Raw genomic sequence first — 72,089 nt, 5'->3', positions numbered from 1 at the left:
ACCATGGAAAAAAGAGAGATTGAGATTCAATTTTAAGCTAGATCTTGAGGCTCTACATGTGAAAACCTAACCAAGAATTTAAGGAAAACATTGACAAAAGAAAGAGTGGTAGAACATACACAAGGAACATACAGCATTTTGTTCCATCCTTACTAAAACCTTTGAAAACTAATGTCGTTAAATACTTTAACCTAGAGGAAGAACATTCACCATTTTGGTCCATCCTTACTAAAACCTTTGTGCAAACTAATGTTATACAAATATTTTACAAGTAACAATGTTAATATTTGTACAGCCATGCTCCTCAAAGGCTACCCAAAAGCTATATATAATGGTTTAAGGGTTTATAGGTGCACTATTCGAAACTCACAACTTAATTCTATACCATCTCACATAACAAAAAAGGAAAAGGCCTCACAAAAACTACACCTACCACAAGCACTTCGAGGTTTGGTTAGTTTGTTTGAATTTCCCAAGGTCGCTACACCATGAGTCAATGAACCTATGGTTGCAATACTAAACTCTTGTTAACAATGTTCAACAAACCGGTGCAATCAACGTAGAATAAAACCGTACCTATTACGATTAGAATGAAAAGGAAATATGCTCACTCAAAAGTTTATAATAAGTGCATTTTTTGTGCATTTTATGCCTTTCCTTATAATTGTTGGCTTGGCTGAGGCCAAACTAGAAGGGCGTCTTATCTCAAAAAATAGCTTCTTGTAATACCAAAAATAAAAAGACTAACAATAGATGATTAAATTATTTTGAATTATGATTGAATCACCATAATCAAGTATAACTTGTGACCATCAAGTATGTAGCGTATGCCTAAACCATGACATTTGTCCATTAGCAATTCACCATGTAATTCAATGACCTAAAAATCATAGTTCAATCACATGCCTTGATATCAATATCACCATTAAAAAATAACACTTACCTGTAAACCATTGTTCAATCACATGCCTTGATATCAATAACACCATTAAAAAATAACACTTACATGTAAACCAATGTTCAATCACATGACCTTTAAATCATCTCCCATAAGCTATACCCTTAGCTACCAAAAAAGAGTTCTAAAAAAAAACATTTTTCTCAACCAATCAAAATGAACTCACATTCAAAGGAATGCCAAGATTATATTCAAGATTATAAATTTTATCCCTTGGAAATAAAGGCTCTCTAGAATTCTATAAAAAACTTTAAAATTTCAACAAGTAAAAATGCAATACAAACCAAGCTTTTCAAGAATAGAAACCTATACACTCCACAAAGGGGTGCAGTAAATAAAGGGGGTGTGTAGTTCAACAAACCAATTCCCAAATTTCAAGTATGGGGCCTCTTCTTCACAATACTTAGGTTAATCTTATTTTATTTTATTTTTTCTTTTTAATCTTGGCTTGAAAGTAAAAAGTACACATGTTTTAACCAACGCACACACAAGTGCCATCCCTCGCACAAGGGAGATTCAAGCCCACAACTTGGGGACTTTCGAACTCCATTGTAACCACCGCACTAATTTATTTTTTCTTTTTAATCTTGGCTTGAAAGTAAAAAGTACACATGTTATCACCAACGCACACACAAGTGCCATTCCTCGCACAAGGAAGATTCAAACCCACAACCTGGGGACTCTCGAACTCCATTGTAACCGCCGCACTAACACGCGCTCGGCAACTTGGGCTAATCTTATAATTACAATGTAGCCTTGGACACACATCATCTGTTAAGTAAAATCTAGTACATATTCAGGCCAAACATAAGTAAAGAGACCATCATGGCGCCATAAAAGCATACAAAACAGTGCCTGCTGACAGTTACTCTACCACTTAATTGCGTCTCTAATCTCCTACTTAAGTCGCTAATTGACTCCCAGACAGCATTATATCTACACTCTACAGAAGATTAAACACCATCTAGGTGACCCTAATTGGAGTAGAATAGCTTTATACATACACATTGTAGATTGATCTGCAGATCAATGTACATTGCCGTGGACTGACTGGTTCTCACCATAGCCTCGACGCAGGCTGTGCAGGCATGTAAGCCCCATTGCGCTAATCACAGCAGATCAGTAGCACAGTCGAGCTAATACCTTCCCAAAATGGCGAAGCCAAAGAGGCTTAATACACAAATCAACTGATGATTACTGATCACTTCTTCATCTTGTTGAACGTCTTCTTGAGCCATTTCACAACGCGGGCGCCGGATTTGCGTTGATTTGGGCTCACAGTGGCCGGCGCCGCTGCAGCACCGACGCTCTTGCTGCGCCCAAGCACTGGAGGGGTGTGATCTGAGCAGCTTGAAGAACGCGGCTCGCTGGCATCGTCATCTTGGGAGTCGTGAATGCGAGAGAGGGAGGAGCCGCCGAAGCGCTGGCCATGGACATCATCCTTCATGGTTCTCACGAGCACGCCGTCCTCGTTGAAGCTCCAAGTGTCCGCCCAGCTCATGCCGGAGGAGCCTTGTCGGCGGAAGGAGATACCTCTGGTGAGGGACGCCATTTGCGCGGGGAAAGCAGGCCTAGAAGAGCTGCGGAGAAGCCTGTCGGAAGAAGCGTTAAGCGGGCACGACTGTATATGCAGTGAACTATAGGAAGAGCTGCAGGGAAGCCTGTCGACAGTGAACTACAAGAAGCGCTGCAGGAGAGCCTGTCGGAAGAAACTACCTAGGAAGAGCTGCGGAGAAGCCTGTCGGAAGAAGCGTTAAGCGAGCACGAATGTATATGCAGTAAAGTACAGGAAGAGCTGCAGGGAAGCCTATCGAAAGTGAACGAGAAGAAACGCTGCAGGAGAGCTTGTCGACGGTGAACTACAGGAAGCGCTGCAGGAGAGCTTGTGGACGGTGAACTAAAGGAAGCGCTGCTGCGCGCTAGTGAGCAGGGATCATGCAGGCAGAGGCGATGGCGGAGCTGCGAGTAGATTGAAGTGAAGCCGTGTGGGTTCTCGACGAGGGAGAAGGCGGCGTTTTGCAGGAGGCGGCAAGCAGGAGCTGCCAGAGCTATAGACAGAGAGCCAGAGAGCGAGAGAGAGAGAGAGAGAGAGAGGAAAGACGCTGAGTCTGAGACACGAGCTGGGTACGTAGAGTTTTCTCTCCCAACGCCCCAGTCAAAGCTGGGTGAGCTGGGATGCCGTGACAGTGTATTTTTAATGCACCACAAGACAAGGCAATTGTGTCGTGTGTGGGGCAAAGTAAGCCTACCCTACCACCCTTCCTCAACCCCCATGTGAGTCGGTGATCCCCACACACTCTCATTACACATGGCATCCACGTAGCCCTCCCAACGTGGCATGTGTCATTGTATGATTTGTTGCATGATGCCAATGACCTTCATCCCAACTTCTTCTTCTTTTTCTTGCGATCTTTGTGCTCGTGTGCGTGTGTGCTTTTTCATGCCACCGTCAACAGAGCCAGCACAAGGTGCGGGGTTCAAAACCTGTTCACCTTCGTCCCAGCTTCTAATAGCCTTTCCACATCTTGGGTGTACCTACACTCCAAATCCGAGATTTGTAATCTCGACGTGCCTCGAATTTTATTGCCACATCTTGCCTGCCCAGATTGGCGGACAAGAAGTCTCCCCGTCCATCTACCCGCCCGTAGTATTTCTGCCTTTAACATCGCTTCTAGCCTCCGTTGATGTGTAAAGGCCCTAAGTTCAGATGATGGATCTATCATCTTTACTACACTAAGTGGTTTTTTGAACACATATGGAGCGAGGAAAGCGAGCTCTTCGACATAAAACTAGGGTGGGATACGCACTGGCAATGGACAATGGAAACTCCCTGTCCATGAGCATGGGATGGGGAGTTCTCTCGATTCTTTAGGGGATCTAGGAGGAATCTTTGGAAATTCTGCCTCCATCTCAACAAAAAACATGGGTGGACAGGAGATGTATAAAGCTCCTAAATAAACATACACTTGGGGCAGCCTCATACGAAGCGCCCATCCTCTATGCTGAGAAATGCCATGATGGTAAACTTGCCTCAAGTGTTGGATAGCCCCTTTCAGCTCACCCAATTCATTTGTGGGCTTGGACAAATTACCCCTTTGTGAAACCATCGTTTGGTGTGTACACACCACAATGGCACACATCAGTGCAACCCACATTTTCTCAGGAGTACAAAAAAATAAACATAATCTAGTCACATAGAGGAGCTTATAGCATGTATTACCACATCCCCCACAAATGTCCCCAATGAACAATTTAAGGCCAAAGACCATATATCTCCAATGTTGACCTAGCAAAGCATCCCTCCAAAAATTACAACCAAATCAAAGTGTCTCTACAAAACACTATATGAGATATTGAGAGAAGGATCTATAATAGTTTGACTGGTAACTTGAAATCAAAGGTGTTGTGTTTACACATTCCATCCACATGTGACAAACTCCATACTAGACAAAATTGGGGCTGAAGGCCTTACATATAGTTTTTAAGTATGTCCCATCTTTGAGAAATGTTCATCGCTCTTATCATTGGAGACTTTCATCCTACTAGAGCAATCAACAATTTCCACTATCCATTTGAGTTTTAAACTTGAACAAAACTATGTCCATGAGCTAGAAAGTAGTTGTATCATTGCACTTTGCAATGAAAATATGATCTAGAAGGTAGTTGTATTGGATATGCATAGATAGTTTTTATTTACCATATTAAAACACGAGACACTGATAATTCCATCTCGCAAGAGTTCCGTCCTTCTTGCTTCAAACATAATAGTTCTCTTATGCACACAATCTCCAAAATAGTCTTGATCCGAGCCTAAATTTCTTCTCTCTAGGTCATCTATACCTATCAATCTTTGATTTACCTCTTTGTTTTAACTTTGGACTCTCAAGATTTGCAACCAAGGCCATGGTTCCAAAATCCTCCTAAGAGAAAATTTTCTTTAATGAAATCATGGCTTTGTCTCATTAATCAAATGGAGCCAAGTTTTGCTAAGTTTAATAAGTAATAATAGCGTTGGCTCATTAATCAAATGAAGAATGATTTAAGCCAAGCTTTGCCAAGTTTAATAAGAAACAATAGATTTAGAGTGCTATAGGGGCTACCTAAGAATATTAATTACTTACCTTGGAAGTTAATATTTATGTACTAGTTACTAGCACAAAGTATATTAATTACTTAGCTTGGAAGTCAACACATATGTACAAGCACAAAGTATATATATGTACTACTAGCACAAAGTATATATATGTGCAAAATATAACACAAATGGAGCACAAATGTATAACACTAGGACTGAGATAAGAGATTTTCATGCTTTATCAAGACATCATAAAGTTTATAAAAGAGAGTAGCTAGACTCAGCAACTCTTATGTGCATAATATTGAATCAATATCAAACTTCTAAAAGAGGAGGTAGAGATTTGGATGTCATGAGCCATGTATAGTACGAAACATTAAGAGCATCCTTTGTCCTTATGGGATAGTAGTAAATAACTTGACTATGAGAATTAATATCTAAGTAAATATTCCCTGTATCTTAGTAAATAACTTGACTATGAGCATTAATATCTAAGTAAATATTCCCTTTATCTTAGTATGTGAGGTACATGCCCAAACTTTAGATGGGCTTCATGTAACTCTACGCATAAGTGTTCAAACTAAAAAGTGAACAATGCCATGTTTCACAGGTTGAGTGAATATTGACATAAAAAATCACTTATTGAAAGGCATTGAAATTGCATGAATTTAGAGAAAAGGTCCTTTAAACTTTGTAAAATCAATGATTTAGACTTTTATAGATAATGGAGATAATCTTGCATAGAAAGGAACATCTCTTACTTAGCCCATGGATTAGTGACCTAATTATCCTTACAAAAACCAATGTTATGGAGAGATGACAATTGTGAGCCTCAACATAAGATGAAGTGATTCAGAAAAAGGAACATCTCTTACTTTGCCCATTGATTAGTGACCTAAGTATTCTTACAAAAACCAATGTAAATTTTGGCTATAGAGAGATGACAATTGTGAGCCTCAAGATAAGATGAAGTGATTCAAAAAAGGATGATCTCAACAGTCAAAAAAGGATGATCTCAACAGTCATAGGATGTATGCAAACCATCAAATTAATTTGCCCATTTGTTAGTGAGATGATTATCCTTACAACTTTTGGTCCTTTAGATGGAAAGGCAACAATCGTAAACATTGAAACTTTTTTTTTTAAGAAATAATTTTAGTTATATTATACATAGTCCATTGATTATGAGTTACATCATCTACCTCCCATTTCATGCATATGAGCTACATAACATAAACTATAAAGAGATATAACAACATCTTCATATACATCTAAACTAACAATCTGCTACCATAGAGATGCCCCAAAAATCCCACCAGAGCACAACAAACATTGAAAATTAATATAAGATGAACACATTTTCCATTTGTATTATCTTCGTTTAGCAAGGTGGTTGAAAATAAATCACATCCTTAACACGTAATGTACATGTTTGAGACTTTAAGGGTAAGTCCCACCTAATTGTATAAAAAACACATCGGTGTGACCTCCATAATAACCTCCACTCTAGTAACACACTAGAGGACCTTAATGTAGTGGGGTATTCCCCTAATTGCTACGCCATCCGAGCTTTGCTCTGCCATTGGCGTTCTTGGCTCTATCCAGTTAATTAATAGTGAAAAAGGGTCTTTTTGAAATAAGAATCGATGTGCGGATATGATGGAATTGGTAGACATGCCAAGTTTAGGTTTTGGTGACCTTACTCAGTCGTGGGGGTTCAAATCCCTCTATCCGTAGAGCAATTGGAACCTTGAAGTTATGCAATCACTAGGCCTCTAGTGAGAAATCTATACCATGAAGGAGTAATGATTGAAAATGGATAATGGGCCGAGAAGAGAAGCATGTGCTTAAGAAAGGAGAAGGTGTGAAGGAGGAATAATTGAGAATAGATGATGAGACATATTGGTATCGTGTAGAGAAACATGTGCTTTGGAAAAGGGGGAGGAACACTATTTGTGATTACAATCATGCATACTCTAACTTAACACATACATTCTTGCAAGTCCACATTTGAGTTATTTAAATTCTAGTTTATATTCATAACAATTAACCTTCATATATCAACAAAGAATGGATGATTTTACCTAATTTATTCATAACTTACTAGTGGAGAAAAACACTTATCACTAGTCTCGACTTCAAACCCGAATGTAAGGGGGACCAATATAATGACAGATTTACTTTAATTATTAGGATTCTTTGGATGGTTCTCAAAACCAATTACAGGAACATGCCCATAATTTCAAGCAAAAAATAATATAGACTTGAATGCAAGTCAATAGCTACCTAGGTTGATCGTCCTTGCATTAGGGTCAAGGGAAGTTGAGGAACTATTTAAGTGTATTTTTAGCAAATCAATTTTGGAAAGTTTGACAAAACTCCTTAAAGATTGATGCTTTGCAACATTAATAGGGGTAAAAATGTGTTTTGTTGTGCCTCGTTTTTTCCCCCTTATCTTTAAAAAAAAAAGTGATAGTATGTGATTGATCGAGGCAAAGCATGCACATTTGTGCAAACGGGTGATCGTAAAAGGGTGGAAGAAGAGTGTAGAAGATTCAAAAGGGTGGAAGAAGAGTGTAGAAGATTCAAAAGTTGTGAATGGAGTTTGTCTAGTTGTGGACATGTTTTGGGCCACTTGTTTGGCAGGTGATGTGGCAACTTTGTGTGGAGATGATGAGCTCACTTGAGTAAGCGAAATCTGAATGTACTTGGCATGTGGATCAATGCAGTAAGAGGTTGATTAGCAATAAGATTATGGGTATGAGTCGAGATTATTTGTTTATTAAGCTTAACAATGTGCTTAAAGTTAACTATGGGTTTAATTAATCCTCTCTAGCTCTTAATTTTCAATTAACTCCCTCCTCCAACTTTTCCATATGTGCTTAAAGTTAACTATGGCTTTAATTGATCCTCCCTATCCCTTAATTTTCAATTAACTCCCTCCTCCAATTTTTCCATATTGGAAGGTGAAGATTAAGCTTGTTGAGGTGCTAATGTGTCAGGACATGATTTGTCAAATAGGTTGTAGTGATCACCAAATAGTCTTTACTTTATAGCTACCATGTCATAAATTGATAGTAGAAAGTACACAATTTGTAAAATTTCCAACATGTGAACTTTTTGCTATGATGTTTCAAAGCCTCCAAAATTATGCCAACCCACTTTTTGCAGGTTTTTTTAAAAATAAGGTATATGGCATCACTAAATATACCCCCTCTACCCTGGAGGGTAAGTTGAAAGGATAAATAAAAGAGTAGCTTTTTTTTTTGGGGGGGGGGGGATGACAGAGGAATTGAACACCACAGCAAACACACACTACCTACTACTATGTGTCTCATGGCATCGTCCGAGAAGATTCGAATCCCATGACCTCAAGCAGGCACTTGAACACGTTCACCATCTGGACAACCGATTTTTAGCAAAGAGTAACATTTATGGAACTAGTTGCCAATTTGAGGGGGCAAGGGGGCCATATGAATACATATTTTATGAGCGCGCGCGCACACACACACACATGCAACTAGTTTAGGGCTCGATAAAAACAGCATTTCAATATATTTTTACTGTTTGAAATTTGGAAAAAATCGGCTAGAAATATATCAAGCCCTTACAGAAAAACGATTCAAATTTACTAGTTTTTAGTTGAAATATTGGCAAAACATGCAAATTTAGTTAGAAAAACCGGTTAGTTTATAAGCATGTCCTTATTTTGACCGGTTTAAAAAAATGTTTTTATAGAGCCTTGAGTTACTAGTTGGGGCGTGGGAATGGGCCATATGAATACATACTATATATTATATATATATATATATATATAACAATCCAAAATGGGAGTCGTGACCATTAACTCCGATTTAACTGCCGCACGTGCCAAATAATAATTTAGATACGACTTTATTGAGGCTCGATTTTTTGTGGATGCATGAACGCAACTTTGTGACGCATATGCGCCGTCGATGTCGCCACTTGCGAACCATCGTACGGTGTACCCGTCAGTTACATCGATGATGATTTGGCCCGCCGCCGACCTCTGTTTTTTTTTTGCCCCCCTTTATTTTATTTTATTTTAAGGGTTCGCTTTATTAATAAATACAAAATGTACCATCTAGCACATATGACATGATATATCACCTTCAAGCTCAACCGTTTTTTATTGCAAAAATGCATCAATTAATCGGTTTTTTTTTGGATCAATAATAATTATACGTATTACCTAAACTGTCCAAAAAAAAAAAGCTTGAGGAACCAGACCTACTCTCGAGATTTGGTCCAAGAGAGCGACGGCCCACGGGAATGCCGGAAAAACAATCCCCTCGTGGTTGCACTACTAAAGCAATGATGGAGAGGCTTGCATCATGTTGGGCTATCAGATCTCCTGGGAGCAACTGTGTTTCTGTGTAGAATCCTAAATGAGGATAAAAATGATTTGTAAAGTTCAGTACTTCAATTAATCGGTTTTAAACTAAAAATGATTTGTAAAGTTCAGTAGTTCAATTAATCGGTTTTATAACTAAAATGTTAAAAATTTTGAATCTCTAAATTTAAGGCTAGGCAAAATCGCGACTAGTTTTTCTTCGTTTGAGTTGTGAAAATTACACTAAACGACGGTTTTTTTCTGACACTGGTTTGAACACTCTGGAGATGATTCACACGTGCATCCTATGGACCCTCGAGTCTTGACCCTCGAGTCTGGACCATGTTAGAGCAATTTTGAAGGAGGGAGCAGTCCTTTTTTGCAACAGGATTAGTTTATTTAACAAATCCATTATGGGCTATGTGTCTGCACCTGCGTGTGTGTGTAAAAAGATTCAAAATTGCACCCCCAACATCGAATGCCTTGAAATCTACTGCTAGGCTATCTTCCTCACCAAAATAGGGGGTACTTTTTTGCACCAACATGCCTCTTCTTTGTAGTTTTGACTTTTGAAAAAGGCAGATGATTTTTGAGCTCTAAGGTCCCCTTTGAACACATGGCCTAAAGATGCACCTATGATACTGATCACAAATGTTGGAAAATATAAGTTTGCTTTAACCTGCTCATTTTTTCAAGAAAATATTTCTCAAATAATAAGAGAAGGAAAGATACCCCCTCCAAAACTTAAAAAAATTAGTTATGATTTCATAAAACTATAACACATCTCCTCTTCAACTCATGGCAAGAAAGATTGACATAAGATTTAGTAAAAAATGGTTTCTCAAACACTATTGGCCATGAGACGACCCTATATAGAGGAGGCAACTAGTAACAATGGGGCAAGGACAAGGACTATCCCTTCCACAATGGCCACTAATGTAAGATCCAACTCCACCACGATCATCAGAAGATGTCATCAAATTAATTTGCAATGTTTCTACCTTAAAATTTATTGCACTAGAGAAGTGGAGTGAAATCGACATTCTATTATGGGCTTTCCCCAAGCCAAGGTGACTTCCTCATAAAAGCCTATCATTGGGACCAATTCATGCTACAAGCGAGGGGAGAATACATGCTTGTAAAGACTTGTAGATTTTGTAAATTTTGACTAATGATGGCATATATGTGGTATGGCAATTATATATGATAAAAAAAGGGCAGGGGGTGTGCCAACACATGCATGTCGGCACCCGCTTGGTTGTTGCCACACCTACTCCAATAATTGTTAAGATGAAGTGGTGGCACTTGCTTTGTTGTTGCCACACCTACCCCAATAATTGTTAAGATGAAATGGTGGCAGATGTACTTTAAGGTGATGTTCATGATGTAGCATACTTCGTTTCTTATTATGCTGAAAAAATGCTTTGATAAATTGAAAAGCTTAACCATTTTGATTATACTTTATTAAAAAATGCACAAATAAAAAAAACATAATCAATTTTGAAAGTGTAGTATCAGAACCATCAATACCATTTTTGGGAGACATGAGACAAAGTTTCATTTTTTGTGATCTCTTATCGCCCCCATGCCCCTTGCATATGATAATCCATCACATTGAACTTACAAATTGCCATGTGACACCATCTATGCCACCCACTTATCTAGGACTCATCTCTTCCATGCTTAAGATTATATTGCACATAATGTCTACCATACTATATGGACCACGAATTGATAATTTTGTTGACTATGTCAACAAATCTAAAGCTCGTCATTCTAGAAAAAAACAGAACATTGAAGGGAACATTGACCATTGTCCTTCCACTATATTTAGTAACAAGACCACCCTTTTATGTATCTTTTCTCACCTAAGAACTATCTCATGCAATTTTATTATAATCAACACTACTATTGATGAAGTAAAGCATGAACTTTTGGCAAGATAATGAGGATTCTCTTTCTTTCTTTTATCTTTGTTTGCATAATTGTCTATGTGGAGCTCTCTCACTGTGTGTGTGTGTGTGTGTGTGTGTGTGATGCACATGTGCATGTGCATGGTATTAGAGTAATTTTCCACACAAAACCCAAGGGACTATGCTTATACCATTACTACTCACAATTGTTTATGTCAGCATTCGTCATCTTGGAGAGAAATAAATCTCTTGCTCAAATTTTTATGTAGCTGGATGTATCATGAAGCAAGTGACACATCTCTAGATATGACATTACACATCATGCCATGTGGGACTCCTTATTGATTTGAAAATTAGGTTGGCCTTGTGTAACTGCTTTCAATCGTGGGATTTTTGACATAGTGATGTTAAATTAAGATAAGTCTAGCTATAGTGTTGTTTCCCCACCCATGTTATAGAATTCCCACCTCTCTTTCCTTGTGTAGTTGGTTACGATTTTTTATAGTTTTTAACCAACCTAACTCTCAGTCTAGAAATTATTTTTTGATTTCTTCAATTGATTAAACAACTCTCCTAAATTAGCAAGTGGAATGAGCCTAATGGGTTTTTCTAAACTATATTTTCAAAGAAATTTTCGTATACAAATCATCACATAAAGTTTGTTGATTTTGGGATAATTTGTAATTTAATATACAAATCATTACATAAAGTGTATTCTTATGTGATTTTGGGATAAATTTTAAGTTTATAAAGGAAAAGGGGAGATTTGAAGATTCGTAGATAAATGAGCAATTCTATAAATACCCCTTGAACACACATCACCCCTCCATTTCCTCACCTACAAGGAATAATACTACAATTATTGATCTTCACACAAATTTTTAGGTCCAACTTTTTATGTGGCGCGTAAAAGGAAGCCGTGAAAGGATTTGGTCAACTTCTTGTGATTTTCAAATGAAATTTAAAGAAACATTTTTCAAATGAAAGGATTTGATCAACTTCTTGCTACTTTGAAATCAAATTTATAGAAACATTTTTCTACAAACTTATACAAGATGTCCACTTTACAAATCTATTTTTCGATTACTTATGATCTTTATTTAAAGAAACACTTCACAAATCTATTTTCTACTATTACATTCTTCTACAAACTCATACACAAGATGTCTAGTCCACAAATATGATTTTTTGCTATTTATGATCTTTTTTAAAGCTTTGGAGTAGAAGGAATTAACTATGAAATAAGGTGTAATTTTTTGTAAATTTTACTTAGGAGTATTTTAGAAGTTATTGGTGAGAGTATTCAATAGGAAAATATTTTGGTTAGCGTAGTTGTTGGGAAAATATTTTGGTTATCCATTGGGAAAATATTTTTGGTTAGAATAGTCATTGGGAAAATATTTTCATTAGAGTAGTCATTGGGAAAATATAGTGAGAGTAGTCATTGGGAAAATAATAGTTAGTCATTGGGAAAATATAGTTAGAGTAGTCATTGGGAAAATATTGGTAAGGATAGTTATCGGTGAGAGTAGTTATTGGGAAAATATTAGTGAGAGTAGTTATTGGGAAAATATTTTGTTGAGAGTAATCACATAAAGAAAATATTTTATGCTGAAAGTAGTCATTGGGAAAATATTTGATGAGAGTAGGTATGTTAGTTATTGGTGAGAGTAGGCATTGGGGAAATATTTTGGTTGATATCCAAAATCTTCATGGAAGCTTGTTGTTTCAGGATTTAGGAAATATAACATTTTTTATGATATTAGGATTAATGTTGGACCTTTATATGCAGACAAAATGATATCGCTCCACTTGAGCTTGGATTATGATGTTTTTTTTTGAGGTGGTACTCTTACTTTGAGGATGTGATAATATCATTTACTTATAAGGACCATGTTATGTAGTAAGCATTATTAAGATTAGGTAATGTACAGTGGTTTAAGATTAAGGTAATGTATAGTGGTTTAAGATAAGTAACTTTAAGAGTCCAAACAAATGTATTATTAAGTACAAATAAAGCTTTTTTGTTTTTCCATTCACAACATTTATTAATGCATCTTTGAGGATTTCTAGAAAAAGGAGAAAGTATAAAATATCTAGTATAACCATTGTTGCAAAGCACAACTTTAATAGAGAAAACATTTTTGTAAAGCATGGCTTTAATAAAGAAAGGAGAGCTAGTATTACTTAATATAGAAAACAATTTACAAGGGCTTCACACGAACTATCACGTGCAAACACATGCAAGGATTCACATTGTTTTATATGTACTAGAGATATTTTTATGGATTAATATTTTACTCACATAAAGGGGGCATGGCTTAGCAATTGTTTAGTTAAATACTTCCATTAGAGTAGATCTTTGCATTATCATTTCATGATGGCCTTCATATGGTTGTGTGTGACTTTGTATTCAAGATATTATAACTTCAAGCCACTTCAAGTTTTTATTCCTTTTCATGATATTTTGAAGTAATTTCTCTTAGAAAACCTTCTCTTATATGGTTCATTATCAACTCTTTATGTTATCGAAGGAATATCATTTTTTCATATACTCACATCCAAAAATCTCCTCTAATAGTATGATTTAAGAAGATGAGGTTCTTATTATATCACTATTTAATTGTAAATTTCTATTATAAATGGACTCATCACACGATCTCATCAAAGAGGCAAAACCATTATTTGGAACCTCATATGCTATCAATATATTATAACTATTGTTTGTTTGTTATTTTGTTAATTTAAATTCTTTCTTTATTAGTTTGTGTAAAATCACATATGAGGATTAACTTATAGCTTCATTTAGATGTATAAAATGTGTAATATATTAATTAAGCATGTATAAATGGGGTTTTCTTTTGATCTTGTTAAACACAAAGATTCTTTAAGAGAAGTCCCCATGCGAAAAATGAACCACCAAGTGTACCACTAAGTGTAAGATGTTTTATAAGTTCATGATAAAAGAGTTTCAGGTATAGAGTGCATCTTGGCTGGTGTTTATAGAGAAAGTTATACTGTGTAAAAGTATTAGTTTTCTGTCAATGTGAATGCTTCATATATTGGTTAATATTTAAAGGTAAAATATTAATCATTAATTTTAGTATAATAGATAGTAACTCATATCTAGTTATATGTAAGGCTCCCTTAATGGGAAACTCCTAACCCTTGCTAAACAACCTACATGCAAAAAATGTGACGAAAGAGATGAAGATGAAGTTCCAAGATAGAAGCAAATCCCTAGTGTATGGCATAAAATTGGCTGATCACCTAGCCATTATATATACTAGTGACCCCAAGCTTCCACAAATTCTTCACTCACACACACATAGGAGTGCACACAAGAGAGATATGGTGGATGTCTAAATTTCTTTTACATTTCTTTATATAACCATAAGAACTTCTCTATAACCATAATATAAGGATAAAAGTACATGCTATAAGGGAAAATACTATCCTACTAAAACATATAAAGTTGGTCCATGTAGTGTGAACTCGACTATATGAGATAGTGCTATAACTATACCATAACTCTACAAACCAAAGTGGCTATCACCACACAGCATGTAAACCACTTGAGGAATATCAATGGTAATCTTACCAACCATGCAAGTGATGTAAGTGTGGAGCTATCATCCAATCATGTCATTCATATCCGCACTAGTTGAGCTCGATATCTCAACACTTTCCCTTAAGCTCAACTCCATACCCTGCACTCCACGTAAGATCCTAAACTTTACGGAGCTTCTGTGTACCTAATGCCTTTATGAATATGTAAGCTACATCATCCTTTGTACTGATATAAACCAAATCCACATCATCTGCTTCGAGAACCTTCTCCCTTATAAAATAGTAATACTCCTCAATGTGCTTCATCCTTGCATGATACAGTGGGTTACTAGCCATTGTGTATGCTGCCCATGTTATCACAATAAATTATAACAGCCTTATCACCCATATCTACAAGTAGTTTTTGTAACTAAGATATCTCGCATGTTCCCATGGCATCACCCTTGTACTCACAGCCTCTCTCCTCGACAAAAAGAAACTATAGACTGATTCTTTTTGCTCTAGCTAACATCAGTACTCCCAAAAGAAAACATAAAGTTCTTAATACATCTCATGTCTGAGACACTACTAAACCATTCTACCTATGTGTACCCATGTACCTATACTTATATCCCAGCCTCATAGAAAATTTCATAATATATTGTGGACTTTATGTACCTAAATCCTCCTAGCCACATTTAAATGTGGCTTCCTTGCAGCCCGCATAAACTAACTCACCAATCTAATCCAACGGCGTAGCTCAAATCTCACTTAGTGTTAACTCCTTATACTATGCTTATACATAGTAGGGTCTTCCAAAAGGTCACCAACATCTGTAGACAACTTCATATTCTACTCCAGCAGCACTGACATTAGTTTACAACATGTCACGTCCCATACTAAGACATCATGTCCAAACCATATTGCCTCTCTAAAAGCCCATTTATTTATCTAATCACTTCTATGTCTAAGAAGTATCGTAACTCACCTTGTTAGTCTTTCTCATGTAGAGTGTGGACAAGCTACTCTCCTATCTTTTCTGACCATGCTCTAGTTTCTTACTTCAAGAAACAATTCAAGGCTTTATGTAACCTACAAAATAAAATCACAGTTACATGATCCTCATATCCTACTGGCTATACCATGTGAACATTCTCCCATAAATCACCATGTAGAAATGCATTCTTTACATCGAATAAAGCCCATCCCTTAGTTGTAACCATAGCAATGACTACAACTAGGATTGAATGTCTCCTCATAGTCAATGCCATATGTTTGTGCATATCCCTTGGCAAAAAATCTTTCCTTGTACTTCCCAACAGACCCACCACCAAGTTTGTTTTCTTTGTCAACCATTAAAATCATTGCTTTATTTGTTGGTGAACGCCTTACACCATAGGGCACATCACTAGATCACCATATGATTGCTCATTCTTTTGGAATTTAATTTCACTATCATTGTGTGTAAAAGGTATCCATGCACGCTGACCACCTCTCCAGAAATCAAAATGGAGAAACCGCTTTAGGAGTGGAATATGCTTTTCCTAATGCTTCAATGTTCCACATCGACCACATATCAAAATAGAGTGAAGACATTGCCCACTTGTTAGCCAATGGATTTCCAATTGGTTATCCCATCAAGAAAGATAAAGGCAGATGTGTCATTAGGAAGGTGGCCTCCTATCAATTGATAATGGGAATGTTGCACAAGAAGGGTCAAGGCACTCTCATGAGGAAATGCATTTATGAAGATGACTTTGTCATCGTTCTTGTGTGACTAAGCCCAGTTCAGCATAGGTGGAGGATGTTTTTCGGGGACACGACTACCCCACCAGACCCCCGAAAAAGCATAGGTGGAGGATGCTTTTTTGAGGGCGCGACTACCATACCAGATTCTCAATACTAGACTGTCGTTGAATACACTCTTTGGATATGTAATCAAGTTTTCAAACACTATGATGAATACCAAAGTTTTGCCATAGTCCAAAAGAAGGATCAAATCTCATTTCCCTTGTAATTTCGTTAATAATGGATGTGTTTATTTGTGTGTTTGATTTTGATTTTAAGTTTATTTTACATTAGGGCATTCTATTTCCATCTATTAGTAAGGCAAAACCCTAGTTTTTTGGTGATTTGCATGAAATTGGAGCCCAAGAAGCTTAGATTTCGTTGCTTTGACCCAAGAATTAGCTTGAAAATTGTGATTAGGAGTCCACTCAAAAAACATGAGGATTGAGCTCCATTTTCAGGGTTGAATTCATGTTTTGGAAACCATGGACACTTTTTCACATAAGCTTAAGACAAGGTTTGTGATTGGACGATGCTCAAATCACATCCCTATTCGTGCTTGACGCATTCAAAATGGAACCAGTGGTGGAACCCACTTGCGTTGAGCTCAAGTTACCTCCAAAAGACCACCTAGCTACATGGTCCACCTTGGTTGACACCGGGGCTAGCCACAATATGATTCGTTTGCACAGCTGTTACCATAATAAATAATTCCCAATCTATGTTCATTTGTTTTGAACCAGAGTTTCCTATTGGATTAAAACCTATATTATGCAAGTTTTATGTAAACCCACTAGTAAAGGTACCTTGAAAAAGAGCATCATCATCGAATGGATCGTGTGGTCCCGCAGATTACATTGTTAGCTGTAGCAAAGAAGGACTACAATGCTCAAGCTCCCCTTAGGGATGGTTATTGTATCCCTAAACTATCAACATACCAAGCCTTGTCCTCCACTTGCGAGGCACCATGTTATGTAGCCTCTAACAATGCATAACACTTGCCTTGTGGCATCGGCCTCCCCCTCAAACCATTATGGAGATCGTAAACCCCACCGACGAAGACAAATACCACTCCCCAAAATCAACCTCAATGGGCTCTAGAGGAGGTCACCAAAAAGGAATGGATATACCTAAGAGTAGCAAGCCAAGGAAAGTATAATGCCCATGGAAGGACCTAGAAACCACCATTCGGCTCAAAACCCACTCCCCAAAATCAACCTCAATGGGCTTTAGAGGAGGTCGCCAAAAAAGGAGTGGATATACCTAAGAGTACCATGGCAAACGAAGGAAAGTATAATGCCCATGCAAGGATCTGGCAAACCACCATTCGACAAAGACAAAGATCACTCCCCAAAATCAATCTCCATGGGCTCTAGAGGAGGTCACCAAAAAGGAGTGGATATACCTAAGAGTACCATGGTGATCCAAGGAAAGTATAATGCCCGTGCAAGGACCTGACAACCACCATTAAGCTCAAAACCCAACCATAAGTGGAGATCTACCAAGCGGGAGCCCCATGCAACAATGTTATGTGCAACCTCGAGTGACATTGGATCCCCATTACGCTGCTAGGAGCCCACGGCTTCTATAAAGGGAACCCCTCCATCTGGGTTCCAAAAACCTTACTGACTGCATAACCTTAAAAGCTAAAAAGATCTAGGCAACGGCCCCAGTGCCACCTCATTACCCTAGAAGCCAAAAAGATCCAAGTGATGGCCACAATACCCAGTACCACATCAAAATTCAATGCTTCATTGGATCCCAACAAAAATTGCTAGAGGAACAAGGATTCTATAAAGAAACCACCACATTTGGGTGCCAAGATCAAAGAAACATGTGCCTTGGACCCCCATAACCGTACCTTTGAATGTTAAATCCAAGTGGGTGTGGAGACCCATAACCGCACCTTTGAATGTTAAATCCAAGTGGGTGTGGAGACCCAAAGCCATGCCTCTGATGCCAACTCCAAATCTTAAGTAGAAATGGAGAGGAGTGGTTTCTACCTTGACTCACCTGCCGAAACCACCTTCAAAAAAGTCAGAAGAGCCCAAGGAATCTGAGTAGTAAGAGGCAACACCTTCCCCATGTGCAATGGTCTTATATGTCTTTGTTTCCATTGAAGAAGAGTTACCCATGGTGCTAGACCCGAAAAATAATAGTGCACACGCTTTAGTGGCACCATCGAGCACCCCCAAGGCTCAAAAAGATCACCATAATCCCATAACACCCGTGTGCACCCCATGCAGCAACACCAATTCGCAAGCTGAAACTAGAAAGACACAACTCAATCAAGCGTACCAACAAAGATGGCCACAATGGCATCCAAGATTTCACCTTGGATGTGCAAACAATTCTCTACCCTCACCCGTTGAGTGTGCACACGATGAGCCTTGAACCCTAGCCCATGTGTATATATGTAACGTAACTCCCTGCTCAAGTGTACAGTTACTACCTTCACCAAGAATGATTAAAAAAACATTAAAAACCTAAAAAAAATATCAAGAATTATCAAAAAACAACTAAAAACATACATACCCACTGCACACGCATGTGCACCCACCCTTAGCACCACGTGTGTACACACCACACACTCACTTCCGCACATACACATTCACCCCCATGCGCTCACTTGCACACGCATGCGTGTGCACACACTTACATTCACACATTTGCACATGCATGTATGTTCATTTGCGAAGCGCACATCGCACGTGCATCCCACCTGCACTCACCCCACACATTCGCATGCACATGAGCACCGTCCACCCTCCTGTGTGCATACAACCACATGTGCACCGTCCACCCTCCTGTGTGCATACAACCACATGAGCACCATCCACCCTCCTGTGTGCATACAACCACATGTGCACCATCCACCCATCTATGCATACACACACATTTGCGCCTACACTCGCACACATCTGCATGTGTACTCCCTCGCATTCCCATTTACATGGGCACACACCCATGTGTACCCACAGTCATGTGCACCCATATTTGCATGTGCATGAGCCTACAAGTGTACCCACAGTCACGTGTACCCATATTTGCATGTGCATGTGCCTACAAGTGTACCCATAGTCATGTGCACCCATATTTGTATGTGCATGTGCCTATAGGTACACCCCCATTTGCACCATATACATACACATATACACACGTGCACATGCACCCACATTTGCACGTGCGCCCCCATTTGCATCGTATATGCACACAAATACACACACTTGTGTCTGCATATGCACACACCTGCACCCATTTACACGTTGGGCACACACCATCCACCCGCATGTGCACACACCATCTACCCATGCATGTGTACGCACATTTACACTCACAGGCACATTCACCTCACACGCGCACATGCGCATGCACCCCGTACACACATGCACATGCACTTATAGTTGCGTGTGAACACATATTTACACATGCACTTACACCTACATGTGCACACATATTTGCACCTCGAGCACCCAGTATTCCGGCACGGAAGCACACCCCCATTTACATGCATATTCACACATGCATTCGCGCGCACGTGCAACAATCCCCCTTTTGCATGCATATTTATGCATCCACCCATGTACGCGCACATTCACCCATGTGCACATACACTCCGTTCTCACGGCATGTGCACACACACCTTGCATTCATGCACGTGCACCCATCCCTTTACATCTTGCACGTGCATATGCATCCCCCACAGTCACCCTCGCACATGCACATTCACCATTTCCCTTGCCCCTTCTCTCTCATTTTTTCCTTTCTTTAAATTATGTGTGTGTGTGTGTGTGTGTGTGCGTATAAGCTCCCATCTCCCCCCTCCCCCCCGCCTCCTCTTTATTATTATTTTTAATTTATATAAAAAATAATATCCATAGCTTTTATATTTCCCATTTATTCATATTTATTTTAAAAAAAGAGTTTCACTTTTTTCCTTTACTGCTTTTCTTTAAAAAAATAAATTTATTCTTTTAAAATCTTAAAAAAAGATGCCCCACATTTTTATTTTTTTATTTTATTTTGTTATTTTTCCACACACACACACACACACACACACACACACACACACATACACACACATAAGCGAGGGGTTAAAAAGATGGGATATCTTTAACTTTTTGGGATTATTATAAAAGGTAAAGGTAAAGTACCTAGTCTTTTTAACCCCTCGTTTTTTATTGCTTCCACACACACACACACACACACACACACACACATAAAAAGATATGTATATTAATTGTTTCCATACATACATACATACATACATACATACATACATACATACATACATACATACATACATATATATATATATATATATATATATATATATATATATATATATATATATATATATATATATAACATAATTTTTAAATAATTAATTAATTAATTCATTAATTTATTTGTAAAAAATTAAAAAAAAAGTTCAAGCTTTAAAACAAAGAAACGAAGAAGAAAGAATCCAATAAGGGTTCTAGCAGTTCTGTCTCTTATGATTAGATTTCTAAGAAAGAGGAGTTAGCTAATGTTGTTGTCCACCATCAAGACTTCTCACTTATGGCTATTTACAATTTTAATCATGAATAGGATATATGTCTCAATGCAATTGTCTTGTTGACGGTTGATTTCTTGACAGTAGTGCTTCTAAGCACATAACCTCTTAAATAAGTTTAGTAAAAAATTTGGAGAATGCACAAAGTGGCCACGCTGTTTCGTGTGCCAATAATGCCTCTTACCCTATCAAAGGTATTGGTGAGATTATTCTCACACTACTATTAGTGGTGAGGATCTTTGTCTTGCAAATGTACTTTTGTTCTAGGTATTCATAAACATTTGCTTTCTGTGTTCATTCTAGCAAGGGGACATTAACGTTGAATCATGATAAACGCATTGTCTGTGATAGAGAACATGATGAGCCGATTATGTTACTGAATCTTTGACCCCATGTGGTTTATACAAATTGGACATGCATGACAAGTGTGGTGTTGTGCTTGTCTCGCGGACACTTCTAATGCAATGAAAGATCCCCATTGGCATGCATTGTTTGGCCATACTTCTATTACTGGTTTGATGGTTTTACCATAACATGGGATGTTAGAGGATCTTCCTCAACTTGATCCATTAGAGGATCTTCCTCAACTTGATCCACCACCAAGGTATGTTTGTAAAGGCAAACTTGCTTGCCAACCCTTTCCCAAAGACTGCAGCAGCCGATAGAGCTCATCACAAATCACAGTTCATACATAGTGATGTGTGTGGTCCAATGAGTACTTCTATGGGAGGAAATTTATATGTTGTTACATTCATTGATGATTACAACAAATTCGGTTGTTCTTACCCAATGAAAGTAAAATCAGAGGCATTTTCTCATTTTCAGCACTTTGTTGTTATGGTTGAAAATTAAACTGGCTTAAAATCAAACTTTTCGCATTTAGATAGAGGGGAGGGAATATATGTCCAATACATTCAAAGATTTTTTGGCACAAAAAGGTATTAAGCATTAGTGCATAACTTCTTATACACCATAGCAAAATGGTGTTGCTGAGAGATGAAACAAGACTCTCATGGACGCATGGTTAAATGTCAGTAGCTTCTACACAAGTTTTGAATGGAAGCAGTTCTATGTGCTACATACTTGCTAAACACGTGTCCCATTAAAGCTTTGAAGACTATCACTCCTTATAAGGCTTGGCTCAATCGAAAACCTAAGGTAGAACACATGCATGCTTTTGGTTGTTTGGCATATGCACATGTGCCAGCACAAAATCGAACTAAGCTTGACTCTGACAAGGCCGTGAAATGCATTTTTATTGGCTATAGAGCTAAAAGAAAAGGTTATCGTCTCTACAATCCTCTCACTAAGATGATTGTTATCAGTAGGGATGTTGTTTTTGCTAAGGATTCTTTCTATCCATTAATGGAATTCAATTAGCATGCCTATACAAATTCTTTGGACATGTTTGATAGGTTATTACTTGTGCCCGTTTTCTGCTGATCCCCCACAGTTTTTTTGCCTATTGATCCTTGTTTGTTGTAAGAGGGAATGCTTAAAGATTTGAGGCACCAACTTCTAATCAGCTCTAGAAGATACAGTTAATGTTGAAAGATCAGCAATAAATGAGTCTAGGGTTATGCCTAGATGGGTTTGAAGAACCTTACAAGACAACAAATTGTCTGCTCCTCTATAGAGTAGAACTAGATTCAGTGCTCGAACCACTCAGTTTGCATTTCATAGTTCTCTACATGATGTAGATGAACTTGAGTATTTTGAAGAGGCCCAAGAAGATCTAAATTGGGTGAAATTCATTCCATTCAGAATGGTTTGACACAAAGCAGAGATGTTAAGGAATCAATCCATCAGCCTATAAAAGTATCCCCGAAGTACACATGAACAATCCATTCTGATGTGTTGAAGAACATGATCTTGATTTTGTCAAGATTGACCATGAGGTCTTTCTTGTCACAAAAGCTCTAAAAAAAACCAAATGTCTATATAAATCCCTTTACAAAAGCAAAGATCGGAATAATGTCATCTAGATATAATAGAATGGGAACCACTACCTAAGCTAGGTGTGAGCATGAAGCCCCCAAATCTGTCCACAAAAAGTGAGACCTCATCAATATACAAACCAAATATCGTGGAAACCAAATCTGTCCAAAAAGAGTGAGATCTCATCAATATACAAACCAAATACCGTGGAAGCCATATATGTCCACAAAGAGTGAGATCTCATCAATATACAAACCAAATACCGTGGAAGCCAAATCTGTCCACAAAGAGTGAGATCTCATCAATATACAAACCAAATACTGTGGAAAAGAGTGGGCAACCTGGTTTAACCCTATGATGCAGATATCCCTAGAGATCTATACTTTGCTAGTCACTATTGCCTTGTATAAAGCCACCATGCCCCATATCGTCTGGTGGAAATTTGAGCTCTTGGGGTCACCCAAACGAGCCTAAACAAGCAAGACCAAGGCATAGAATCAAAGGCTTTGCAAAAATCCACAAAGAAACAATTTACATGTTTTCGTGTCATCGCAACCAATATGACTCGTAGGGTAAAGATGAGATCAAGTGTGGATGAGTCTCTCTGCCAAGAAGCTTATCACACTCAAGTACTACCCCATAAAGGCAATTGTATGGCCAATCTTGATAGTCCTATAATTATTTGGATCCATAATGGGATTGCTTGCTTTACGGATGGGAACATTGATTTTTATGGTGCCTTGTCCGCGCGCGCGCGCCCGCCCCGCGCAGGGGGGGGGGGGGGCTGGGGGGGCTTCATAATGGGATGTATTAAAGAGTTCTTCAATCATGGGTTGTGATGCCCATGTGCAAAATGATGTGCATTTTAGATCTTCATGATACCATTATGAAACTTTTATAGAGACCTCGTGACATTAGCCATGTTTAAGAGGATACATGATGTGGCATGTGGAATTTGGGATATAATATAAGGTGTGAAATGATTTGGAACATCATAAAGTTGTGGGTGTAGGCTTGTCAAAGGAGAGGAATAATGATGGGTGTCGGGGTTTCATTTTTCTCAAAAATGCACAATGTGTTCGAATTATCTTCACTCAAAGAGAGTTGGTACAAGTCATGTTCCCATTTGGCTAAGAATGCATACTTCTTCCTGCAAATCAAATAACAGAAGATTGTTAGCATTTCACACGCCAAGTCCGTTTGCAGTCTCTTGTCCACATGAGCCAAAGTTGTGTGTTCTTGCATTCATCTTCATGCCACCCACTTTGTGACTATAATCCCCTAGGGGGTTTGGCAATGGCGTAGGTGGTATGAAAAAGCTAGCATGAGCAGTAATGGATGATGGAGGGGAATTGTGACGCATGGATATGGGCATTGTAACATCATGTTGAGGTACAATGGTATATGTGATCTTCATAGGTGGAGCCAAGATCATCAAGGAAATGAATGCAAGTGAAGTCGAAAATGGGGGGTCCAAAGTGGATGGTGAAGCAGGATAAGTATGGTCAACTCGTATGAATGGGGGTGGGATGGCATCACTCTATAAGGAAAAAATTCAATTGAACACTTCTCCAAGACGATCATAAGCCACACACAATGCACGGTGTGATATGGTACAGGCTATAATTTCAGAGTCAACCAGGATAGCACCCTGAGAGACTCATCACTGCAAAGTGTTCATGCTTGAGAATAGACCTCGTGTATCAGTCTACCAAGGGCATTAATCAAGACCAAAGCAAGCAGCACTGTAACGTGGCAGATTATGCTTGAGAATGCAAGAGACCTCATGTATTGGTCCGCCAAAGACATTGATCAAGGCCAAAGCAGGTATTCAAGGCTATACTTGAGCACCGCTAATTGTTTGCCGATGTGAACGCTTTTAATGAGATGACAAGTTTCATCAGCAGCATTAGGTTTTTAGTAGTTTTGTATCGGTTCAGATAAATGTTTAGGGTACTTAAAAAAGGTTACCGAAGCTTTTGAGGCTGCCCAGCATTGTGGACTTAATCTGCCACATGGTCTGCCTCGAAACAGTCCTTTTATGAAAGACCACCACTATAACTTTACATGTGACGTAATCACTTCGCCAAGCTAAGGCTATTTAAGGCTATTCTATGCAAGCTTTAAATGGCCTCATTTTTAGGGTTTAGGGCGTTCAGGTCCAGGTTTTTAGGTTCGGATTAAAGATTTATAATTCTGTGTTTTGGGTCTTTGGTTCAGGGATTAGGGCATCAAAGCTAAGCAAATTCCCATGAACGCGTATCACAATGGCAATGCCAACAACATGCATCCCTTTCCTCAATCAAAGGTTGAAAGGTTACACCAGTTTCGACAGAGACAATGACAAGTGCACTAAAAATATAAAGTTCCCCAGGGTCTATTCTGAAAGCAAATTCTCATCTGAACATTCAAAGAGATACACATACATCTCAATGCTACATTCAATACAAAATTGGAATCAAACGGGTGCACCACATCTCTTTACTTCAACAGGGTATCTATGGCTTCAAAAAACAATGGTGCCATCTCCGGGCTAGGTGTCTTAACTGCACACTTCACACCAGGAGACCCCACCAAGGTGGTCAGTTCAACCAGGAATGCTATAAGCTTTCCTGAAATGTAAGGGATTTTCCCAGAGAGATACAGCACCTCTTGGTTTGTATCCTTGAGGACACGCCGTGCAATATAGAACAAATTTGAGGCAGCAAGCTTCTCCAAAGTTGCATCCACGTTGCTTATCAAGGCAATGGGTAAGTCCCTTGAAACCTCGTGCGAGTCTGGAAGTGCCTTCCATGTCTGCAGAAAAGAAAAAACACTTAGCACTACATATCTAAAGTTATTCAAAATGTTTGAGAGACAATTGAAAAGGCTGAGGTTTGCTTGGACCTCAAGGAAGGTACTCCGCTCCATCTTGCCATCTTCCACAAAAAGCACTTGCAAAGGGATTTTGTCTGTAAAATACCAGACAGCCTGCTGGTTATTTTTCACAGCCACCTGCAGCACGGCGCTAGGAGGCCCTGAAGACACATTCTGAAACAACACAATAGGAAGAAGTGTGTTTGCTGAAGTCCCAGGCAGCAACACAGGAACCTGCACATGAGTGAAATGGATTGAAGCCCATTTGCAACGTCTGGACTTGCTGCTTAGATTTGAGTGTCAAGCAATTCTCTTAAAGACAAGCACAAGAAAAGCAAAAAAAAAAAACCAGTGCTTGAAATGACTACCTGCAGAGGACCTGCAGCTGCAAGGCCAAAGGTGTTCTTATTGAACTGTATCTGGAAACCATCAAGAGAAGCATGTGTATTGTTCTCAAATGTAAGATTATAGAAAACTTGTCCATCTCGTCGAATTAAGTGCCCACGTATTTGTAACCCTTGCCCTGCTGATGCTGGAAATATGATTGGTGGTGGAGGTCTGCAACAAAACAAGAAAGCACCCCAAGTCATGAGAGTGCTCATCCAGGAACCGTCAGACATACAGAGCTACACCCACCATACATTAACTTACCCGGAAGGAGCTGCAATAGTGGCCTCACTTACAGGTACCAGAGCATTATCTAGATCCATCAAATCGCCTAGCAAATCCGGCATGGGAGCTGCTGGTGGTGCACCTGCATTTTGCACAGGAGCAGCTGAGGCACGAGGAGCACTTGCAGGACCTGACATTGAGGCATCTTCAGGGATAGGAGCAGAAGACTCATTCTGTCCTGAATCTTGCCCTTCAAGGTACTCCTCGTCCTCCTCAGGCTGTTGAACTGCTGCCTTCACACGGCTTACGAATGAATCTGGAGGCTTATGATAGACAGAGGCCAGAGTAGCAACATTTGCTAGCAATTCATCGAGCAAGGAAGGGTCTAGCAGGTTCGAGTCATCACTTATGGTCGGTTTCTCTGCCAGCACTACATCTTTTGCTGCCTGCGATCACCCTCAATCAGGAGAAGAAAAGAGGAAAAAGTGATCTCTATGAAAAGCATGTGCATGCAATGTGTCTTGACTTAACACTGAAGCGTTTCCTCATCTCTACTATACCTCGGGATCTGTTGAGAGTAGACGCCAGTAAATATATGCTCGGTCACGGAGGTCTGGATTATCCGTCTCTTGAGTAGCATTGTTAAGAACAACCTACATTGCCAGAAATAGCTCAGGTCAACAGGAACATACATTTTCTAACCTTAATGGACTATGTAAATACTAGCATTTTCTAAACTAAGAAAAAGGATTTGAAGAGCAGTCACACACATGCACACCCATGCATCAGGCATCTATGCACATACACGTGCGTTCGTGTACGTATATTTATTTACTTATATGCACATGACATATTTATGTATCTATGTACTGTACATTTGTGTGAACATTTATCTGCCTCTCGACAATCATAGACTCCCCTATGCTAGATAGTTTGGATGCATAGGATGATACCAACATGACGACCTCCTAGAGCTACCCTAGACCGCCCCACCAGCTACAATGCACCCGACATGCACAGGTCCCCCACTTCGAGGCAGCCCTCCACACAGCAGCTCCAAATCACAGAGATCCTCCAGCACAATAGACACTTTCCCACTAGCAGTGGACATGGTGAGCCTTTTGATAGTCATCAACTCCCCAACATGGGAGAATCCTACCCCACACATAAGCTTCCTAATGTATTGCCATGGTATGTAGATACATATTTCCACATGTATCCAGAGATGTGTATTTTTATCATCATTGTACACATTTCCACAAGTATCCAGAGATGTCTATTTTTATCATCATTGTACACATAGCTAGCTCTCTATGTTTTTCTTTTCTATGATGGAACTATTGTAACACTTTGTTTGGTCTCCTAACCCTCTTGGGTCTTTTGAAGACATTAATCTCTCTCTCTCTCTCTCTCTCCCCTAGTGTCTAGACCAATGCCAAATGGTGAGCCTCTACCTCCAAAACTGTCCACAAACACTGCAATCTAATAATATATAGACTGAGAGAGAAAAAAAGAAGAAAGTTCTATTAATGTCTACAAAAGACCAAGAGTCCAAAAATCTTACAATGTGTCCATGAAGTGACCAAAATTATGGAAAAAAAACATGATTAAAAAAAACAGCTAGAGCTGAGAGAAGAAATAACAGCCCTGTAAGTGCCACTGGTACAATGCTACAATAATACAATGTGAGGGGACCCAAGTGGGTCCTCAATGACTGTATAGAAGCTTTCCACATCCACTGCCAATTGAGCACTCCTTTATCTCTGGAGGATCTCTCGGATATGAAGGAGTTTGGTGTAGCATTTCCTTGGACCAGTGGGTCTCGGTTGTCTAGCTCGCTGCACCTGAATCAGTGTGTCTAGAGAGACACCTGAGAGAGAGAGAGAGAGAGAGAGAGAGAGAGAGAGAGATGTTATTAATGTCTACAAAAGACCCAAAGGGTCTTTGAGACTACAAAGTTATTATACATGTGATCCATGAGTTTAATATTGAGAGAGAAGAAGAAGAAGAAGATATATTACCATCTTGCAAAAGACCCAACGGATCTATGAGACACAATTGTACGATTTGTCCGTGGAATCTCATCATGGAAAAAAAAGACAACATAACAAAAAAGAACTAACACTAATCCCTAGGTAAATGTAGAGAGAGAGGGAGAGGGAGCCAGAGCGGGTCAAACGGGCTGGATTGCCCTCGTCCTCGTTGACACGGCCACCACTATTACCTACACGTGCATGGTATTAGGAGGTAGTTCAATGGTTTCATGCACATAGCATATAGATGGACTGTCTCCCCCATTTCAATACAGCGTGGATCCCCCCTATCTCAACCTCTCATGGCAAGAGATCAACCGGATCGTTTGGTTAGATCTACTCGGATTACACATATATCAAACATGGGTGTCCCCATCAAGATAGGTAAGAAATGTAAGCTTTACATAGATCACTTCTTGAGACTCTCTTAGGATGGATTCTTCGAGATCCCGAGATACATGCAGATACACATGTCATGTGCTTATGCATATCGCGATTAGCTAGGTCAGGGTATCCTCTCACCGCCTTAGGGTAGACACTGGCCAAGCAGCAGATATCTCACAGGAGGAGATGACATGCAAAGTATGTACCATGGGAGACGATGAGGATACCTCGGAGGAGGAGAGGATATGCATCCTGCAAAGATATTGTAATATCACCGGTTAGGTGTGTGTTCTTGTGCACCGTCTCTTGAACAAGAAGCTCGTCAACACTTAAATATGCAGCAGCAACAGTGCAACAGATAACTGAAAGTACACAACATTGCACAAGATAACACTCCAAGGATAAGAGACTGCATAGTACACTGCCACTAAGTCTGCGAACGGGCCGACCCTCCCCCCTCGATACTGTTGTATATTATTGGATTATTTAATCTGTGCACAAAGTTCCAAAGGCTTTTCAACCAGATATTCCATGCAATGCAAATAATAAATACATATTATCCAAACAAGTATGTGTCGGTGTAGACTGTCAATGCCGGACTCCTTGAAAAAGAGTCAAACTGACCTGACCACCAGCCTCATACACCTTGAGCCGAGTGAACACGTAACTGTCGTTCCGAGACCACATGCAAATAGGCACTCTCGTACTAGAGCTTGGCTCACTCAACTCGCAGAGACTGTGGTACAAGTCTTCGGGGTATGGGTACACAAAAAGGTACTCATACGGCACCAAGTACACGAACAGCCACTTGGTAAAGAACTGGTACTCAACACATACACGGGTGTCGATGAAGGTACTCAAATAGGCACACGGGTGTCGCTGCAGGTACTCAAACAGGTACACGGGTCGGTGTAGATGCAGTAGATACAGCTGGTGAAGGTAGTCTAGTAGGTACAGTTGCAGACTCAACAAGTACAAAGCAGGTATAATGTAGGAACAGCAAGTACACGACCGACACAAGAAGTACACATCAAGTATAGGTCGAGTACAGCAACGTACAGCAGGCCAGGTACAGAAGCTTACAGTACGGCAGCAAGTACATGCAGGTGTAGCAAGTCGGGTACAGCATGACAACAGGTACAATCAGGGTACCGTGAGTCAGGTACAGCATGGCAGTTTTTTTGAGCTTCTATGTAAGTCAACTTGCATAGGGAGAAAAAGGCGAGAGAGAGAGAGAGAATTTTGTGCTTCCTCAATATTTGTGGAGGAAGGGGAGAGTAAGAGTTGGTAGAAGTGGAACTATGCGCTTGTGACACGTGGCAAGGGCCAAGGCCCCTCCTTTAATGAAGGTGGGCACCTCTATAAGGTGCCCCCTCATTAAATTGGGCCATCTGAGCATAGTAGTTAGGGGGTTGTTTGAAACCGGTTTCCTAAAAGTTTCAAACGGGTTTCGTAAAATCAGCCCAAGTTTCCTACCTACAAGTTTTTGCATGTACAAAATTTCAAATATATACTACATAAAATATATGTAAAAATAACATCAAATGCATAGAAGCCTATATGTAAGTTGTAACAATTTACAAAGAACACACTGGTCACTGACATAGCACTTTGAAAGTGGCATGAAGCTTGAACAATGAAAACTTTCATTACAAACAAGTTACAACTTGTTACTTACTACTTAGCAACTTGCAACTTGCAAGACTGAAGTCTGAACGGTGTAGACTACAGTCTTTGAATCACAAATAACAAAAACAATATAATCATCCATCATCAATGATCATGATTCATAGACCATGGTCCATGATCCATGATCCATGATCCAATCATCCATCATTCCATGCCACAAAAAAAAAACCACACATGACTCTACATAGGTTAAAAGTTTGAAGTGCATGTCACATGAATCATGATGAATCAACAGTCATGGCCCAATGCCCATAAACAACTCGGATCTGGGGCAAAAAAAAACAAGTTTAAAAAAATGCATGAAAGAAACGCATTTCCTACAAGGAAACATTTCGGAAACGTTTCCACGTTTTCTACACTAAAGGAAACACGTTTCTTGGCAACTATGCATGTGAGGGCCAAAAAGACCAAAGGAAATGCCCAAAGCTTGGGCTGGCCATTTATGAATGTGAACTGCAAAGGTAATAAAACCTTTAGAATAGTAAACAAGAGTTTAAATGGATACTTACCATATGCTCACATGCCACAAACCATGTCAGAAAACAGGGCATTCGCACGGTTCACAGGTGGGAGTCCCCTGCTCATGAACTAGACACGTCATAGCAAGCAGTCACATGAAAACAAGTCACGCAAAACCAGTTTCAAGCAAGCAGAGATGCATGCACATGCATAATGCAATGGATATATCCCACAAAAGCTAATGCAAAATCCTGCCTGAATCATCTCTTGGGGACGTTCAGTTGGTTTCTTCAAGAAAAGCTTGACAGCAGCTGTAAGCAACTGCAACTGCACTTGAGCTGGCTCCTCTGGAAATGTTTCAAGAAAGCTTTCAAGTAGCTCATCTGCATTGTCTATCCGTTCAGCATACTCCCCTATAATCCAAATCATAGAAGCCTGTACGTAACGAAACAGCATTAAAACCTTTTCACAGTTAGCATAACATGGATTGAATGCATATAAAGCCTCATACCTTTGCCTCTGGTTCATCTAATGTATCCAGGTTTTCACACAGAGTGGCAATGATGGACTCATACCTGGTGCAACAGATTTTTGGTCAGAATTGCAAGAGGTATATCAAGAATGCACCAAGCAGTTATAGTCACCAAAACTTTTATACTAGTTACATACGTATTTGGGTAGCGCCTGAAGATATCTTTGATGACAATGATGGCCTCCTGTACCACATAATTAACTTTGATTTTGATGAGGTCCAGCAGCACACCTATACATTTTTCAGCAGCTCGGTCCAGTTTTATGGCACACCGTCCAATGGCCCGGACAGCCTTCCGGACAAAATCCACATCAACTTCTGTGGCATATTCCTTGAACTCCAATAGCACCTGTAAACGTGGGCAAGATAAGCCATAGCAGAGTTCCCATAGTAGGATACAGCCCTCTCCAATCCTTCACAAAGTGAGAATTCCACACCCTTAATCTAAACAAAAGCTGCAGTTGCTCCTGTCCATCCTGTCCTACCCATGAATAATCCATACCAGGAGAAAATAGTTTATCTGAAGTGAACGTCCTCCATGCCAGGCAAACGGGGGGATTAAATAGGCAAGTTTGCCCATCCAAGCTTCAGGGGCAGGGGCAGTCAGGATGGGTCTCTCCCATGGGCAGGGACTTTTGTTTAACCAGCCTGACTTGGGCTTGCAAGATACACCATTGTGAGCACTTGAAGTCCTCAAAGTCCACATCAACCAGCAAAGATACATCTAATTTGAGTTCATACAAGGAGAGTGGAAGACTGCCCACCTGATCAATGTTGCGATCTGATGCAAGCTTTATCATGATCTCAAGCTTCTCCATCTTCACATAGATGGGATCATTATACTTGCAAAAGAATACCTTTAGAAAGAGCACTTGGGTTATGTTTCCATATAAACTCCAGCTGGAAAAAACTGAGACTTGAAAGAGGAACAGAATGTCAAGGAAAAGCTTTGGCATGCGAATTTGCTACCTTTATTTCATGAGCAAGGATATTGGGGCGTCGCTGGACAATAAGATTAATATTCCGAAGAGCCACATATTGGATTTCTGGTTCTGCTGAAATAAGAGTCACTAGTGGGGGAGCCATCTTCTTGCAAAGGTTACGTATCACATCAGCACTTGTTATGAGCTCCATTTGTTGTAGAATAACCTGGAAGGGCACAGTTAACACGGTGCTGAACCATCTCCATAGCAACCATGCTAAATTTTCAAGAAACAAGTTCCGCATCTCTACTCAAATGAATTTTTAAAGAGAAAAGAGAGAGGGAAGAGGGAAGAGGGGAGTTGGTGAGTCCCTCAATTGCTTTCCTTGTGTTCTGTGTATGTGTTCCGTTCCAGTTCTCTTAAAATCTATTGAACCTTACGGAGTTACGCTTGATAAAATATAAATTCTTTACATAAAAAGAAAAAGGTGTTTTACCTTGACTGCTGAAAGCACTACTGCACAATTGGCATGCTGCAAGCGGGGAGTCACGCGCTCCACAATATTTTCAGCATCACGGGCATCCTTTGCTTTGTATCTTGATAATGCATCCAGAATGAAAACTTGACCCCATCTGCAACCATGTGGGGAAACTGAGAACTGCAATGTCTTTTCCCTCATACAAACAGTGCACAACGTAAAGCCAATAACTTCATCACAAGAGGTCAGAATTTAGAAATAAATAAATTCAGACATCATCATGTGGACTAAAAAAGCTCTTCAAGTGCCTAGCCCCTGGCTAAGCATTGGGTGCCCTTCCAGGGCTGGCTATGGGCTGGAATTAGCCACCTAAACACGTCCCCCAGGCCTGCTCTTTACCAGCACATCAAGTTCCATGCTGAAATCTGCCCCTTTATTACTGTCCAAATCCAAGCCTTGGGTGCCCTTCCAGGGCTCACTATGGGCTGGAATTAGCCACCTAAACAAGTTCCCCAGGCCTGCTCTTTACCAGCACATCAAGTTCCATGCTGAAATCTGCCCCTCTATTACTGTCCAATCCCTGATCCTCCTGTTCCCAGACTTTCATCATAGGCCAGCACCACAGGGACTAGGAAACCCTTAATATGCGTGACTTTACACTTACCCATGTGTGTCCCTGAGCCTCACAGCCACTCCCACCTCTGTTTCTTATAGGCCTCACAGATGGTCAACACACTCTCTCAAAGTTCCCCAGTGGCATGGTACATGCATTCATGCTTGAGATGATGCATGTGACATGCATGAAGCTTATAAAATTACAAAAAATCCTACTATACCTACAAACTACTCAACTGCTTGCTAGACCTACTTTAACTACTGAACTGCCGCTCTTCAGGCTGCCTTTGAGGGCTAAATCTGAAGATCATTTGGGCTGGTTTCACAGCTCTTCAACACTGGTCCTCTCTCCCATGTGTGTGTTTTATACCAGGGTGAGCACAAGCTGCACGATCTGTAAACCAAATGGTTAGAGGGCTACCCAACACAGCAAAAGAAAACCTGTAATGGTTGTGTTCCAAAAGGAACAGAGAAAATTTCATACGAGCAGCAGCAGCAGACACAAATCTCTTCAAACTAGATTCAAAATTAGTCTGCTTTTAGCATCAACAAACACTCCTCCCTGACGTAGCAAACATTTCCATAAATATACAGCACACCTACTCTGTGCACTCATTGAGAGCTGCCAGAAGCTTGAAAAGAGTGTGACTCGTGATCTCAAAAATAGCTTTACTGCTGCTTTCCTGTATCTCTGCCAAGGCTGCCACAGCATTGGCAACAACCATGGGGTTGCTATCTGATATCAGGTCCTTCAATGTCTCTAAAAACCCACGATCCTCCACTAGCTCTGCATTGATATCATAAAGCTTTGCCACACAAATGGCAGCCGTTTTGCGAACATAAGGATCATCATCCTGCGTCCCAGCAGCATGAAGTGAGAAACAGAATCAACCGAAGACCTAGACACAATGAACTGCCTGCATTGAACTGAAGTTTTGACTCAGACCTGGAGCATCAACATGCATGAATGATACTCTAGAATGTCATATACTAAACCATGCGTCCAAATGATTGACCTTAAAGAATGTTCACCACCTTCAAACACCTTTGAAGTGGATCGCAAAGATACTCTGTTATCTTGTCCACTCTAATACAGCCCATGGTCCGGACAGCCAATGCACGTATCAAGGGGTTTGGGTCTTGCGAATCCTGAAGTCAGCAATAAAACCTTTGATGAGACCATCACTTTCAATGATGTTTACATATTGCTATCCTATAACTGAACTGTAGAGTGTGGACACCCCCTCCCTCCTTGCAGCTTCACTACTTCAACAAAACCACCACACTTTATCAACTTTACCAGATTTAAGCAAATATCCTACCTTTACAAAAGTGTTTACTGCAAGAATAGCAAGATCAGGCTGGCTTTTTGCATAGTTGATGAGGTAGAGGTACACCAGCTTCTTCAGCTCCAGATTCTCAGTTTGCATGCAGTTCACCACATCTGTAAAAAGCATAGAGACATCCTTGCCAACAGTCATTGCAGCTATCACCTTCTTCACAGCATCCTTCTTTTTGTCCTGCATTCAAAACAGGCACTTGGTTGCTACCTCTTTCAAAAATTATAAAACTCCTGAAAAACTCCAATGTCACATTGAATGAGAAGAGCGTTTGAAAAACACTTTCTGTATAGAGTGTAAAACCAAGAAATGAACAAAGGTAATGCAAGAACCACATACATATATATATATATATATGTATGTGTATATATATAATTGTATGGTGCGTGTGTGTGTGTGTGTGTGTGTGTGTGTGTGTAGAGAGAGAGAGAGAGAGAGAGAGAGAGAGAGAGAGAGAAAGAAAGAAAGATTTTATTAACGTCTTCCAAAAGACCGAACTCGGCCTATGAGACAAATCGGAGTACCTGTATGGGGTATCCTCTGTCATCCCAACAAAATGAAAAAGTACTGAATAAAAAAGCTGAATCTGGGTGTGCAGGGGATGGAGCTCTATTACTAGGAGAATGCAAAGCTATATGCATGGAGTATACAATCATGATATGCAACCTAGCTAGCTCCATCCTGTACCATACTGGGGGTATAAAATGGTATACATCAGTGAAGGGGGTGCAAAAGCAAAGGTTCATTCAGTTTGGAGAGGTTTCTTCCAAACTGGCTCCAAAGAAGAAAGATCTGTTCAAGATCATCAAAAAGCTAAATGACATGGTCTTCAGGCTGGAGTTACGAAGAACTAGAGGATGCATCCAGTATCCCATTCAAACAATGTTGTGTGGCCAAAGTTGATTGCGCCGCTGGATGAGGACGAGCCCGAAATGGTGGATGATGGATGACAGCAAAAGGTGCTAGTTCGGGGGCAAGTCATGTTGCACCAACAGAAGAATGGTTCTCGTCAAAAGCAATTCCAGTATCTTCTCAAGTAAGGTATGGCCCTTAGAAAGGGACCCCATACATCACCACTGCTGAAGTCTAAGGTATCAAAGAGCCATCCCTTAGTGCTAGGTTCCAGAAAGAGTGTCTAAAAGCAATCTCTGGAGGAGGGCTAGAGCTGCATAGCCTCTCCTTGATCTGGCCTAGGCAGCCGGGTACATGGTCAAAATCAGGCTAGAGAAGGTGGCTCCCAAGTATACACCATACACGTGAATTCGTATTTGGATTGTCAAAGAGCGATTCAATGAACACTCCACCATACACATGGATGTGTGTTGGGATTGTGGAGTGAGCACTTCATTGTTCCCAAACCAGGCTACTTGATTGGAGCTAGGATTGTGTGGGAGAACAAAGAGACTGGGAGAAGCGTTGCGCAGATTTGGGATCCTTAGTCTTAGGAGGAGAACCGGTGTTGAGATGTTTTCATACCTCATGTGTACTTGGAAATCTGGCTTCTAAAGCCCTCAAAGCTTGTACTTGGAAGAACTCCTTAATACAATATTATCAAGGGGGAAGTCAGCCCATTCCAGCCCTAGTGTGGTGTATTTTATTTTCCAATTTTCATGGTGTTGTGAATGGTGTGTTACTTAATCAAGTTTTTTTTCCATAAGGTCTTATTTCATACCTAGTCGCACACGAAAATTTCACCCGGCTACACACACACCATACTAACCACACACAGCTGAGTACCACAAGGGGGTACCACCCTTCCAAATATTGGCCACTTTATAGGCAGTGAACAAGCCATCACAAGTTAGTTGCAAGGCCGATTGGAGTGAACACCCTGCACAGCTTTGGTAGAACTAGGCGTCGCAAGTTGAGTCACGATCTTTGATGTCCATCGCAACCATCGTCCTTGATCCAGAGCGTGAGCTTGAAGGCCAAGCATTGCACACTGTTGTCGCCACAGGATCGTCGCAGGGACAGTTATCCAACCAGCAGGTCTAGCAAACCAACTGAAACCAATGAGTAGACATGCAAAACCTGTAAGCTTCCATTGGCTTCCCAAAAATCTGACCAATGACTTCTACATCCACAATGGAGAACTTCACAGACATCTACCAATGGCTTCCACATACAAGGTGGGCGGCCTACTGGAACCAGTGGAGAAACCAAAGACCACATGTCCCAGGCTAGGGATCAAACCAATCCTCCATATGTGAAGAGAAGGGCTTCAGTAAAATCTAGTAACTGAAATTGTTATAATACTAGCCAAAAGGCCTCCGGATATAACTGATGAGAAGCACTATCTAGGAATAGGCAAGGATATAGGTATGTAAATTTCTGTAAGATGAAACATGCCCCAGATGACTAGGGTTACCTGACCATTACCATCAATGTATTATGAAGATCATAACAACCAACTTTAAGATTATATTCCAATAATCATACACCGGCAAGCTAAAGGAAAGGACTGCCCAGCTGACCCCCCAGCCATAGCTCCTCACGTAGCAACCCCAAGCCTGAGGCTTGACCAACACTTTGCCCCCCTTCGGTGGGAAGAACCCATGAAAAGCCAGGACTTGGAACAGGCATATGCTAGGCTCAAGCCTAATAAATGAGATGTTGTGGACTGCCATTCCTGAGCCCGCTACTCACTTGTCTATCTCATTAAGTGAGGTGCCCTTAAAGTCGCTTTATATCCCTTTGACTCCATGTTGTAACCCAAGAAGATACATTTATGTCTTTTGGAATCCAATTTGGTCTTCTGAGTTCACCAACTTAGAACTTACTAATGCATGTTTAGTGTTATTAATCCATCTTTAGGGCCACAAACCTATAGCCTCGCCCTTAAAGCTAAATCATTTAAAGGGTGCCTTCCTGTATCATATTCGCTTGAAGCGCACAACGCCACGTATACGTAAAAGATGAGGCAGTTTCTCATTGTGTAATTTCTTTTTCAGGCAACCATAGCTCCAAAACAGTCAGAAGAAATCAAAAGAGGTGCATTAAAAAGTGCCCAAAACTGCCAGTAAAAGTGATCTGAGTTTTTGCCAAACATACAACATACAAATGGCTTACCTTGTATTGTGAATTGAGCTCCTCCTTGAGCTCTGGGATTTCTCCCTTCTTTGTGGTGGAGAAGTATTTTGAATCGTGACCGCTCATGGTGTCTTAATGTAGTGATGTATGGCACCAAGTTTTTTGGAATTAATCTGTCAACATGCCACAAACACAATTTAACAAATAAGAAGTGCCATCCAAGTCTCACACTTATTGCAAAAAAAATCAAGACCAAAGACGTGGGAATCTCATGTTGGATGTGAGACTACCCACCATCCCCTACGCAACCCAAGGGACACTTTCCAGTGTGTGGAACCTAACTTGGATGCTGCCACATGTCAACAACTTGACAAGAGGTGTTCTAGAAATATAAGCTAAATAGAACCCTTGGCCCCCTACATTGATATTCAAATAGCTGCATCTTAAGGATATTCAAGCACACCTGAGCAAGGCAATTGCAAGAGTGGGAACATGATCTGGCAGACAGTGTTTGCATCTGAGCAACAAGCTTCACCTACAACTTGGGCTAAGATTAGCAGAGATAGCTCAAATCTTTGTACTTAAAACATTACAGCTCTACATTCATTAATTGTATTTAATATACGGTAGTGGTGCGAGTAGGCTTGGATACTAGTTGTAAGACTACCAGTGGTGTGAGAGTGTTAATAGAGAGAAAAGTGTAGTGCAAGATTCACTAATATAATCAACCTAATCTACAGTGGTCTTACAATTGCCTGCCTCATTAGGTAAGAATCAGGGCAGACTAGACAGACAAGGATCTCCAGCTGGATTTACAAGAATGGTGAGATTCTACATCCAACAAACTGGTAGAGGTACGAGATCTGGATCAAAACAAGAATTGGAGCATCAATCAAGACTGGTTGCTTCCCACTACCTCAAAATGTCAGGAGATTGCAGCAAGTTGACGAGACTGCAATAGAACCAGATAGATGGACCAGACTACTATGCTGAACTAGCTTGAAGACAAGAGCCAGGTTGCTTCATCGTTGTGCTTGAGCTGCAGAGCAAGAACCTTTGTATGCAGGATGCTACTACCCCTTCTCCCATGATGGCGTGTGAACCGGCTCCCATGTACAAAGAACATTTACCTAGATGAATCCAAAAGCATGCCCAAATTCACCTTATAAGAAAGTGCAGTTTATAACCTCATGGGAGTCATCCACAAGACAATAAACCATCGACTCCATCATGCATAGTATGGACTAGGTACTACGACATCCCCACTAACGTCATCACTGCCCAATAGTGGGTGTAGAACTTGGTATCAATATATGCTCCCACACAACCCACCACGCACACACACACATAAGAGCATACATTCACACAAAGGCTCCCATGTACAACTTTAAATTGGAATCGAGCGAGCTGCGCTCCCCCCCCCCCTCCTGCTCTGCGTCACTATCGATGCCCCCCCCCCCCCTGCCCTAGCTCCGCCGCCTACACCCCTCCCTTCGCCGCATGCACCCCCCTCTTCTCCCCTGTTTGCGCCTGTGCCTGCCCCCTGTCCTGTCCTGCCCGACTACACCCCCCTTCCTTCGCTACTTTCCTGCGCCAGTCCCCCCCCCCCTCTTTTTCTTTTTTGCCGCATGTGACCCCCCCTCCTGTCACATGCACTCTGCACTAAGTGCATGGTGACAAGATGGCTCATCATCAGAAGTGCAGCATTTGTACAGTTTTAGAACCCAATAGGATGATAATTGTCGTACGCCGTGACCCCATTGTACATCCTCAGTCCAGGATAAGTCAGGCACGAGCTACGTAGGTCATTCCTCAGCCTTAGTGGGTCAGTCAGTCAGTCAAGTCCCTTAACCCACTTGGAGAGAATCATTCATGCATGTAGAGTCAGTAGAAGCCTTAGGGTTTGCATCAGAAAGCACTCTGCATCTTGCATAATATGCATACATATGCCTGTGTATCATTTAGAACATCCCCAAAGCCTTAGGGAATTTACTGGGATTTATCTGGTATTTTTCCCATATTTATTAGTATTTATTTATCATTATTTGCATTATTGGGCATTTATAAATATTAATTTTATTTAATGACCAACCTCCAGTTAGTATAAATAGGCTTGCCTAGAGCCTCTTTTGCTCATTCAGTCTTCATTGTGCTAAGAGCTCTCCTCTCTCTTGCTTTCAGCCCAAGACTAATCCAACCCTAGAGCCCATAAGCTTGCTTCTCCAGCCCTTGAGAAACCCTAGCCTCATTCAGCCCTAGGTGCTTGCATTCAGCCCTGAATTCAGCACTCAGTTCAGGCCCTGATTCAGTCCACAGTTCATCTTCAATTCAACGCCAGTTTGCAGCCTGTATTCACCTGCGTTTTTGCACAGCCGTACAGTAGCAGTGCTGCGTTTTCTGTCCAGCAGCCTCAGTACCCTGCAGCTTCTGTCCAGCAGCCCCAAGACACCTGCGTTTCAGTCCATCAGCACTTCAGACACCTGCGTTTCTGTCCACAGCAGATTCCAGCCCTGAAGCAACAGTCTACAGCAGTTTCCAGCCCTGAAACAGTTGTTTGCATCAGTGTCCAGCCTTCTCTGCATCATCAACACATTCAGCAGTCATCTGGTGAAGGTAACACAGCATTCATATGTGTTTTCAGCATTCTAACAGTGTGTAGAACAGTCCACCTTCTTCTTCTTTGAGCCTCAGGTGTGCAGCCCTTCCTCATGCCCTTGGGAGGAGTGCATAGGCTCGAGATCAAGTCATCGAGGTGTTTCTACAGCAGTGTACAGATCAGCCATACTCCGATCCTCCGAGATCTTGCGTTTGGCTTATCTACAGTCCAAAGTCATTCTCTCTAAAGTAATAAAGAAAATACTATCTCGTTATCGGGATGGGGGCCCTTCAGTGGGTAATTCGGGACCCAATCTGGTGTACAGTGTTCATATCTCTCTCTCAACTCTTTAAAGTTTGAAGTAAATGAAATGGATTGCTAAACTCACGAAACTCAGGATACAGAAGACGGTGTGAGCATATTGTGTGACAGGATCAACCAATACAAAGACTTCCGCTGCATATCACATTGGTATCAGATTCAGATAGTCCACACACACCGTATCCTAGCGTGGGGGCATCCTCGAATGGTTAGATTGCGTTCCGGCACGACCACCGACTTCAGCATCATGTCTACACGAGAGAGTACTCATCAGCCGGAAGACGTCTCCCCCGAAGGAGACCTTGCTCTTCCGCCTACAGCAGACACCATAGCTCTTCTAAGAGCTCAGAACCAGCTACTCATGGAGCGTCTCCAACTCTTGGAGGCAGTAGCAGCACGTCCTTCTACACCTCCAGCAGCACCCGACTACATCTCCCTCTTCTTTCAGATGGAACAACAAAGGAGAGAGGACGAGGCCCGAAGGAGAAGAGAAAAAGAAGAAAGACGGGACTATGAGGAAGCCCAACGCAGGATCGACGAAGACCGGCGTCAGGCTGAACTCGCCGCTCGGGAACACCAATGTGAGCTTGATCGAGAACGTATGCTACTCGAACACCAACGGGAAAAGGAGGCCATACACTTGAGGTATCAACAGCTCTCCTCAGTCTCCCCAGTCATAGGTGTCACCAGCCAGCATCCCGCAGCAGCTTCAACCACCATCATTCGCAGTCAACCGAATTTCAACAAGTATGATGGTAAGTGTGATCATTCTTCAGTTAATCAATTTGTTCATCAATTTAATGCTCATTTTCCATTAGCTAGGATCACAGACCCACAAGACAAAGTCCACTTAGCGGCTCCCCATCTCACTGGTGAGGCAGTCACTTGGTGGCAGCATTGGTCTAGTATTCATACTGACCAGGCCACAGGTGTCACAGCCTTTGACTGGGACATCTTTGTCCATGACCTGAAGACCAGATTTCTCCCACCCCAGTACCTGACCGGTCTGAAAGACGAGTTCTATGGACTCAGACAGAACGGATCCCCAGTGCTTCAGTTTTCCGGTAAGGTTATTACTTTAGCACAGCAGTTAGGATTATTTGAGCAGGCCAAGATGGAGCAATTCATTCGTGGATTGGACTCCAACATTCGGTTCACAGTTCGTAACTTTGAACCAAGTACATATGACCGGGCTCTGACTCTCGCTCAGAACGAAGAAATGAAGCTCAACGGGGGCAAGCCCAAGCAGACATCTCAGTCCAGTACCAAACCCCAGCAGCAGCAATCAGCTGCACAGTCAGGGAAAGGTAACGCATCTTCTAAAGATGCTAAGAAGGACAGCAGTAATAGCTCCAGTTCAGGGGGTAAGAAGGATAAAGAACCTAAGAAAACCCCTGATGAAAAGGCTAAAGCAGGCATTACTGGAGGTTATCTTCCTCTAGAGAAGCAAAAGAAGTATCAGTCAGAAAATAGATGTTTTTTCTGTCATATTATAGGGCATGGTAAGAAGGATTGCCACAAATGGCAAGCGGCACAAGCTGCCAAAGCTCCTTCTGCCACAGTTGCCACAGCCTCCCCAGCTCCTCCAGCCCCGCCTACTACCTCAAATGCAGTTCAACTTTTACCTTCCATGCATCCTATACCATCCGTGGTATTTGATGCTAAGCAGGAGGGCGAGAGCGATGCTGCTCAGAAGAGCCTTATCCGAGCTTATGGCTCTGCCCAGGGCCGACAGTTTGTAGTCCTTTTCGATATGGGTAGTTCTGAAGACGCCATCTCTCCCCAGTTGGCTAATAAATTGAACTGCACATTAGTCCCATATCATCTGGATGTGGACGGGTTTACACCTGGTCTTCGCACCCACATTTCCCAGAAGGCACAGCAGTTTGCCTTTGAAGTTCAGAAGGCCTCATTTCAACGAGATTTCATCGTCTCCCCTCTGTTAGGGTGTGACATGATCTTAGGAATTCAGTGGTTCCGTCAGTATGAGCCTATTCCCAATTGGGGGCAGGACACTTTTACTATTTGTAAAGGTTTTCCTGAGCCTGTCATGATTCGTGGGGATAGAAGCATTCTTGGCATCCCATTGATTTCACATCTCCAGGCCAGACGAGCTATCCGCAAGGGAGCAGAAGGAGCACTCCTTTATGTTCGTGCTCAAACAGCCCCTCCCTCATTAGTAGCATCCCTTACATCGTCAGTCCCTCAGTTAGCAGACCTCCTATCCAGACACCAGGACATTATGCTTAGGGACGATCTCCCACCCAGTCTCCCACCCTCTCGCCTTGAGGACCATCACATTGATTTGGTCCCTGGATCAGACCCTCCTAGCAGGTTTCCCTATCGTCTTTCCAAGACTTTAGAGGGCGAGTTGGAAAAGCAGTTATCTGAGCTTCTCCGAGCCGGATTCATTCGGCCTTCTTCCTCCCCATTTGCTGCACCTATCCTATTTGTCCAAAAGAAGGACAAGTCTGCACGCCTTTGTGTAGACTACAGGGCATTAAACAAACTCACTATCAAGAATAAGTTTCCTATGCCCAGGATAGAGTACATTTTGGAGCGTTTAGACGGTGCTAAGTTTTTCACTAAGATCGACCTCAAGAGTGGTTACCATTAGGTCCGCATTTTTGAAGCTGACATTCCAAAAACAGCTTTCAGGACAGAGCGTGGTCACTACGAGTTCGTAGTCATGCCTTTTGGGCTTACAAATGCACCCGCAACGTTCAATAAGATGATGTCTAGGATTTTCGCAGTCCACATTGGGAAGTGTGTCTTCATATTCCTTGATGACATACTAGTCTTCTCAGCCACTGCGGAGCAGCATGAGAAAGATGTGGAGAAGTCTTGCAACTTTTGCGAGATAATCAGCTCTACATAAATGCCAAAAAGTCTATCTTTGGTGTTAAAGAAGTTCAGTATTTGGGCTACATCATCGGTTCCGATGGGATTAGACTGGACCCCTCAAAGGTTCAGGAGATCTTAGATTGGGATATTCCTAAGACCGCCCAAGAAATCCGTTCATTCGTAGGTCTTTGTCAGGCCTATAGTACCCATGTCCATCAGTTTTCCAACCTTGCAGCACCTCTTACTGACTTGCTCAAAGGGGTGAAGACTCGCAAGCAGAAAGTCTCAGTTACAGGTAAGGCACTTGATGCATTCCGTGCACTCCAGAAAGCTGCCTCAGAAGCACCTGTATTAAAGTTAGCATCATGGGACGAACCTTTCGAGGTCATCACCGATGCCAGCAATGTAGCCATAGGTGCAGTCCTCCAGCAGGACAATAGACCCGTGGCTTATTACAGCAGAAAGTTGGATGTCGCCGAAAAGAATTATTCGGTATATGACAAATAGCTTTTGGGTGTGATCACAGCGCTCAAACATTGGAAGCCTTTTCTTTATGGACAGGCTTTCACAGTGAAAACAGACCACCAAGCACTTAAGTGGCTTCAGACTATACCAAGTGCCCAATGGAGTGATCGACAAGCCAGGTGGAGTCAAATCTTCCAACAGTTTGGAGGTATGATTGAATACATCCCTGGTAAGCATAACCCAGTCGCAGATGCTCTCAGTCGAAAGTCCAGCATCCAGGCAGTCCAAGAAGCTACCATTCTCGAAATCACGGGAAAGGACTTGGATAGTATGAAAGACCAATATGTCGACTCCCCTGAGTTTGGTACTCAGTATAGTTTGGCCCTCACTTCTGAGCCTGGCCACTATTCAGTACAGAACGGTTGGTTGTTCTACAAGAACCGTCTCTGTGTTACTCGGGAAAAGCGTTCTGCTCTTCTCCATGATGCCCATGACTCCTTAGTTGGAGGACATAGGGGTATCAACAGTACCCTCGAGAAATTAGAACGGTCCTTTTATTGGCCAAAGATGAGGCGTGATGTCTATGCACATGTACAAGCCTGTAAGATTTGTCAAAAAGTCAAGGTTCCCCATTCAAAGAAGGCAGGTTTACTTCAACCTTTGCCTATCCCCGACGGACCTTTTATCGACATATCTATGGACTTTGTCGGGCCTCTACCAGCATCCACTGGATCCCGTAACACTCAGTGTTTTACCATTGTGGATCGCTTCAGTAAGTTCTGCATGCTCATCCCATGCAAGCATACGGCCACAGCCGAGGACGTAGCCCGTCTGTTTCTCAAGCATTGGTATCCAATTTGTGGTTTGCCTAGCACCATAACATCAGACAGAGATTCCAAGTTTACCTCGCATTTCTAGAGGGCATTATTTGAAAACTTTGGAACTAACTTGCAGTTGTCTAATGCATTCCATCCCCAGACAGATGGCCAGACAGAAATTTATAACCAGTTGGCCTTTGATGTCCTCAAGTCATACTGTCATGACCAGCAGTCCAAATGGGAGCACTATCTTCCGTTGGTCCAAGCTATCTTGAACGACACGCATTCATCCAGTGTCGGACGGACTCCATATGAAGCAACCTTTGGTCGCCGTTTTTCTTCTCTTTTGACGAGAATGGTGTCTCCATCTTTAGAGGCTAATAAAACCACGGAGGCATTTTCCGAGATCATTGAGTCAGTCAAAGACCGCTTGACCAAAGCTCAGGAAGCATATAGCAGACAGGCAAATAAATCTAGACGAGATGTCCACTTCAAGGAAGGGGATTGGGTCTATTTGCGTATCATGAAGCAGAGATTGAAACAAGTGGGCAAACGTTGTCCCAAGCTTTCATTCCGTAGTTTTGGCCCTTTTCCAATAGTTAAGAAGATAAGTGATGTCTCAATGAAGTTACAGTTGCCTGCCAGTTGGACAATGCATGATGTTTTTCATGTTTCTTGGCTAAAACCATATGTTGGTCAGAAGTGTTTGATGTTTCAGATGAACAGCAGCCAGACGTGGAAGACGAGGCAGAAGTTATCGAGTCTGAGCAGATCCTTCTTCATCGATGGAAGCATGGTTCCGGTCGACGGATTCGTCAGTTCTATACGAAGTTCCGAGATCGAGGCACCCACGAAGCCGTATGGCTCGACGAGGAGTTCTTCCAAGAGTACCCCCAGTTATTGACGGACTACTTGGAAGCCATGAACCTGCCGCCAAGCTAATCAGGAGGGAATGTCACATGCACTCTGCACTAAGTGCATGGTGACAAGATGGCTCATCATCAGAAGTGCAACATTTGTACAGTTTTAGAACCCAATAGGATGATAATTGTCGTACGCCGTGACCCCATTGTACATCCTCAGTCCAGGATAAGTTAGGCACGAGCTACGTAGGTCATTCCTCAGCCTTAGTGGGTCAGTCAGTCAGTCAAGTCCCTTAACCCACTTGGAGAGAATCATTCATGCATGTAGAGTCAGTAGAAGCCTTAGGGTTTGCATCAGAAAGCACTCTGCATCTTGCATAATATGCATACATATGCCTGTGCATCATTTAGAACATCCCCAAAGCCTTAGGGAATTTACTGGGATTTATCTGGTATTTTTCCCATATTTATTAGTATTTATTTATCATTATTTGCATTATTGGGCATTTATAAATATTAATTTTATTTAATGACCAACCTCCAGTTAGTATAAATAGGCTTGCCTAGAGCCTCTTTTGCTCATTCAGTCTTCATTGTGCTAAGAGCTCTCCTCTCTCTTGCTTTCAGCCCAAGACTAATCCAACCCTAGAGCCCATAAGCTTGCTTCTCCAGCCCTTGAGAAACCCTAGCCTCATTCAGCCCTAGGTGCTTGCATTCAGCCCTGAATTCAGCACTCAGTTCAGGCCCTGATTCAGTCCACAGTTCATCTTCAATTCAACGCCAGTTTGCAGCCTGTATTCACCTGCGTTTTTGCACAGCCGTACAGTAGCAGTGCTGCGTTTTCTGTCCAGCAGCCTCAGTACCCTGCAGCTTCTGTCCAGCAGCCCCAAGACACCTGCGTTTCAGTCCATCAGCACTTCAGACACCTGCGTTTCTGTCCACAGCAGATTCCAGCCCTGAAGCAACAGTCTACAGCAGTTTCCAGCCCTGAAACAGTTGTTTGCATCAGTGTCCAGCCTTCTCTGCAGCATCAACACATTCAGCAGTCATCTGGTGAAGGTAACACAGCATTCATATTATGTGTTTTCAGCATTCTAACAATGTGTAGAACAGTCCACCTTCTTCTTCTTTGAGCCTCAGGTGTGCAGCCCTTCCTCATGCCCTTGGGAGGAGTGCATAGGCTCGAGATCAAGTCATCGAGGTGTTTCTACAGTAGTGTACAGATCAGCCATACTCCGATCCTCCGAGATCTTGCGTTTGGCTTATCTACAGTCCAAAGTCATTCTCTCTAAAGTAATAAAGCAAATACTATCTCGTTATCGGGATAGGGGGCCCTTCAGTGGGTAATTCGGGACCCAATCTGGTGTACAGTGTTCATATCTCTCTCTCAACTCTTTAAAGTTTGAAGTAAATGAAATGGATTGCTAAACTCATGAAACTCAAGATACAGAAGACGGTGTGAGCATATTGTGTGACAGGATCAACCAATACAAAGACTTCCGCTGCATATCACACCTCCCTTCCTTTCTTCTTAGCACCCGCCCCCCCTGTCCTACCTGACTGCAAACCCCCCCACCCCCCCCCCCTTCCTTCCTTCCTTTTCCTACGCCCGACCCCCCTTTTTTTCCTTTCCTCCCCTCCCTTCCCACTTTCTTTGCGCCCCCTTCTCAGTAGCCGCCCCCCGCACAAACAACTCAGAGATCTTATTCAAGCTACCCTCCTAGGTGGACCTACAAAGATCACAAACATTCATCCTCTAGGGTGTGGCTACTACCAAGTTGAGTTCGACTCGCCAGCGGCATCTAATCTTGTCATGCAAATGAGCCCCGTTGCATCGCGTACGGCTCAGGCCTGCTTTGCGCAGTGGCAGCACAGCTTAGCTTCGACCCGGCATCCGACCCTCTCGTTGGAGTTTCAAGCTTTCTTGTGACAGTCTACTTCCCAGGCATCAAGAAGGAATACCTTCCTCTTCTCCCGGTGATTGGTGGTGCCATCGGGAGAGTGATGGAATCTCCCCTCCCCCCACTGTTGCCTCGGCCCTCGCCCGGGCAGCTGGGATTTCATCCCTTCACATCTGTGTTGCCTCGGCGGATTCAATGTCTCATGTTATATCTATTCCATGCCTCCGAGGAGACCCCATCCTTCAACGCGAGTGGAATATTTAAGCCTTCCAGGACAATGTTTCATTTGCAGCAGATGGGACATCTAGCCATAGCTTGCCCTCAGCATCAGTCCAGGAGCCCCCCCCCACCTTGCGCGAGCGCGGCGCCCCCCGGGGGCGGTTTCCCGTTTAGATCCTCACCAAGCGGTAGAGAGAGAGGCAGGTTCTCAGACAACGGAGCACCAGGTCCCGGCCGCGGACGACTTAGCTGCCAGAGAGTGGCATATGGTTGGCCCGTGCCCGAGCTGTCAACCGACCACCAAGGCTGAGCCCCATTGCTATGCGCGCTGGGCTCGCAAAGTACAAGAGGATTTGGTTTTGTCAAAGAACCGTTTTTAGCATTTATCTCAGCACCTACCCGTTGGCAACGGGCCCCCTCCGATCACGGAGCGGGCCAATCCGGCCCCTCTGATTTGGCGGCCAATTCCCCGTCGAGATTCCTCCCTCGGCTCTCAATGCCCAATGAGGCCGATAGATGACACTGAGCCCCCGATGAGCCTCTCCCAAAAGCCTTCCTCTCATATGGATCTCTCCCAACAACGCCCCTCTCCGGCCTTTACGCCCCCCCCCTCCCCCTCCTCCTCCATCCTCGCCCCCATCTCTACCTACAATAGTTCCTTCAGCCCTGTCTGCTGCATCAGATCCCACCCTCCCCCCTCCCTCCGCCTCTCCAGAGCACTCCTATCAACCCAGAGCACCCCCGATCCAGAGCGAAGGCAGTTAGTTGGCGAGTTCCGTTCGCCACTTGATTCACCGTTTCTCTGAGCCGATTGAGATGACCATTGCCGCTTCCCCGGTGAGGGCTCTCTCGCCAGAGTCCCTAGGTGGGCCCCCAAGGATCTTGGGGCAGCCTGTGGATTATAGTTTCTTTTGATGTCTTCCGACAGAAGGGACAAATATGTTTGAGGAGACAATAGCCCCTATTCGGATATGTGAGGTTTTTCACCACTCCAAACCCTCTACGCCAGAGAATGGCGCGATGATCTTCTCTTTCCCTTTGAGTGCAACCTCGAGGACAGAGCGGGACTCGGAGTTGTTAGATATCATCCCCTACTTGCTGGCTTCCTATTTGGTGTCCTATTTTAGCCTCTAGGGCTGACCATGTTAGTCTGAGGGGCTGGTCACCTCTCACATGTATTTTACCCATATTTATTCCCCATTTATGGTCTTGGGTATTTTTCCCAGTCGTGGAGATATTTATCACCAGTCGGCTGCCTTCATGTAGAGGTATATATAGCCGGCATGCCTCCCTCATATTTCATTGCTTGCCTAGCTTGTCTAGCTGTAGTCCCTCACTTATGAGGTTCTCCCCTCTTGCTCGGGACATGTATTCCTTTTGGTGATGATATTGAGAGCAGGTTCTCACCTGTGTTTCCTCTCGATCTCTCTCTCTCTTTCTCTCTCTCTCCTGTGTTTCCACTTTCCCTTCTTCCGCTGCACATTCTATCATGGTATCAGAGCGCCGGTGATTTTCAGCGTTGGATGCTCCCTACCACTTAAGTTCTGCGTTTTTTTTCTGCCGATGTGCAGATCTGCATTTTTTCTCCAATTGAAGCTTGCGTTTCAGATTTTCAGGGCTGGATCATCACCACTCCAGTGGGCTGCAGTTTCCTCTCTTTAGGGCGTCAGTTTGCAGCTTCTAGGCAGCCTGACAGGGAGGTTTTTCTGGACAGCATACCTGCCCTTCTTGGTGGCACCTTCCAGGGGTCCTCAGGCGTTTTTTTTCAGGATTGGACAGCAACATAGCTGTCCCAAACAGGCTGCGTTTTTGGCCTGTTTGGGCTTGCTTTCCCAGCCCTGATCTTGGAGCTCTTTGGGCTTTGCCTGTCCCTTCTAGTTATCTTGTGCCATCCCTCCCCCCCTGATTGTTCTCTGCAGCAGTTCTTGATCTGAGGCTTCAATGTTTCCATATTCAAACTATTCTACAGCCCCTTGTACCTCTGCGTTTTCGGATTTGCAGCCATGGTTGCTACGTTTTTCTAAACCGATCTTGTTGGTAGCTCTACCTTCACTTGGGCTTCATTTGTTGGACCCGAAGGTACCTTCTCTTCAGCGTTTTTTCCTCATAGGAGGTGTGGACACTGGTTGACCTGAATTTTCAGGTTTGTAGCCTTGTTTGGCTGCATTTTCTTCTCCAGTGAACACAAATCACTTGCAGAGGGGGTTTCTTGATTGGATTGTGGCTTTGGAGGCAGTTTGGTACTTGAGGAGGATTCTGAATTTCAGATTTCAGTCAGCGTTTTGCTAATTTTGGAGCATCTATTTTTGTGTTTTGTTCCTGGCCTACACGGTTTCCCGGTTTCTACATGTTCCTTGCCTTTTGTTGGCAGGCAGTTTATATTCCTGCTTCCCTTCCTCATTGTGAGGAGTCTATCTTTGCATCTCTTTATGATGCTTCTGATGCCCCTTCCCCTGCCAATTCTACAGGCTTGTTGTTTTGGAGGATGGTTTTTTGGACCTAGTGGGATGCTTTGGATCTGTGGTTGCTAACCGTGCCTGGGGCACAGTGATACTTCCAGAGTTTTTTGGATTTGGATCAGAATTAGGTTGGGCTTGTACCAATCCGACGATTTCTTTTTTCAGAGGGGGATGTGGAGTCCTTTCATCTTGCAATGCCCACCTCAGTGGTGTGTACTTATATACAGCATTGGGCAACTCATGTTATGGAGTTTGAGCAAATGGACCCCATCTTTTCTACAGAGTCTTTACATCTTGCAATGCCGTAAAAAGAGAGTTAGTAATGCCAATTTTAGACGGGTTTAGTAATATCAGTTGCATAGCCAGTCCCGGTAGGATGCCAATGCGAGTAGATTGACTATTTTTGAGGGTTCCAGAGAGGAGCAACTTGCTTCTCCCAAGATTGATTATATACAGGATCTAATCTTGGTTGGTTATGAGGTTTTTCATACCTTCTCCAAGAGGCTAGATACACGACATTCGACTTTGGAGAGTGTTCTTACACTTGGGTTTGGAACCATTATTTGGAGCAGCACGTCGCAGCCCATATGGTTGTTTTCTTCCAGAGGAGCGGTGTACCTGGCAGCTTGTTCTGTGCTTTTGTAGTTGAGTTGCTGAGGAGATTGCTTGTGGAGCTTTCTCGGTACCTGTTTCTGCAGTCTTTCATCTTTGATTGAGGACGGCGTCTCTGGCTTCTTGGAGTTTGCTCAGTATCCGGTACTGAGAGGGGGTGTTAGATATCATCCCCTACTTGCTGGCTTCCTATTTGGTGTCCTATTTTAGCCTCTAGGGTTGACCATGCGCAGGGCCCTCTCCCCACTCCAATCTTTTTCCCCAACAAAGAGATGCAAAAAGGTATCATCCATGAATTTGTGCTATTTTGCCTGAATGAATTTGTGCGCTCAGCGCACAAAATAATAGGATGTTTTGCTGCCGCCACACTCCACACACAGTATGAGATGTGCGGCGTTACTTCTTGTTGCTATTTTTCTTGAATGAATTTGTGCGCTCAGCACACAAAATAATAGGATGTTTTGCTGCCGACCATTGAAAAAATGTGATATGCAGCGGAAGTCTTTGTATTGGAAGATCCTGTCACACAAATGCTCACACCGTCTTCTGTATCTTGAGTTTCGTGAGTTTAGCAATCCATTTCAATACTTCAAACTTTAAAGAGATGAGAGAGAGATAGATGAGAACTATACACCAGATTGGGTCCCGAATTACCCACTGAAGGGCCCCCTATCCCGATAACGAGATAGTATTTGCTTTATTTCTTTAGAGAGAATGACTGTGGACTGTAGATAAGCCAAATGCAAGATCTCGGAGGATCGGAGAGTGGCTGATCCGTATACTGCTGTAGAAACACCTCGATGACTTGATCTCGAGCCTATGCACTCTTCCCAAGGGCATGAGGAAGGGCTGCACACCTGAGGGCTGAGAGAAGAAGAAGGTGGACTGTTCTACACTATGTTAGAATGCTGAAAACACTTATGAATGCTGTGTTACCTTCACGAGATGACTGCTGCATGTATGGATGATGCACAGAAGGCTGGATGCTGATGCAAATTGCAGATTCAGGGCTGGAAACTGCTGCAAACTGTTGATTCAGGGCTGGAAACTGTTGTGGACAGAAACGCAGACCTGTAGGGGAGCTCCTGAACTGAAAACGCAGGTGTTCTGAGGCTGCTGGACAGAAACGCAGAGGATCTGATGTTGCTGGACAGAAACGCAGCTGATCTGATGCTGGACAGATGCTAAAAACACTGGCTGAAACCTGGCGTTGAACTGGGGCTGATCTATACGCTGAATCAAGGCCTGAAGTGATGCTGAATGCAGGCTAATTGGATGCTGATAGCAGGCGCCTAGGGCTGACTGAAGCAAGGGGTTCTCAAGGGCTGGAGAAGCAAGCTTATAAGCTCCAAGGGCTGGATTAGTCTAGGACTGAAGACAAGGGATGCTCCTAGGGCTGAGGAGGAGAGCTCTTAGCACAATGAAGACTGAATGAGAAAATAAGCTCTATGCAAGCCTATTTTTACTAACTGGAGGTTGGTCATTTAATAAAGTTTATATTTATAAATGTCCAATAATGCAAATAATACTATTAAATATGGAAAAAATACCAGATAATTCTTAGTAAATTCCCTAAGGCTTCTGGGATGTTCTAAATGATGCACAAGCATATGAATGCATATTATGCAGGATGCAGAGTGCTTTCTGATGCAAACCCTAAGGCTTCTACTGACTCTACATGCATGAATGATTCTCTCCAAGTGGGTTAAGGGACTTGACTGACTGACTGACCCGCTAAGGCTGAGGAATGACCTACGTAGCTCGTGCCTGACTTATCCTGGACTGAGGATGTACAATGGGGTCACGGCGTACGACAATTATCATCCTATTGGGTTCTAAAACTGTACAACTGTTGCACTTCTGATAATGAGTCATCTTGTCACCATGCACTGAGTGCAGAGTGCATGTGACATTCCCTCCTGATTAGCTTGGCGGCAGGTTCATGGCTTCTTCCAAGTAGTCCGCCAATAACTGGGGGTACTCTTGGAAGAACTCCTCCTCGAGCCATACGGCTTCGTGGATGCCTCGATCTTGGAATTTCGTATAGAACTGACGAATCCGTCGACCGGAACCATGCTTCCATCGATGAAGAAGGATCTGCTCAGGCTCAATAACTTCTGCCTCGTCTACCACGTCTGGATGCTGTTCATCTGAAACATCAAACACTTCTGGACCAACATATGGTTTTAGCTAAGAAACATGGAAAACATCATGCATTGTCCAACTGGTAGGCAATTTTAACTTCATGGAGACATCACTTAACTTCTTAACTATTGGAAAAGGGCCAAAACTATGGAATGAAAGCTTGGGACAATGTTTGCCCACATGCCTGTCTGTGAACTGAATGATGGCCAGGCTCAAAATTGAGGGCCAAACTGGGTTGAATACCAAACTCTGCGGAATCGACATACTGCTCTTCTAAGTCTTTTCCAGAGATGTTGAGAATGGTAGACTCCTGACTGGTCGGGATGCTGGTCTTTCTACTAAGAACATCTGCTACTACTGGGTTATGTTGACCAGGGATGTACTTGATCATTCCTCCAACTTGTTGGAAGAGCTAACACTGTCTAGTGTGCTGAGCACTCCACTGGGCACTTGGCATCGTCGGGAGCCACTTAAGTGCTTGGTGGTCTGTGGTGACTGTGAAAATGTGTCCATAAGGAACATGTTTCAAATGTTTGAGAACTAACTGCTGTTCTAGCTTGCCCTTGAAAGTCTTGGAAAGACAAGAGGGAAACTTGCTAGGAGGTTCTGCTAACTGAGTGACTGAAGATGATGAGACAGCGGTTATTGATGAGATAGAAGCTGTCTGAGCATAAATTAATGCTCCCTCGGCTCCCTTGCACATAGCTCGTCAGGCCTGGAGATGAGAAATCATAAGAACGCCAAGAATGCTCCTATCCCCCTGAATCATGACAGGCTCAGGAAAACCTTTAGAGATGATAAAGGTGTCCTGCCCCCAATTGGGAATAGGTTCATACTGACGAAACCACTGGATTCCTAAGATCATGTCACATCCCAAAAGAGAAGAGACAATGAAATCTCGCTGGAATGAGGCCTTTTGAACTTGAAAAGAAAACTGTTGTGCCTTCTGAGAGATGTGGGTGCGGAGACCAGGTGTAAATCCGTCTACCTCCAAATGATAGGGCACTAAGGTACAGCTCATGTTGGTAGCCAACTGGGGAGAGATGGCATCCTCAGAACTGCCCATGTCAAAAAGGATTATGAACTGTCGGTCCTTGGCAAAGCCATAAGCTCGGATCAGGCTTTTCTGTGTGGTTGTTGCCTCACCCTCCTGCGTAGCATCAAGTACCACGGATGGCACGGAATGCATAGAAGGTAAGATCTGAACCGCATTGGTGGTAGCAGGCAGGTCTGGAGGAGCGGGGGATACTGCGGCAACTATGGCAGAAGGCTCTTTGGAGGCTTGCTCAAATTGTCTTTTTGGACAATCCTTCTTACCATGCCCAATGGTATGACAGAAAAAATATCTGTTTTCTGACTGATATTGTCTTTGCTCCTCTGGAGGAAGATAGCCTCCAGTGATGCCTGCTTGAGCCTTTTCCTCAAGAGTCTTCTTAGGCTTGGATTCCTTACCCCCTGAACTAGAGCTAGGACTGTTGTCTGTCTTAGTGTCTTTAGAAGACGAATTACCCTTCCCCTGTTAGGGCTTGGTACTGGACTGAGATGACTGCTTGGGCTTCCCTCCGTTCATCTTCATTTCTTCATTCTGAGCGAGAGTCAGAGCCCGGTCATATGTACTTGGTTCAAAGTTACGAACTGTGAACCAAATGTTGGAGTCCAATCCACGAATGAATTGCTCCATCTTGGCCTGCTCAGATAACCCTAATTGCTGTGCTAAAGTAATTACCTTAGCGGAAAACTGAAGCACTGGGGATCCGTTCTGTCTGAGTCCATAGAACTCGTCTTTCAGACCGGTCATGTACTGGGGCGGGAGAAATCTGGTCTTCAGGTCATGGACAAAGATGTCCCAGTCAAAGGCTGTGACACCTGTGGCCTGGTTTGTATGAATACTAGACCAATGCTGCCACCAAGTGACTGCCTCACCAGTGAGATGGGGAGCCGCTAAGTGGACTTTGTCTTGTGGGTCTGTGATCCTAGCTAATGGAAAATGAGCATTAAACTGATGAACAAATTGATTAACTGATGAATGATCACACTTACCATCATACTTACTGAAGTTTGGTTGACTGCGAATGATGGCGGTTGATCCTGCTGCGGACTGGTGACACCTATGACTGGGGAGACTGAGGAGAGCTGCTGATACCTCAAGTGTATGGCCTCCTTTTCCCGTTGGTGTTCGAGTAACATACGTTCTCGATCAAGCTCACGTTGGTGTTCCCGAGCAACGAGTTCAGCCTGACGCCGGTCTTCGTCGATCCTGCGTTGGGCTTCCTCATAGCCCCGTCTTTCTTCTTTTTCTCTTTTCCTTCGAGCCTCGTCCTCTCTCCTTTGTTGTTCCATCTGAAAGAAGAGGGAGATGTAGTCGGGTGCTGCTGGAGGTGTAGAAGGACGTGTTGCTGTTGCCTCCAAGAGTTGGAGACGCTCCATGAGAAGCTGGTTCTGAGCTCTAAGAAGAGCTATGGTGTCTGCTGTAGACGGAAGAACGAGGTCTCCTTCGGGGGAGACGTCTTCCGGCTGATGAGTACTCTCTCCTGTAGACATGATGCTGAAGTCGGTGGTCGTGCCGGAACGCAATCTAACCATCCAAGGATGCCCCCACGCTAGGATACGGTGTGTGTGGACAATCTGAATCTGATACCAATGTGATATGCAGCGGAAGTCTTTGTATTGGAAGATCCTGTCCACACAAATGCTCACACCGTCTTCTGTATCCTGAGTTTCGTGAGTTTAGCAATCCATTTCAATACTTCAAACTTTAAAGAGATGAGAGAGAGATAGATGAGAACTGTACACCAGATTGGGTCCCGAATTACCCACTGAGGGGCCCCCTATCCGATAACGAGATAGTATTTACTTTATTTCTTTAGAGAGAATGACTGTGGACTGTAGATAAGCCAAACGCAAGATCTCAGAGGATCGGAGAGTGGCTGATCTGTACACTGCTGTAGAAACACCTCGATGACTTGATCTTGAGCCTACGCACTCTTCCCAAGGGCATGAGGAAGGGCTGCACACTTGAGGCTGAGAGAAGAAGAAGGTGGACTGTTCTACACTATGTTAGAATGCTGAAAACACTTATAAATGCTGTGTTACCTTCACGAGATGACTGCTGCATGTATGGATGATGCACAGAAGGCTGGATGCTGATGCAAACTGCAGATTCAGGGCTGGAAACTGCTACAAACTGTTGATTCAGGGCTGGAAACTGCTGTGGACAGAAACGTAGACCTGTAGGGAAGCTCCTGAACTGAAAACGCAGGTGTTCTGAGGCTGCTGGACAGAACGCAGAGGATCTCATGTTGCTGGACAAAAACACAGGTGATCTGATGCTGGACAGATGCAGAAAACACTGGCTGAAACCTGGCGTTGAACTGGGGCTGATCTATATGCTGAATCAAGGCCTGAAGTGATGCTGAATGCAAGCTGATTGAATGCTGATAGCAGGCGCCTAGGGCTGACTGAAGCAAGGGGTTCTCAAGGGCTGGAGAAGCAAGCTTATAAGCTCCAAGGGTTGGATTAGTCTAGGGCTGGAGAAGCAACCTTATAAGCTCCAAGGGCTGGATTAGTCTAAGGCTGAAGGCAAGGGATGCTCCTAGGGCTGAGGAGGAGAGCTCTTAGCACAATGAAGACTGAATGAGAAAATAAGCTCTATGCAAGCCTATTTATACTAACTGGAGGTTGGTCATTTAATAAAGTTTATATTTATAAATATCCAATAATGCAAATAATACTATTAAATATGGAAAAAATACCAGATAATTCCTAGTAAATTCCCTAAGGCTTCTGGGATGTTCTAAATGATGCACAAGCATATGAATGCATATTATGCAGGATGCAGAGTGCTTTCTGATGCAAACCCTAAGGCTTCTACTGACTCTACATGCATGAATGATTCTCTCCAATTGGGTTAAGGGACTTGACTGACTGACTGACCCACTAAGGCTGAGGAATGACCTACGTAGCTCGTGCCCGACTTATCCTGGACTGAGGATGTACAATGGGGTCACGGCATACAACAATTATCATCCTATTGGGTTCTAAAACTGTACAACTGTTGCACTTCTGATGATGAGCCATCTTGTCACCATGTACTGAGTGCAGAGTGCATGTGACAAAAAATCATCACGATTTTGGATCCCCCCGGCGGCAGAAATTTAGAGAGAGTAGTGTAAGAACATGCTATCTATATGGTGCTGTCTCAAACACATTGCATAGACTGTCTCTCTAGCCTCTAGTCTTCAGCACTTTTTTGTCATTGACTCATTTGAGTCCGTCCATGTATTTTGCCTCCTTAAGGCTTAGTCCTGACTCCTGACTCTTGAGTCATGACTCATTTTGTATCTACTTAATTATTAATATGACTCAAAAGCTTACCATTTTAGTGTAAATTTGTGCTCATTTTGATGTACTTCCAAAGTAGAATAAGTGTAGAGTAGAAAAATTTTTTAAAAAAGTATTTTTTGAGTGTCATTCTCTCCCCCGTCTCCGTTCCCTACTTATGGCCGTCCCCCGTCCCGTCCCCCATCCCTCGTGACTATGGTCATTCTATTGAATGTAGTCAATGCATTTGTGAGACCAAAAGACATTACTATTGAATTATGGCCTCCTGTTAGCTCCTTGCACACAAGCTATGGTGGCTTGTACAAAAAAATGACTATGGCATTGGAGCATTTAAAAGGCCCACGAGTCTTCATATTCTACAAAGTTTGCATCTTCTTTGCATGCTTCTTCTTCTTCCTATGTGACATTAGTCTCTACTTTCTTGTGAAAGCATTAGTTCTTATAGTGGTTGGTTTTTCCACAATGTTTGCAAGGCTTCGTGGCATAGCAGTCCTTCTTGTTCCTTCCACATTAGCTATCTCTCTATGCTTTGTTCGTTATCTTCCTTTCTTCTTCCTTGAAGGAGCCTATGACCCCTTCCAAGGTAAGATTTGGAAGGTTCTTCACTGTGGTGATGAGGCTCTCGTAAAGCTCTTCAAACATGGACTTTATGAGTATTGCCAGGGCCACATCATCTTCAACTTATACCTTTAGACTTGCAAGTTGGTTCATTAAGGACTTCATCTTGTTCACGTGAGCATCACAGCTCTCATGTGGCTGCATTACAATACGAAGAAAGGGGGGCCAATCCAAACAGTATCGGTCCACAAAAGAGGTCTTCAATCTCGTCGACGACATGGTAAATCCAATGCTACAGGGTGTTGCAAAGTCAACCGTACATAGGGCACACATGCCCCAGCATAGGGATAGAGCATTGTACAAGGCCAAGCAAGCTATGTTGTGAACTACACATGTGGCAGAGTGGGCGGAACTGAGCACTGCTGTGGCAATGAAGTGACTAAGATGGGTGCTACACAGGCAGGACAGAGGTAGAGCAAATCGCAACGCTAGCAGGGCCGCACACAAGCGGAAAAAGGCAGAACACAGAAGCAGCTGGGCGGCGCCTGGGTGCAGCAGAGGTGGCGACCAGCAGCCAAGGGTGCTACAGGCACAGTAGAGTGAGGCACAGCGGCAGCAAAAGGGCAGCACTGGCCTCCACCAAATGCTGAAGCCATTGCTCTTGTGCACGATTTGACCTAACTTCACACTGCTAGTTACCTTGGGACAAAGGCTTTCACAAATGTGGACATTTTACCTTCTAAATGACTTAACCACTGCTCCAAGCACCTGACCAAAGGCCTAATAAATGCCTAGGACAGATTTACATCATTATAGCTTGCAAGTGGGTTACATCTAACTTGTGCGGTACTGACACTGACTCAACCCTAGACCTAGTCGATGTCTAGAGATGTCCCTAAACAATGGCTCACAAAATGCACAATGCCCATCTCAAAATCAGTCCTGAGTGTACTGATTGGCCAGAAATTCCACATGGTGCCCTAGTACAACAGGTGTGCAATGACAATACACTTGAGAACCTAAAAGCAATTATTCCAAAAGCCTGCAATGTTTGATGTTTGATATTTTATATGGTTGCCTGTGGATATAAACCCTTAATTCAAAGCTGTGCAGCATTCAAAGCACAACCATACCTTAAATCAAAGCTGCAACACTTAAAGCATAACCATACGCCTTTGATAAAGATCACTCATACTCGTAGCCAGATGGCTCCCACCATGAACACAGCTAGCCACAGCCACACCATGGCCATGGTATGTTGGGTAGCAAGGAAGAAATTCATGTTGTGTAACTCTGCCATCCTTGGCCTCTGAGACTAAATGAGAGCCAGACAAGAAGGATAATCACCAGGCATTAGATCCAGTTTCTTTTCTTCTCAATAAAGGACTTGGGCTACATCTTAAAGTGGATATACTTTATATCTGCTGTAGAGGAGAAAGAATTGCATTGAAGGTTCAAATCAACAAAAATGAGCAGATTTCTGCCAAATGCCACCCTAATCTGTTTCCTGACATCCAGCATCCACTGTTGACTGTGCACAAATTATCCTGCTTGCACCACTGCGCTGATCTATAAAAGCTTCCTTTCAAAAGCTTAGCTCCATCTCCTCAAGCAATTTGTTGGCGAAAAAAAAAATCATCTCCAGCAATCTGTGATCCGAACTGTCTTTTCTAATCCTCCGTGCAATATCTGCGCGCTAACCGTAGCTGTATCAGATCCTCGCCTCACCTCTCCAATCGCATAACCATTAGAAATGGCCGTCACGATTCGCCTTTTCCATAGGCGCGAAAACGTTGAATTCACCATTAAAGGCAGAGAAAAAAGCAAGGAGACTTTGAACCTCACCTGATGAGGAAGGCGTTCTGCAAGGAAATCTCAGACTGTGTGAAGTGGGAGGACCAGCATTTGCGTTGACAGACAGAAAGCAGATCAGGTTTTTCTCAAATTGGAGATGGCGATGGCCAGCAAGAAGAAAAGCCCCCCGTCCTCAAACGGCAGGGGCACCCAAAAACTCTCGAAAGAATAGTTCTCGTTTTTCCACAGCTTTGCTTCTTAGATCCTCCCCCTACATGTGCATTTTTTTTTTTACCATGTTTCCATGATGGTTAGGTGATGTTGTATCATGGATGCAATCATCATGCATTGTGGTGGCAACAGATGACATGAACCCGCAAACTTGCTCAATCATCACCACGAATCGCGGCATGGTTATTTATCTTTCTTCCATGGCAAGTTCGAAAATAACGCATCGTGTGCGCCCCCGCACGTCCGCTCCTTGCCGGCGAGACCGAGCGACACTTATTTCTACTAGTGGGGACTATTGCAACAGTCTGTCCCCCCTTGTAAACTCCTGCCACGTGAAAAAATGAGATGGTCACAGGAGTGACACGTGGATGAATGCTATGGCAAGGGCGAGAATAGTGGAGAGATTTTATTGAGGTTATAAACCTTTCCACCAATAAAACCTTTCTTTCCTTTGTTGTTTATACTCCTCTTTATTTCAACTAGTGAGCTGACTCGTGCCTCTCACGTATATAATTCCCAACTTGATATTTTTCAAATCCGTAAGTAATAGGAGTATATTTCTCTTCGAACCTCTAAATTCTTACCACGTGGCAGTTACATGAAACTCTTCATCATGAAACTCTTCATATAGGACCATAATGGGTAGTTGCTCCCATTAAGCCTATCCTCAGTGAAAAGCATCCAAATACATTATTGCCTGCCATTTTAGCTTCCTGCAAACAACTAATCTTTGACATAAAATGTAAATATCCCAACCACCTGTATGTATTATCAATGCAACCGAGATGGCTTCGAGTAGATCACTAATGATGAAGAAAACCGTAAAAGTGTGTGAAAAAATAACAGAGTGTAGGGTGTGGAAATGATACTTAGCAGGAATGCATAAATCGATGATAATGTTGATAATGCTTTTGAAGTTTCTCATAATGAGCTCGAAGATCCAATGTTGAAGATGATGTGACAGCCCTATCTACACACTAAATGTAGCTATTACAGTGCAAAAAACCTAAAATTGAACAATGATAGTTCGAACTAACACTCCCCGAGATATCTGGAAAACCTTATAGCATGCGAATAAGCCCCGAAACACACTCGAAACGGAAAAAAACTCTACTAACATAGTTAAGCACACATTATAGGGTATATCTTCTCCACCTAAGAGGATAGCTCAAATTGAGAAAATCATCCAGTGTGGGCGCAACGGGAGAAGCAGGCTCATCCACAATAGGTGACAACGGAGGTGGTGATTGCGGGTTTGTAACTACTATGGGAGAAGCGGGCTCATCCAGAAGTGGTGATTGCGGAATTGCATCGAGTGTTGTAGACAAATTCCCTTTTTTGTAATCCTTTCCAATTGAGCTCTCATCTTCTTTATCTACAAGTGCATCCTTTGACAAAGTTGCTTCCGGATCTGATGCATTTCCCATCACAAGCCTTCTCCTTCTCCTCTTGGCATAAGCAAATCCAAGAGGTTGTTGCTTCTAACTCTTTGGCTCTCAAGAGTGTAAGAGCTTCAGGATCATATACACTCAAAAATTAAAATATCCTCATCCTTGTAATCTTGGCTATGCCGAAGGTTCCTCTCTAGAGACTGGTCAGGAAAATTTGCAAGCAGCATAACATGGGAATGAGGTGGCCAATCATCGACCTTGTCTCGTTGAATTTTTTCATGACAGCTTTATCTTTTACAGCCCATGCACATAGAGTTACTATCATGGATAAGGATATACATTTTTTGTGTCACATTAGTTATCGTAGAGACCCAACACTAGAGCCTATGTAGATTGCATATATAAAAATGCATGAAATCTTAAAGGCGAAATTAAGAGAAAAAGAAGTAACTCATGAAAGACGAACTCGATTGGGTGAAGCAAAAAAGGGGGGAAAATATAGACCATCACAAAGAAGAAGAAGAAGGCACAAGAAAAAGAGCAAAGAGATCAGAGGTGAATGTATTGTGAGGAAGTAGGTTATGCAAATAGTGCTACTATGCAACAACTTAGACCTGAATTTATTGTGAGGGTAGTTAATGCATAGTGAACTGCAACAATTTACTCTACATTAAGAAGAAATTAACATCTTCTAGAACCAAATGAGATAAATGAATAACACAATTATAATTACTCTTCTCATGTGAGTTCTTACTTTAGTGTTATGTTATATGTAGACTAATATATTGTATTTACTTGTGAGTGTATATGGTGTTCAGTATGATCGTGAGTGGACTTCCAGAAGATATGCAACTAAAGATTTGTATTCTTGATCTATCATCCCTAATTTTTTTACACCATAAGGATAAGAGCTTCCTAGACATTCTAAATTGGTTTTCAAGAGTGGACTTTGACACAATAGTATTTTTTATCTTAGCTTATGAGATAAAAAGTAAGTTAAAATTTTCCATATACTCATTGTCATAAGTTAAGCAATCACACTGTTGTCTAATGAAAGATAACTTTTTGTAGCTCACATTAAAGCTTGGTGATTATTGATCTGAACACTAGAAATTGCTATTACATAGGATACCATGGAACTATAAAATTGTACATGGTTTAATTTTTGTAATATTAACAATGTGAGTATTCTATGCAGATACTTATTTGCAATATTGTATGTAGGTCTATTAAGAAAGTTTTAAGTGCTATGGAGTCAATTATACAAGATGCCTTTTATGTCGACCAAACAAATTACATAAGGGTCAAAAGTTTCAAAGCAAGGTGGTAGTAACACTTATGGCTGGAGGATTTGCCTCAATGTAAGACTCATGTTAAATTTACTGATGTGCGACGATCAAGGCTCGAGGAGGCAGAGATCCACTTATTTCACTTACTTTCTTTTATAGTAACTTTCAAATCTATCATATTTGGTCCTATTTTGTAGCAGAGCCAGTTAGCAACATACATCCCATTGGATGTGGATGTATTTTGCACAGAAATAATCACAACAATATTAAACAATCTAGGACACTGACAAGAGCCCAATGATGCTTTTCCACTTAGAGTAATGTATAATATTCCAATTTTGTACACTAATAGTATGTATATTCTAATTTTGTAATTAGTAGCTCAATATACACGAGACAAGATGAGCATAGACTCCAATTATATGTATTGAGGAAGAGGACACTTAAGGAAACACAAAGTCATTATATAAGCAACAAAACGTAAGAAGCAATCTATTACTTCTTATGGCATTGAATTTTACATAGATAATTAACTATGAATTTGCTCTAATGGAATCAATTTCTTCCTACACATTGTTTTTCTTTGAGCCATTGCATCATCTTATGATGTGTTGTTGATTTTTTCCACGCTTTTTGTCACCTCTATTTTTGAAGAAGGCAAATTATTCTTGTTACATGTGATGACTTGTATTGATGTCTTTTAAGAAAATTCTTTAGTAGAATCATTGAAAAACTTCAACTAAACTGTTTGCTCTATTCGTTCCTCCTCCATGGCTTATATGTCTAAAAAATGCAGTACGTGCTTGGTAATGAGACTTCTCCATGCCTTGTGTGGACTAAATGGATGGACTTCCATACTCATTGACAAAGTAAGGAAGATGGATGTATATAATATGCTAGGAAAACACAAAAAGAAAAGTTAGAAAAATGTGATTCACAAGGAAGAACGAAAATAGAATAGAAACGATATTACCATGTAATGCGTGAAATGTTAACATGCGTCCTTCATAGATGACTTGAAACGATATTACCATGTAATGCGTGAAATGTTAACATGCGTCCTTCATAGATAACTTGAAAGATTCTAAAATTTTAAATTCTCAAAAGTGTTGATTATTCCACTGCTTTTTGTCGTGATATCCAAATATCTTTGTTAACCCATTCCTAGGGTTAACAAGAGCTACTGCCATTATCTTACATCAAAGAGTCAAGGTAGATACACCAAAAGGTCATACGTTCAAGATAGGAATCAATGGTGTCCAAATCTACAACTTGGACAGGCACTCGTAATAATCCAACGGAATACGTATGGCGATTCCCGCTTCAAAAGCGTGTGGTAGTTAGGATGAAGTCCCAAGTGATGTACTTCATGGATATATTATGAGAGTAGTTATTGTAATAGCATTAAGCCTCTTATGAGCCTAAAGTACCGCCACAATTTAAGTGAGTGTGAACACTTATGGCCATGTATATAAGTGAATATCTCTCATAATATAAAAAACTTTTCCATTGTGTAATAGAGTCTTCATCTTGCTAATTCTCTAATTAATCTCTCTCTCTCTCTCTCTCTCTCTCTCTCTCTCTCTCTCTCTCTCTATATATATATATATATATATATATATATATATATAAAATCCATGCTAGTGAGTGTGTGTGAGTGAAGTGAGGAGAGAGTAGGGACGAGTTTACGTAGTGCAACACGGCGGTGTGATAATGCTCGTGGGAGGCGTAGTGGAATTTCTTCTCAAAGGAGTTGTAAATCTTGGAGACCCCAAGGGTTACGAGCTCAGCCATTGGAAAGATCCTCACGACAGTTGCGGTTCACAGGTAATCTTCTTGTTGAATATGTTTCAAGGGGAGTTTGGGTGAGCCAAAACATTTTTGGCGCCGCTGCCGAGGAATCACCCTTGGCTTTTTCCATCATTCTTCTCTAATCTACGCATTAACTATTGCCCATTGCCTTGATTAGTGGTTTCCCATGAAAAAGATGTGGTTTTGATAGAGATTTGTGTGTGATTTGGTGAAGAATAGCTCTCTTTTTTGTTTTGTAAAGAATGCTTCTTTGCTTAATTTTTAGCTTAAATCCTTGTTTTTATTGTTGTTACTTTGGTTTTTAATGTTCCTAGGGCTTGCACATAGAGTTTATTAGGCTTTGTTATTGTATCAAAAAATGTAATAGAATACAATTTTTAGTGATTTTTAGCTCTCTTTTAGAGTTAAACATAGAGCTAGGATCATTAATTTTTGTTTGATTTGTGTGTTTTTTGTTTGATTTGAATACATTAGAGTGTTAGCAAGTATTAGGAGTAGCTTAATCATTTGAAAAATTTTACAAAAACTCTTGAAATCAATTAATCTTCCTTAATTGACATATTTTTGTCATTAAGGGAGATTAATCTAGTTCAATTTTGAGAGCATCTAGATGCATCAAAACACCTAATTACGTCAGTTTCTTTATCAATTGGAGGCATTTCCCTCTCTTTTGCTTAATTTTGCATAAAGAGAAGAGATTAGAATTAAGAGCTTAATTAATCTCTAATTATAAAATAATTTACACATTAGTTGCATGCCCTATCCAATGATGTGCTCAATGGTGTGAATTAATTAGTGATTAGTAGTTAGTAAGAGCCCTTAATTAGTTCAAAAGGGGGGGAAGATTAATCTTTGAATAATTATTAAGCACTTTTTTCCATAACTCATTAAGACTAATGAGTGTTGAATGAAAAGATACCAATGAGTTATCAATTTGTCCCATTTATGAAGGGTGTAAGGGGGTGTCATAAAAGTGTTGACTTTTTATTTTCCACTTGCCTTTTTGGGAAAATGCTTATATCTCCCCAATTTAAAATACAAAAATATTCCCTCCACACAAGGAAATTCAAATTTCCCACTAGACTCAATAAAATAAAATTGCGTGAACCATCTATTTTATGTCGCGAACCGCACCCTGCTAGTTCATGTTGTGAAACAGGCCTAAGCAAAAAAAAAACATGAAACACACCTATTTCACGGTGTGAAACAGAACCCCAAGGTTTTTTTAAAAAATCCATGAACTACCCAATCGTGAATCGCACCTAGTTTATATCGTGAAATAGGCCCACATGCAAAAAAAATAAATAAAAATTAATTAAGTCTGTGAGATCCATTTCACGTTCATGAAACCCTCTGTTTTCACGGTTGTGAAACAAGTCTGTGTGGCCAACCAGCTTGAAAAAGATTGCGTACCATATTGGGGCTACTACACTTATGTATTCACACCTACTGCCTTTCGTGGGTGGTTTGATTGGTCCAACAAAATCCAATCCCCACTTCATAAATGGAAACAGTGGGGCAAAATGGGCGAGATGGGCAATCTATAAGAATCACCAGGTTGACCCATTCGCTGGCAGACGTCACATTGCTTTATTTCACTGTTGGCATCCCTCATGACCGTTGGCCACCACATGCCTGCCTGTAAGATTTTTCGGGTTGTGATTTCTCTGCCTATGTGTTCTCCAATAATGCCAAATTCTACTTCGCTTAAGACCACTTGTTGCTCATGGTCTGAAACACCTACGCAGGATCTGATCTATGCCCCTTTTGTATAGCTGTCCAGCAATCATGGTGAAATTTTTGCTTCTCAGGGCAATCCTCTTCTTTTTGTTAGTAGTGTATCCTTTTGAGAATGTTCCATTCTCTAGAAACTGCATCAAATCATAATACCAATTCTCTTCCACTCTTGCAACTGCTACCGTGAAGAGTTTGGTGTCTGGGAGTTGGTCATCCACTCCATTTAGGCTTGGTTCTCCAAAATCGAGTGTGGAAAAAAATCTGCTATTGTATTTTCTTTTCCGGGTGTGTGAATGGTGAACTCAAATTCTTGTTATAAGAGCACCACCTTGCCATCTTTCCCACGAGAAAAGCTTTGTTCACCAGATAGATCAGGTCTTGATGGTCCACATGGAAAACAAATTTGTTTCCCAAGAGGTAGTGTCAGAACTTGTTCATAACATAAATCATAGAGAGAGCTTCCCGCTATGTCATGCTGTAGTTTATTTCCACCTTTGTAAGGGCCTTGCTAGGATAATGAATGGGTTGCATGTACCTTCCCAGATTCACCTCTTTTAGTCTGTTCAGGCTTACTTTAGCGGCATTAACTTCTGGTTCTCTTTTTGTTTTTGCACCCAATTGCGGATTTCTTGCATTTCTTCCACTTGCTCCAGATTTCGAGCCCATTCAACCTCTTCTGAGGCTTTCTCCTGGATGGTTTTGCTCAGCTTGGTTCTCCTTGAGCCCTCTGGTTTTGTGGAATTTGATTTTATTTCTTTTTCTCTGGCTGCTTGTTCTGCTTTCCCATCCTTTGCTTCTGCATAGTGCCCCATCACTTCATCTACATGCAACGTGTACAAGGGTACCAAGTCGAAATGTTCTCGGAGTATTATGTCCTCTTCGTCATCATCAAAGTCTTTTGACATATTGAATGTTTCTGCATGAATTGGCCTTTGGGCAGGTTTTACTGATCCCCTTACTCCGGAAAGGTCGACATGGACTTTTCGCTTCTGTTTTCTGATGGAGATTCTGTTCCTGCCCCATCCCTGCTTCACTTTACCTTGTCTCAACCAAGGCCTTCCCATTAACACTTGGTAGGACTTGGTGTGGTTTTCAGTGGTTATGACCACTAAGTTGACCATGAAGTCTACTTGTTTGATTTTCATGAGGACATTTTTAACAATTCCCTTAGGAACCACCACTCTGTTATATCTACCATTCTTATGTTGAATGGAATGGGTTCCCATTTGAGACCCAATCCTAGTGTATTTTCCTCCGTAATGACATTCACTTCGGATCCACCATCCAACACTGCATCATTGATGAGCACATTGTTCAACTAGATTGTGACTTTTGCTACATCATCTCTGGATGCTGGGGGTTCCTCAGCTTGCATATTGTTGCATTCCGGAGTTTCTTCTTCTTTTGTGTGTTTCAATTCTTTGCTTAGTCCTTCAATTCCACCATCAAGATTTTTGGCTTGAATATTGGGCATAAATCCAGTACTTGTCTCAATAAAACCTGTCTGTCCCCCAGTAGCATTGATACTACATTGGTTTGCAATTAATCAGCCTCCTTCTTCCAAGCATATTTCATTGTTGTGCTCTATACGCACCTTGTGTAGATATCCACTTTCTTCCAGGAGGTCTGCGGCAACTTCACATGAGCTATCCTCCTGCTTTCCTTGCCGTCTTTCTATTTCCTTGGTGGTTTGAATCCTCACCTTCTCTTGCTAGTCCTACTCCACGACTACCTTTTTCCGAGCTTTAGGTGTGTCTAGATTATCCACCGGAGTTATTACTACACCAAATTCATTAGCTTTAGTCCTTGTGGCTACCAAGATGTCTTGGACCTCTATAAGCATGTCATCCGGATGCATCATGTATGTCATCCGGCTGCCAAGATGTCTTGGACCTCTATTAGCATGTCATTCGGCTGCATCATGTTGGCACTTGGCGGGTTTTCTTTGAGTTGCATCAATTTCGCTTGTCTTTCTTCATCATGCTTTTTCTTCATGGCGCATTCCGCTTTGGTATGCCCAGGCTATTGGCAATAGTAGCATGGGAAGGTGGTAGATTCACTCCAGCATGTCCTTGGGGTCTCCTTCCATGGTAATTTTTGCGGCCTCTACTTGCATATCTTCCCGGGGGGGCTCTATTTTTCATGTTGTACCTATAGTTTCATGTACTATGATTGTACATGTTACAAATGGTATACGCTGGTGGTATTGTGCATTCCTCCTTGAGGTGGCCTTCCTATTTGCATTGAGAGCAAAATACATTTTTACAAAATTTTGAGATTTTTCTTTTTTTCATTTCTTGCATCAACTGCTTTACCTGCAGGGCAAGTTCTCCGGGGCTCATTTTTTCCTTTGCAGATTTCTTCTTTTTGTCCTTTCTTTTCTTCACTGCCACTTGGGTGTCCTGTAGTGTCACTTGAATAATCATTTTCATGTCTTTTGTTTTCTTTCTTGGCTTCTTTTCTCTGCCATTTTGATGAGCTTAACCAGTTCCTTAAACTCATCTTCAGTTTCGGCCTGCTTTATACTGACCGCTACATGAACGTGTAGCTTAAGCCCTTAGACAAGCCAATATGCAACTATTTGCATCGAGGTCAGGTTTGTTCCACCACTCTCTGCCTCAAGTTAGCAGTTTTATTGCATAGGCTTCCAGATCCATGTCTTCTTGTCGGAATTCTCTCATTTGATCACAGAGTTGAGTTGTAGACTTAATCTTGCGGAAGCTTCCCAAAAAAGCAGTCATGACCTCTTCATAAGTCTGGAAATGGTTGTCTTGGTATCTTGATATCCACTCCGTGGCTTTATCTTTAAAGGTGTTCATGAAAGCATCTCTGCAGATTTCACTCAACTCTAGCTCTTCCACATCCCGAGGTCTGGCTACTTTCCAATACTGCTCAAACCTCCTTACATACAAATTTGCATCTTCCCCTTTCTCTCCTGAGAACACCGGGAAATTTTTAGCTAATGATGCCATGGCTCCCTTGAACCTTTTCTGGGGTTTTGTTGTTGTGGTTGTTCTTTTATATTTTGCCGCTCCACCCTTCTTGGGCTGCTTAGACCTAGACTGTGCACAGCTTCTGGCTCTTAGCACTTCTTCTCTTGGTCCAAATAATTCTTGAACCCTGGACTCCCTCCTGCTCGTATGGTGTTGTGGAAGTTTCTCCACTATCTTCCTGGTTGGAACGATGCGAGGCACTCCCAGCTATGAGCTTCCTAGAGGGTTTCTTGGAAGGCATTACTTTTCTCCATTCTTAGGTTCACCAACATGGAAAAGACATGCCTGAATCTAGTTTTCCTGGTTGAGTCATGTGGCGAACGGTTTTTCACGAGTGACTTTTTCGAGAAAACCCCTTCCATGTTATGGTTTTCTCGTAGGCTTGTATTTGGGATTAATGGGGCAGAACCGAAACTTTCCTTTTCAAGATCTCTTTTGCCTAAAGGTGTAGAATGCTACTCTGCGAAGATTTTTCACTTCACCGTGGTACCCCACAAAAGAGAGTTTTGCGGTAGAGATCTTTCAGTAAGTGTTTCCCACCAGCAGCTTTGTGGTAGTAGTTTCCCAGTAAGATTGCCAAGTGTTTCTCGCTATTTTCCCTCTCATCAGCGAAATGGCAAGACAGAAGTCCGGGGTGATAGGCCAGTCAGGCAATGTTTGTGGGAGACATGTAGCCACCCACCAGATCTTCTAGATTTGAACACCAACTCTAGAGTGGTCATGGTGACACTCAGATCAACGCTTGGCTTGGAAACTTCACACACTCAGTCTCCACTCACACCACCATATAACTCTCTCTCTCACTCTCACTCTCACTCTCTCTCTCTCTCTCTCTCTCTCTCTCTCTCTCTCTCTCTCTCTCTCTCTCTCTCTCTCTCTCTCTCAAGTGCACAACATGTATCTTAAGACAGAGTTATAGCATTCATATCCAACACATTACAAAGATTAGAAAGAGATAGATGGAATAGCAACATTGCTTTTGTATTACTTTAGAACCAGTACAAGTTCTCAACTAAGCAACTGTTCAACACTAGACTAAAAATTTACACTTTTATAATCTTCAATTGGTGCTCTTGCTCTACCCATGCTACTTGCCTTGCACCACCCTTTTAAGCTCGGTCTTCTTGATCTTGGCACGGCTACTCCGATGGTTATAGCTCGCCATCTTCGCACGTGTTGTACTACTGAGGTGGTGCTCACGACATGGAAGGTGGTCAGACTGATTAGACTGGGTGCTGTGTCGCCACCATTGAGCTGCTGTGCATAGCAGCTACTCAAACAATCGGTGAAAATGTGGAATTTAGATTCTATGTTACCCCAGATCCCCTTGAGTATGATGTCATCCTTAGTGGAGCTTGGGTATGTGACTCATGGTATTCAATTTCCAAATCCATGCAAACAGTCACCTTGAACACTCCTGTAAGCATCATGAAATTGCTATTACTTAGAATATCCCAAGGGTTATGGTTGGATTTGAACTTCATAATAAAATCACTACACTCTAAGCACAGCTTTATCCACAACGAGAACACAATCTCATGACCCTCGAGTTATAGGATTTGTTAGGTCAACCAACTCTCAACGCTCATCCTGAGAAAATTCCATTCACAGAAGACATCAACATGCTATGTTTAGGGTACTTTAAGCATATAATGTATATTGAAACTAACCCCCTTACATGTTAGTTTTTTGTGGTTGAGTATGTGTTAGAAGTAGATTTGATCTTGGGGAATAAATGGACTATTGCTGCCCAAGCACCACTGTGCTTTGCTAGCGAGACGATAGGGTCATCATGATGGTCAATGACACAAAGTTGACACTACCATACTGCACGAAAGAGTATCCAACCCTAATGGATTTCTATGATGCTGAACATAAAAAGCTACAAGTCTCTTCCTCGGAAACCCCTCCAAAACAAAGACCTACCATTTGCATCAATGACCGACTCTGATAAAGCATCTACCTCTTCAACTCCATTCTCACCAACAAAGTATCTCTAAACAAGAACTCAAAGGAAAAGCCTCAACCTTGACAACACCTCATCGACCACCCTCTCCACAAGAGCGGGCTGTGTGCTTAAAAGCCACTTTGCAAGAGACTCAAGCTTCATCATCAACAACACCCATGAGTCTCAAACCCACAACCTCAGTGCCAACCAATGTGAAGGAGGGCCCCAAACCTTCCACTTCAACCAAAAAGAAAACTCCACCACGATAACCAAACTCCAAGGTATCTTAATGGTATCAAAATGTGGGTAGATAAGCAACTACTTGTAGCTTAGGGGCTACTACGAAGGCGCCAATCCAATTCGGGTGCCTCGACAATAAAATCCTCTTCCTCAATGCAAAACTCAATGGCCAAGGAAGAATAAGCGTACTCCACAATGTTGTCTACAAATGTCAATGCGAGTTCCTCTAATTTGGGTGCCTTGACAATAAAATCCTCTTCCTCAATGCAAAACTCAATGGCCAAGGAAGAATAAGCGTACTCCACAATGTTGTCTATAAATGTCAATGCGAGTTCCTCAAAGAACTCCAGCAACTCAACAAGTGTGGATACCAAAAGGTTACAGCAAGCTCAAGGGTACTACCAAGGTAATACTAAAGCTTGGATTCC

General features: G+C 42.0%; 1 protein-coding gene across 5 annotated transcripts; it reads right to left on the bottom strand.

Annotated features, from left to right (window-relative positions):
* Positions 1 to 25,393: 25,393 nt before the first annotated feature.
* On the bottom strand, positions 25,394 to 60,292 carry LOC147614751 (beta-adaptin-like protein C). Of its 5 annotated transcripts, none has more exons than XM_086780085.1 (17): positions 60,072 to 60,255; positions 59,360 to 59,915; positions 38,124 to 38,257; positions 35,037 to 35,234; positions 34,731 to 34,863; positions 34,318 to 34,568; positions 33,118 to 33,253; positions 32,668 to 32,847; positions 32,463 to 32,555; positions 31,836 to 32,047; positions 31,678 to 31,741; positions 31,422 to 31,601; positions 27,162 to 27,254; positions 26,641 to 27,047; positions 26,358 to 26,547; positions 26,020 to 26,223; positions 25,394 to 25,929 (listed from the first exon to the last, which is right to left on the bottom strand). In XM_086780085.1, the coding sequence occupies exons 6-17, from the start codon at positions 34,437 to 34,439 to the stop codon at positions 25,615 to 25,617; spliced, it is 2,196 nt and encodes a 731-aa protein (XP_086636211.1). In that variant the 5' UTR covers positions 34,440 to 34,568; positions 34,731 to 34,863; positions 35,037 to 35,234; positions 38,124 to 38,257; positions 59,360 to 59,915; positions 60,072 to 60,255; the 3' UTR covers positions 25,394 to 25,614. The 5 variants fall into 5 exon arrangements, with proteins under 5 accessions (XP_086636211.1, XP_086636207.1, XP_086636206.1 ...); XM_086780081.1 differs by having other exon boundaries at positions 34,750 to 34,863; positions 60,072 to 60,254; XM_086780080.1 differs by lacking the exon at positions 59,360 to 59,915 and having other exon boundaries at positions 34,750 to 34,863; positions 60,072 to 60,292.
* Between the last annotated feature and the right edge of the window lie 11,797 nt (positions 60,293 to 72,089).

This window comes from Cibotium barometz, chromosome 41, assembly GCF_041138505.1.
Source record: "Cibotium barometz isolate CiBa-2024 chromosome 41, ASM4113850v1, whole genome shotgun sequence".
Taxonomy (NCBI): Eukaryota; Viridiplantae; Streptophyta; class Polypodiopsida; order Cyatheales; family Cibotiaceae; genus Cibotium; species Cibotium barometz.
The sequence above is the reverse complement of the archived record's forward strand: the minus strand, read 5'-3'. Positions and strand labels throughout refer to the sequence as shown.

Excerpts from the sequence above, each read along its gene's own strand:
- LOC147614751 (XM_086780080.1), bottom strand. The coding sequence starts at position 38,210 with ATGAGCGGTCACGATTCAAAATACTTCTCCACCACAAAGAAGGGAGAA. Across the intron at positions 32,848-33,117 it reads TAGTGCTTTCAGCAGTCAAG|GTTATTCTACAACAAATGGA; the intron begins GTAAAACACCTT and ends GTGCCCTTCCAG. Across the intron at positions 26,548-26,640 it reads ACTATTGCAGCTCCTTCCGG|ACCTCCACCACCAATCATAT; the intron begins GTAAGTTAATGT and ends GTTTTGTTGCAG.